We start from the raw sequence: 72,089 nt of genomic DNA on the forward strand, positions 1-72,089 counted from the left end.
AGAGTGCAAGGTTCAAAAGAATAGCAACAACCAAATCCTTTATATAGTAATGTCTTCCATAATTTATCAATACAAACAAATTACAATTGTTGCCGACGAGGTTTCATATCATGAAAACGCCGCATAATAGGCTCATTATCAATAAAAGCAAATACATCTCTCTCAATGTAAACAAGCATGCTATCACTCAACCATTGATCTCCCATTTTGTTACGCAATGGTGTTTTCACAATCTTCATAGCAGAAAAAGCTCTCTCCACCGAAGCGGTTGCAGCTGGTAACACCGAAGCTTATACGCTAATATATATCTTGCATACCTCCCGGTCTTCACAACTCCTTTGCAAGATCACCAATTCCTCTCAATGATGAAAACTCACTATGCATCTTCATATCGTGAATGTAATTGTCAAGTTGAATTAGAAGATTCATGAGGTCCATACAATCAAAATCTTGAGGATAAAGTTGGGCTAGACGAACAATTTTTGCTTTGTCAAAAGATGCAAAATTATTCACCGGACAAAGAAGCAATTCGGTGTTTACCTCATTGAAGTGATCATTTAATTCCTTTAATTGCGTATCTTGGAGCTTTACGCCTTGATTTTCTGGGTACAAACACTACTACAAAAGGGCCTTATAGTGTCAGTAGGTGGTGTCGATTTAATATAATATAGTGTCGGACTAGACAATTGCGACACTTATTGAACATGACGTTGGATTTACTCTCGCTTATAAGCATCATAAACATTTAATGTCGCTTTTAAACCGATGTAAACATTTAATTTCGCTTAAAACCGACATACATTTTAATAATTTTTAAATACTAGTGTCGCTTTAAATAAAACAGTGTCGCTTTAAATAATACAGTGTCGATTTAAATAATACATGGTCGCTTTAAATAAAACAGTGTCGCTTTTAACAATATTAAATATAACATGAACTTATAATATTTAGTAATATAAGAATATATTATGTTAAATTAATAATTAGAATTTATTTATACTTTCATTAAGTATAACATAATATTTTGTGGTATTCACTAGTGTAAATATTTTAAATTAAAGATCGAGTTCGTTCATTGTATTCATATAGGGTCAAGGAGTGTAGCTGTAAAAAATCATCAAAATCGGAGTTCAAATCACCATTAAATCGTGATTTTTCGTTGATAATCGTCGAAAAGTTTTGTCCCATTACTTGATCTCTGAATATTTGTTTTTTGCCATTTTTTGCGTATGCGATCTCAAAGCATGCATAAACAAGTTTGATGGTCGGATTGTTGAAATTAGTTTCGTAGAATGCGTATCCCACCAAAACGATATATTCACTAACACTTAAGAATTTATTTATACTTTTTATTAAGTATAACATAAGATTTTGTCGTATCCACTAGTGTAAATATTTTAAATTGAATATCGAATTCATTCATTGTATTCATATAGGGTCAAGGAGTGTAACTGTAAAAAAATCATCTAAATCGGAGTTAAAATAACCGTAAAATTGTGATTTTTCGTTTATAACCGTCGAAAAGTTTTGTCTCGTTACTTGATCTCTGAATGTTTGTTTTTTGCCATTTTTGGTGTATGCGATCTAGAAGCATGTATAAACAAGTTTGATGGTTGGATCATTGAAATTAGTTTCATAGAATGCGTATCCCATCAAAACGATAGATTCACTAACACTTAAAATTTATTTATACTTTTATTAAATATAACATAAGATTTTGTGGTATCTACTAGTGTAAATATTTTAAATTGAAGATCGAATTCATTCATTGTATTCATATAGGGTCAAGGAGTGTAGCTATAAAAAAAATCTAAATCAGAGTTAAAATAACCGTTAAATTGTGATTTTTCTTTTATAACCATCGAAAAGTTTTGTCTCATTATTTGATCTCTGAATGTTTGTTTTTTTGCCATTTTTGGCGTATACGATCTTGAGGCATGTATAAACAAATTTGATGGTTGGATCATTGAAATTAGTTTCGTAGAATGCGTATCCCATCAAAACGATAGATTCACTAACACTTAGAATTTATTTATACCTTCATTAAGTATAACGTAAGATTTTGTGGTATCCACTAGTGTAAATATTTTAAATTGAAGATCGAGTTCATTCATTGTATTCATATAGGGTCAAAGAGTATAGCTGTAAAAAATCATCAAAATCGGAGTTCAAATCACCGTTAAATCGTGATTTTTCGTTGATAACCGTCGAAAAGTTTTGTTCCGTTACTTGATCTCTGAATATTTGTTTTTTGCCATTTTTGGCGTATGCGATCTTGTAGCATGTATAAACAAGTTTGATGGTTGTATCGTTGAAATTAGATTCGTAGAATGCATATTCTAGCAAAACAATAGATTCACTAACACTTATAATTTATTTATACTTTTATTAAGTATAACATAAGATTTTGTGGTATCCACTCGTGTAAATATATTAAATTGAAGATCGAATTCATTCATTGTATTCATATAGGGTCAAGGAGTGTAGCTGTAAAAAATCATCTAAATTGGAGTTAAAATAACCATTAAATTGTGATTTTTCGTTTATAACCGTCGAAAAGTTTTGTTCCGTTACTTGATCTCCGAATGTTTTTTTTTGCCATTTTTGGCGTATCAAAAAATGAGAGGAGAGACACAAATGAGACACGAATTTGGGATAGCACACCTGTAGACAGAGTGTTCTAGTAACGTGCCAAAAAATGAGAGAAAAGACATAAAAGAGACACCAGTGCGGGAACAGCAGACTCGTGGACAAAGTGTTCTACAGTGTCAGACCATTTGCAAGGTCTTAAAAAGTGGTAGGTGCTAGTCTGATGGCAGGTAGAGGCCTAGGCTGGTTTTTTTAACTTGAATTAAATTTAGGGAGCTTTAATGAAAAAGGCTTGAGCCAACAAATATTTAACCAAAAACCATCCCAAAATGTTATTTAACCAAAATGGCTCAAAATTTAATAAAAACCATCCAAAACTATTGTCCACGGGCCAACAAATATTCTACCGAGTCCATGCACCACCATAAGGACCAAAACTATTGGCACTATATTGGGAATGTCTCTTGCCTTAAGCCATTTTCTTCATTTCTGATCTTCTTCCCCACCTCCCCATTTTCTTTTCCCTTCTTACTTGACTTCTCTTTAAATGAAGATTTCTTTTTGTTTCCTGATGGTTGCCCACTGTCACCTGTAGCAGAATCATGTCCCCGCGGCAAGGGATAATCTTCATCATCTAACTGCCAATTGCCCGGTAATTCCCCAATTTCAAAAGCAACCAAATCAAAGTTGAAAAATGAAGCATTCATTGGAAGAAAGTAGCCGAAACAAGTTCAAAGAACTTTCATGGAAAAAACCGGTGAAAAAGTGTCTAGATAAAAAATAAAAAAAAGAAAGTGTTTGATTTGTCTGTACATAAACAAACACTGTATTTGGAAAGAAAAGAACCAAAATCCTGAAACAGTGACCTAAATTCCAGAAACAATGACTTAGATTCCAGAAACAATGACTTGATTCCAGAAATAGTGACTTAATGATAGGAGCATATTTAGGCGACTTACTTAGCTTGTTTTCGTGCATCTATGTTGTTAATTCATAGTTGTTTTAGTAGTTTAAGCCATTTTCGTGTGTTTTTAGGTTCATATGGCTAAGGAAGCAAAAAGATGCATTTTGGAGCATTTTGGAGCAAAATTGGGCTTGGAATGGATAGCATATGATTGGAGCCAAAGTGTTGGACGAATTTGAAGGCCTTGTATTCATTTTGGACATAAAACAAAGGGCCTAGCCCATTCTCTCTTAAACCAACCCCAAGGCCATGTATTTCCTTCCAATTCCAAAGCCCACAATCACTTCAAAAGCCATGCAAAGAACCATCCATTCCATCAAAAACAATCCATCAATTCACATGCAAAACCACCATTAACACACATGCACCCAAACAAAGCCAACCTAGCTAACCCTACATGCAGTCTTTATGCAACTCTTCATCATTCCACCATTCATTCTTTATTCCACAAACAAGTCACATGCATTCACACACCAACAAAACAACTCCTTTGCCATGCATTCCCACTTCCTTTCCAAACATCTTACATGCATTTCCACCTTCCTACTTCATCATTTCACCACATTCTCCCTCTTTAATCTCACATGCATTCATCATAATTCACAACACAAAACAGCCAACACATGCACCAAAACCTTCAATGCCGTGGGTTCCCTTTGAAATTCCAGCATCTTCACATGTCTTTCTAGCTTTCCCTTTCATTTCCACCACTCATTCTTCATCATTTCAGCCACCTACATGTATTAATTATTAAACTCTTCATCATTGCATCCAGAAAATGAGCAAGAAAGCTTCCCAAACACATGCATACACACACTATTTTCAGCACACACATGCATTTCCAACATAAAAATCTGCCTTGTGCCGTGCACTTTCAATACATTTCCAGCTTTCCCTTTTATTTCCACATGCAATTCTTCATCATTGCAGCCACAAACACCTTAAACAAATAGCCATATACATCTCCACTCCTCCTATAAATACCCTTGCATTCATTCATTCACATATCATCTCATTTCATACACAACACACCACAAACACTTCCATCTTCTCCCTAGCCGTGAGTTTCTCTCCATTTTCTGCACCATTTTCTCCACCACTCCTCATCCATTTCCATAATCCCCCAATCCATTCAACACACCAACAACATCCCTTAGTCCTTGTGCCACAATAAAGAGGAAGATAAGAGGGCCTAAACGTTCATACAATTCACGTTTGAGTTGTTGGAATGTTTACGCGTTTCTTTGATTTCAATGTTTAAATTCAATTCTCTTTGTTTTGTAATATGAGGAATGGAAGAGAAGAGTGCCTAAACGTTCATACATTTCAAGATTGAGTTGTTGGAATGTTTAGGTGTTTCTTTGATTTCAAAGTTATGAGGAACTAAACCCCTTGGCTAGGGGTGATTTCAATACCATGATTATTTATGTAATATGAATTGATGAATTCCGGTTATGAACTCTTGATTCGTGAATGCAATTGGCTTAACTATTTGATGATTAACTTATTTGTGTTTGTTGATTGAGGGTCGACACTTAATTAGCATGCATGAATATGTGGCTAAAGTTTAAGAAGGTTTCACATAATCGTTACTAACTTATACTTGAAAGTAGTGAAGGTCGCTTGTCACGATCGCGTTAAGTTTAATTCTTAGCATGAGTAACATGATGTCATAGTTGCAAATGCTTTGTCAATGCTTATGGTTTTCATTATTCTTAATGATCTTCGATTGTATCTCTATTATGATGACATGTAGGGAACTTTTGAGAATATTTTGGGTTGTCGAATGATGCCATCCAATCCAATAATATAAGGAAAATCTGAGGGTTAACTAGTGATGTCACGGTTAATTTGGGGCATTGTCGTTCATAAATCAATGAAGGAATAACTGGAAATTGATTCATATGCATAAATATCATGTGTGGAGAAAGAACCTCTAGCTAATTCACCAACCATCTTATTTCATCAATTTCATATTTACATTCTGTCTAGTTATTAACTTGTTTCGTTATTTCAATTTTCGTCAAACCTCAATCCCCCTTTTGCTTTAATGTTCAATATAGTTAGAAATCAATTTAGTTTGTGTTTTTAAAGCATTTTGATTCTTTTGGTTTGTCTTAGTGTTTTAACGTTTAGTTTCACATTCTTTGAGTCTAGTTTAGTGTTTTAATTTAGTTTTTATGTTTTTAAGTCAATTTAGAAGGTTTTAGCAAGCCCTCCTAATCCCCGGTCTAGAACGATCCCTCACTTATCCATTCTACTACAATTGTCAAACGAGGGTTTAATTTGAGTGTCAAGTAATTCTCGCATCAAATTTTGGCGCCGTTGCCGGGGATTAGCAACTTTGCTAGTCCCTTGTCTTTATTTTTATTTTTTTTTGTTTTTCGTGCATTCTTATTTCAGATTCTTAGTTTGTTTGTTTTGCTCTGAATCCAAATACATTGAATTTCACTATTTCCTTTCTAGCTTACATTTAAGAACTAGTAACTTAGATTCCAGAAACAGTAACTTCGATTCCAGAAACAGTGACTTAGATTCCAGAAACAGTGTTACTTAAAATCCAGAAATAGTGACTAGTCGTTATTATTGAATAGCATGCAGATTTCAAATTTATTTTTTGGAGAAACAAACGATGAACTCCACTGACGATGAAAAATTGAAAAACAGTGCCTCGAATCAACCTAAATTAAATAACATGAGGATCTATATTTTTGTTTCAAAGAAAAAGAATAAGGTCTAGAAAACAACGATGAACTCCATTAACGACGAAAATCTGGAATCAACCTAAAAAAGTTAGGAGTAAAATTAACAAATCATAATTTATTATAGTTGGGCCATTTTTAGTTGGACTATTTTAATATGGGTCTTGTACTAATCATTAAACAAAACTTATAACATGGTTTTTTATTAAAACTAAAACTTTTCAAGCCATTTTCATTAATTTTCCTTTAAATTTATTATATAACAATAAAAACATATAAATAAGTGAATACAATTGATTGAATACATAAAAATGAATATGTATTTATTTTTATTTTGTAATAAAAAAGTCTAAAGTTATTTTATAAGAAAATTAACTTCAAACCTTTAATCTACAATAAAAAATAATAAAAAATAATAAAAACTTAAACTGTCTAGTCTAAAGTTATTGTGTAAGACTTTTATTCTGCTTACATCTATTTATGAATCCTTTTTTTATTAAGGATACAAGAAAGGAAGTTGTAATTGATTATCCTAATTACATGGGGGGTGAAATAAAAAAATAATAATTAACGGGAATGTTTATCCTATCAGGTTATGAATTATGGAGTCCTTTATGGCCATGAAAGAAACCTAATACCATCACCTATAAGTATAAGGTTCAGGCCCCAATTCTCATATATAATATTCTAGCACAAAACCTACGCTATATTAGGAATGCCTAATAAGTGCAGAGAGAGAGGAAGATATTTGATTGTTCATTGCTCGTTTGTGGTTCAACTTTGTTTATGCCAATAGTTTCTCAAGGTTAGAATTTTTTGCATGCATATTATAGATCGACTTACATGTGGTACTAGAGTAGGTTATATGCGTCTACAAGTTTAAAATCAAGATAAATTAAACAAAACCGTGAAGTATGTTAGTTAATTAAATTCATGGTATCCGTAAGTACCCTGCACCATGTCTATTGATTTTTGTTGCAAGTTTTGAAATTGAAAATTCATATTCCTTATTGCGCAATCAAAGAATCTAACGGCCAGTACATATTGAATTTATTTTGACTTGTTGTACTGCTTGTTTCTCATTTTATATCCTATGCCATGATTGTTTTGTGTGCTGCTTCTTTGACATTGAATTAAATATTAAAGTTTAAGATAGTTTGTAAAGGACAGCGTCACATATTTGTTTAAAAATAAAAATAAAAAATTGGCATGATGTTACTTGATTGTTTGCCATTACATTCCAATAAGCCAAACAAGAAGATAAAAGTTTATAGATAAACAAGCGGCATAAATGTTTCCAACAGCATAGATGTTTCCAGCGGCATGAGTTTTCAAGTTTTCAGTTTTAATCATGTATGTTGAGAAGGGTTGGTGGTGAGTTGCTTTGTTTTTTTTTTAAACAAGAATAATCAATTAAAGGGAAAACCCACAAGTACAATCATTCCCTACAGAATCAAACTAAAGAGCATGAAGAGCAAATGAAGAAGTACAATGATCCCAAATATGACAATTAGTAATAATAAGGCCATGGCTAGCGAAGGCATCCGCCACAAAGTTAGTCTCTCTATAAATATGTTTCCAGTCAATGCAATCAAAATTGGTCGCCGTCCACGTGATATCTTCAATAATAGGAACCAGATTCTATGGCGTCGCACCCCGGTCCAACACTAACTAAATGACCAACTTAGAGTCATCTTCAACTATAATCTTTGTATAGCCCTTCCTCTGGGCAAAAAGAAAGGCCCCTCTGAGAGCCCTAGCCTCCACTTCTAAAATAGTGGCACCATCCATATTTAAAGCTTCACCTCCAATAATTTGCCCCATTATGATTCCTTAAGACAAATCTCGCCGCCGCCTTGTCCCCAACCACTGAACCGTCAAAATTTAATTTAATAAAACTTTTATCTGGTGGATGCCATTTAACAATTGTGGAAGTATCATCAATATTTCTTCTCCAACCTTTACCATTGGCTTTAAGATATCGCTCACCCATAAATATAGCCAATAACTTAGATCTTGTCGGGATGGCCACAACATTTCTGAACACCATATTATTACTGTCATTCCAAATTTGCCAACACAAGAGCAAATACAAGCTCAAATCACTAGAAACCCCCTTATCAACATGCTTTAAAGAATTTAGCCAGTCAACTGTCGAGTCAAAGTTAGCATTAGTGAAATTTCCCGGCTTAATTGAATAAAGGTCCCACATCAATTTAGTGACACCACAATTAAAAAATAAATGCATTTGGTCCTCGTCTACGGAATTACAAAAAGGGCACATCTTATCACTATTAATTACAAAATGACTTAATGTTTTCCTAGTTTGAAGTCTTTCACGAATGAACAACCACACAAACATCTTAACTTTAGGAGGAATATTAAGTCTCCACATCTTATTAATTAACTTATGCTTTGTATATTGAGTCAACATTCCTTTCTGGATCCAAGTAGTTAATTTAACAGAGAACTTACCATTTGTATTTGGACCCCAAACTAGCACATCTTTGGAATCCTGCAAGGGAATTGTAATATTACAAACTAGCACATCGTTGGATGAAAATCTAATGGCTATAATTATTATAACTTTAAATGAACCTTCCTGTTTGTAGCCGTTAAATTTTTATCCAACGACCCTTGTATGTGGATTAGTAGGATCCTGAGCAGATGCTCAGGAGAGAATCCATTTCCGATGTTAATTACTCATTTTTATTAATGGTTATTAGATTTGATGAGTTGCTTTCTTATTCTGCTACCTATCACTTTTTAAAATGATGAGTTGTTTTATTATCCTACAACCTATGACATTTTATCTCATAGTTGCATAGTCATAGTCGATGGATACTACTTTGTACTATAAAAGACATGTAATAGCATTATGAATGACAAACTCAAATAGGGTTTTTTTTTTTCAAAAACTACTAAGTACAAATATCATATAAGATAAACTTTGATCGTGTAGTTTGCCTTCATAAGATTGCTTTCTATATATTCATGTTTATACAAGGGAGAGTTTGAACTAGAATCAAACTCTTCCAAGGCCATCCATGATCTTTGAATGAGTCAAATATTTGACACACCTCGACCTGGAATGTCCACCTGAACTTCGAATTGAGTTGTGCTGGCTGACACCAGGAAGGTGACGAGGCCATATGGTGTAGTGATGTGGAAAATATGAGTAAATTTAAACCTGAAAGTGCCTAAATGGAAGAGTACACATTTGAGTGAGAATGAACCATTTCACAAGTGATGTCAAGATCATAAGTAATGTACAGTAAAATTACAATAAGAACCATACCTCGGGAGTAGTCCCTAACATCAGCGTTTGCCAGAAATCTTTGTCAACACGAAAGCTCTGCTACTAAAATCTGGAGGGGCAAAAAACAGGGTGAATAGGCCTAAAAATAAAGCTTTGTAAAAACCTTTTCAAAAATATAATAACCCCTCGCCGTAAAACAAGTATAGTTTCTAAAATATACATACTACGTATAGTATGAAAATACTTACCGTAACCTACAATAACTCAAGAATTCAATACGTCATAATATTTCGTAAATAAACACCAAATGTCTGGTAATTACACAATCGTGCATAACAAACATATCATATTGAGTGCTCATTGACATACGTTGGCACACGAGTTCATGCAAAGGCATTATGACATGAACGGGACTGGGTGTAATAATGATTTACGCTCTAGTACTACAATCACATGAAGACTGACACTATACGTATCACATACGAGTCCTAATTGCCTACAGCAATCTAGGACATGACTAGCACCTACAATGGATCCAAAGTGAGCGTATGTTGCGATGTGAACATACACGTGAAGCTTGGCCCTGCCCCAGGCAAGTACAAACACCAGTGTAGCACACGATGAGCAAATAACGCAAATATGATCATAAAGCCATAAATCGATAATTCTAATTGACATAATACTATTCAATAAAATATTAATCATGGCCGTAAATAAAATCCCATTGTAGTACGCATACCTATGAATCCCATAGGATTTAGCATAATTTCCTAATTCTCATCAATGCGACATTTCTTATAAAAGTTAATTTAATTATGGCATCACGTCAAAATTTCATTATTAAGTATATATGGACACTAAACATATATATATATATATATATACACACGATCTAATAGAAAATATCCACTTGATTACTTGCGCTGAAAAACTCAAAGGAACTAGGTTTATTGGCCAAATTTCTGGAGGATTTTCAAATGGCTATATCTCTGCCATTTCTCAACCAAAATCGACCCATATCAAAACGAAGCTGGAGAAGAGCAAAACAAGATTATACCCGTTTGGAGTTTAAAAAGTGGCCGGAGATGGCCTGAAAATGTCTGTTAAGCATGGAGGTCGCCGAAAATTGGGGAAAATTCCAATGGTTATAACTTCTTCCATACTCAACGAAATTGGGTGATTCAAAATAGAAAAATCATACCTCTCGACGAGATAAGAGAATGGTACCTTTCTCAATGACTAACTCACCGTGGATTGGCTAGAAAATGGCCAGAAAGGTCGCAACCTGATTGAAATTCGATCCCGACGATCCAGAAAGAATTTCAAGGTGAGGTTGTGTGTTTTGAGCTTATGGTGCTCTTGGTTTGGATGGTGGTGGTCGAAAAATTGGTGCACTATATATGCACAATGGCAAAGAGAGAAAGAGAGAGATGAGAGTGAGATCGAGAGAGAGTTCGAGAGTTTCCTAGTGAATAGAGAAGAAGATGCCATGTGGAAGAGAGGGAGATGAGAGTTAAGTGGGGTGTGGACCCCATGGCTAGAAAAATTAATAAAATATTAAAAATATTCCACCAAATATTATTAAAAATAATAACATAATAATAAAATATTATTAAAATAATAATATAATAATTATAAGGAGTAAATAAAATAATAAATAGCAATTTTTACAAAAGGATTCTTCAGATTTGTAGTTCTGTAAAACCTTCCATGTAACTCCAATTTCGATTCTGCATGTGCCTATGCGTTCGTACCGTCAAGTACTTCGAGAATACCATAAAATAATGGCTCATAAGTGTCACGAAATAATGGTCAAAAAAAGTCAATAATCTCTCCTCTAGGGTATGCTCGTCAATTCACACTTTTAAATTTATAAAGTCATAAAATTAGGGACTGATTGCTACATATTGGTGAAACTTCCAGTTGTAACCATTTGGATGAGATGATATTTTAATTTGGATATGGCAGGGTTTGCTTATCATGCCCCCGCACACTGAGAGGTAGACGATGAATGGAAAGCTTGGAAAGAACAAGATTAAACCTTTTTGTCAATAATCCTTTTGTCAAAAAGTCTGTGATTTGATCTTTTGTGGAAAAAAAAAAAAAAAAAACCAACTGTAAACTCTTTTCAAGTAACATTTTGGCACATGTAGTGATAATCCACCTCGAAATGGTGAGTTCGAGAATGAAATACTAGGTTAGACTTAATACCAAGGAGATTGCTAAAATAATGTCACACCAAATATGTGGTGGTGAATATAGGAGTTGAAGATCAAGAAACAATTTTCAAAACAATGATATTAGTGGTAAGACGATGTATATATTAGCAAACTTGATTGACAACAATAGTAATATCAGGCCTTGTGAATGCTAGATATTGTAGGGCTCCAACCACACTACGAAATTCAGTCACATCAGAGAGAGGTTCACCATCATAAAGATTAAGACAACAACCATAAATTGTAAATCTAAAACATACTTGCTTGAAAGAGATAGAGACCACTAGCAGAACGTTGTACTTCTATGCCCAAAAGAATAATTTAGTAATATGAATCAGTTTTTGTATACATATAATTGATTTAAATGGAGCTAAATGAAACGATAATCTAATTCTCATTTAAAGAGGGACTACGTTGTCCTCTAACTATTTTGGGCCAAACTGCAATAACCTTAACTTTGGACCATTGTGCAAAAGACATACTTTTGGGGTCACTTTGTAAGTACACAAATGTTCACAACTTCATGTTATGAGCTAAAACCTAAAAATTTCAATAATTATGAAAACTTTATTAAAGGATCAGTCTAATCACACAAACCAACACAAACAAAGACTAAACAAAACACAAAGTAATTTTGCACCAAAACTCTTTAACTTTTTGTTTTTGCTGTGAATAGGAAGAACAATAAGAACCTTCATAAAAAACCATAAGAGCTCCATGAATATTTTTAAAGCAAAGAAATTCAAAACTCTCTTCAACAAAAGGGGATTAACATACTAGGGTACTTAGGGGTTCCTAATGTCCCTTTAAAATTTTTTTAACAAGGCAAACATGAACCCAAAAATCCACCGCATGGATTTGGTTGAATTTCCCAACAAACATGGCCCCAAATTTATCTCCAAAATTCATGCCCTACATCAACAACTTTTGAGATGGAAAAATTTCAAGCAAAATGTACAATTAAAGAAGCAAGAATAAAGCTTGTAACTATTACAACATTGATATCATAAGCCACGAACAACAAAACCCAAAGGGGTTCACCAACTATTAGACCTAGCATCTAGATACCACTTGGCGGAAACTTTTTGATAAACTAAGTTCATTGAACACCATATTACATGCATTTAACTATGAAATGGTAGAAGCATGTTGTATGCACTCTAAAACAAAACTTAAACCTGAAATTCAAATCCTAGTATATTGGTGAACCTAGACTTGTCTCAAAATAACAAAGGGAGTTGATGTTTTTTATACCTTGAAGCACCTCTTTGCTTAGCAAAGGTTAATCACCCATGAGAAGGTATTCAATCCTTTGCATCCTTGCTCCTTGCCTCTATGGGTTTGAAAGTAGGAACTTTACTTCTTTGCTCCTTGTCTTCTTAGTTTCGATGGAGGAATGAGTTCTCCAAAAGCCACGAAAGGAGGAGGCCTCTAAGTTTCGACACCAAGGATGAATGGAGGAAGGAGATGAGTGACAAAGGAAGAAGAAAATTCTAGCATTCTTCTTCCCTAGTGGCCGGCCTCCCTAGAGAGAAAAGATAGTGAGAGATGTTCTCTCTTTTGCCTCTTGAAAATCCCTATTCTCGTTAGGCAAGCCTAAAAATTTCTCCCTGATTTTTTCTCAAAAAGTCAAATTTCCTTCAATTTTAAAGGTTTGCACAATGAAATCTTATGTATTTCATCGGGTAAAAGTCTTTTTCTCCATCTTTTTCTTCAAAATTTTCATTTGGCAGATTTATTTTATGAAGGCCTTGCCCAACGAAATAATTTGTCGGACAAACCTTCACGTATTACGTGTAAAATTAGAGACCCTTGCCCGACGTAATGGTTCATCAGGCAAAGGCCTGCTGCTTTATATCAGGTCGGGACCTCTCTTTCTCTCTCTCTCTCTCTCTCCAAAATTCCCCCACTGCAAACTTGCCTCTTTCCTTAGCTCTCACACTACCTATCTCTTTCGACCCTCTGTAACTCTCAAACTCTCACAAAGGTATAAAATGGTCACTTACTTCGAATTAAAATTTATATTACAAATTTTTTACATTTTAAATTTGTGAATTACTTGTGATTTATATGTGTGAATTTTTACGGGTGGGGGGTTAAAAAAATTGGAGAGGTGAGAGAAGGACGGGTGAGGAGAGTAGGGGGAGGGGGAACGGTAGGGGAGGACGGAGGGTGAGAGGGAAAGAAGGAGGGGGGGGGGGGTGTGGTGGTGGGGGGACGGGGACTAGAAGCAGATACGCACGGTAGTTTTAGGAAGTATTATATTTTTTAGAAATATATGAAGTTTGTTGGAAATATTAATTTCAATATTTTGATATATTATAAATTCGTTAGAAATATTAGAAACTAAATTAGAATGTTTTTATATGTTACAAATTTTTAGGAAGTATTATAAATTTGTACAAAATATTAGAAATTTTTAGAAATGCTTGGAATTTTTAGAAATTGTTTCCAATTTTTTTCCATATATGCCAAGATCATGTGATATCCGCATAAGGGATGAAGGAAAAATGAAGGTTGAATACAACCCACAACATATGTGTGCCCAACCCCGACTTCATGCAATATTGCGCGATAGGAGCCCTCATCCGCATGAGGTGCCCCAGATAGCCTCTAAATGGAAGAATATCTCCCCCGAAGTGAAGCAGGCGCTGATGGTAGAGCTCTCCATAAATGTGTTTTTATTATTTAATTTTTTTAATAATTTTGATTACTCGAGATAATTACTTATTTACTGAATGTATTTTTATAACTAACACTTATTCTTTGCCTATTTCAGAGCAACTTCGAGATTGACTTGAAAGTGCCGAGTATGTCCAACTACATAACTAGGCTCTGGAATAATCAATTAAGTGATTGGGAGTACAAGTTGCACATGCAATACAAGACTTTAGAAACTTATATGATGAAGCTTTGACCCATCTGCCGTATAGTTTTGAGCATATGATGGACGAATAGCACTGGCTCTACATTTATTTTCAAAATTTCTAATTTTAGGAGATGGACGTCTTCCAGGGTCAAGCAGTTGCCCGATGAATTAAGTTGTTGGGTAAGAATTTACCTTTATAATTTGTTTTTTTTTTTTTTTTTTTATAAATCTTACCCAACGAAATTTTTGTCGGGTTAAATATATTTTATTATTATTTTTCATAAATTTAAACTTTGTTCGATGAAAGATTTCGGTCTAGCATGTATGGTTTGTCGAGCAAAGTTGGTCAATGCAATTTGGTTCAATGAAATGGTCGTGGAATGTTTGTTGGGCAAAGTCCTATTGTCCAATGGTTTCTAATTTTTGTCGGGCAAAATTTCGCGCAACGACATTTGCGGGACGATCTTTGCCTGATGAATGTTTGTCCGTCGAAATCTAAGACGACGAATTGTGAGCTTGAGCGACAAAAAGTTTTTTTTAATTTTTTTTTAATTTTTTTAATTTTTTGTAGTGATGTCACCTTTGTTTCATCAGAAATAATGTAAAGCAAAAGTATACAGTATGCATTCAGCAAGTTGTGGCTCAAATATTTTTATTACAAAGAAACTCAACCACATCCTCTAAAGAAAAATTCGGGAGATGAAATATAATCCGTTGCCTGATATCAGCTCAAAATATTTGTATTTTCCTTTCCTTCGATAGGCCTTTTGATCTGCCTCAATAACAATTTACAACACGAAATAAACCGATTAGCTTTTGCAAAACAGTAATTTAAATTTTCAACTATTAGAGTTTAAGTGGTTGCAATTTGCAAAGTTTGTTTGTTATTCGTGCACATTTTCTTCTAACAGGGAAGAGAGAAATTTCTTGAGTTCCTTGTTGTATACAAATAGTCCTTCCACTTGAACAAGGTGGCCCGTCTTCTCTATTGACTGTAGAGTTGCGTTGTCTCCAAGTTGGCTGTCATATAATCAGAAGACCCCAATATAAATGGATTATCTTCATATAGTACTGTATCTGAAAGATTTTAATGAATATAACAAATTAAGTCGATCCATTTAAATTAAGGTTTACATTAAAGTCAAAGTTCTTGAATGAGTAAAATAATGTATATGTCTAAGACAAGTTAGGCATACAGTTTGAGATTATTGGCAGTTTCCATGTTGAAAATCTTGTCATTCTCTCCCCACAAAAGATGCACACGCTGCAAGAAAACGATCGAGACATTAGTATCAAAGGAAAGCATTGGAGAAACATTAGATAGATCACTTTCTTTGATTCGTTAGGACATGTTTGACAGCCATTTCAGGTTTCAATTTTCACCAAAATAACTTGCAGTAGCAGACAAATGTTCAATTTTTAGCTTTAAAAGAAAAGTAGAAAGAAAACAAATAAAATAGTTATCAAACGGCCCTTAACATTACCAAATTGTCTAACATATTTGGATAATGGCGGACATAAAGATGCAGACTGTCCAAAATGTATAGAAAACCTGTGGGAAATGAGCGGCTGTAAAGTCCTTGTCTTCCACAATCAATGCATCCAAAAGTTCCACTCTCTCTTTTCTGTGTTCAAACATAACCTACAGCCATGCACAACGCTCATATATATGCATTGACTCAAAAATTTAAGACCTCAAACGATACATGAGTACGAATCCAGATCAATATGCATGGGTGGGTTAGGATAAGCAACTATCTAATTAATCCAAATAACATACCTCTAAATAGTGTTTGTAAATCCAATCAGGGAGATGTGGAAATTTATAGGCAGCAATTTCAAAAAGGTTTCTCACACCTTTGACTGAGTCGGGAAGCAAGTAATCTGACCAGCATTTGAACCCAAGTCTATCAAGAGATGCATTAGTAATTGACCTGGTTAAAGCCATAACTGAACAAGTCACCACCATAGACTCAACCAAATTAGGGTACAACTCAGCCATCTTAAACCCAACCATGCCTCCATAGCTCAGCCCCACCACGGTGCACCTCTCCACCCCAAGTATGCTCAAACCCTTTGCCACACACTCCGATTGAAACTCCAGTGATCTATCTGGTTTATCCGTAGTGGAGCCTCCAAAGAAGAGAAGGTCCGGAACATAAACTGCGTAGTCTTTAACAAGAGATAGCACTTGAAATTGCCATGTAGTGATGCCATCCATTGCAAACCCATGGATGAATACCACGGCGGGCTTGAATTTCTGCTTTTCTGTAATTTTATTGGGCACCCAGAAGTTCATGATAGTTCCTGGCTCGATGTCCACTGTTTGGGGTCTCATCCCTACTAGCTTCATAACCCCATGCAGAATAAACTTGTACACTGGAAAAATGTTCCCCATCTCTCTCTCTCTCTCTCTCTCTCTCTCTCTCCCTCTCACGAACACAGAGGCATAAAACAATTACCCGGCATTTAATATAAAGATAAGTTGGCTTGTGGCAGTAGCTAGTATGTTTTTTGCATGCATGATTTTCGCACGTTTGGCACGAGATATAGTAATATATTAATATACCAAATCATTTGATAACAAAATTAAAAAAGGAAATACCCATATGAATTCAAAGAATATGATATAATTGAAATATACCGTAATCTGAAACCGCAGCATCTAGAGAAAGTGGAGAAGAAAAGTAGTCATACAGGAAAGAGGAAGGAGGAGAAACACATACTTTTCCTCCTCCCCTTCCTTTCACACCTTGTTTTCTTTTTCTAGTAATAATAAACATTTTTCTTTGTGTAATTTCATTAAAAATCAACATTACAAAGCGCACACATGAGGACATGGATATGCAGGTCAATGACCGCCTGCCATTGTTGTTTCTTAATTTTCATCATTTGTGACCATTCCTGCCACCCTGCAGTCATTGTACAAAAGTTAGGTGTGACCATTCCTGCTATTCCTGCAATTCATTGTAGGAAAGAACACAAAAATAAAGTGAGATTGATTATCTATCAGTAGTCTACCTCTCTGTAAAGATGGTTGTGGGTGTGTATAGCTGAGTAAGGGTTAGGTTTAGTATTTTAGTAACATGTTTTTCCTTATTTGAAATAAGACAAGTCATGAATCGAGAACAAAGAATGAATGAATAAGACTACCTAGCAGTCTACCCCTCGTTTTTCATAGAGAGCATAACCTATAAGGACCTGACAACTTGTTAAAACCCCTAATAAGATCACAAGTTTATAGTTATAACGAATACCCAAAGACATTGGGCAAGTTAACGTTAAGGTGCAATTCGGGCCCAATCAAACATACACAAATCTTGTTATCAAACTCGCATCTTTCCACCTGCACGTAAGGTGGGAAGGTTTAATCATAAAACTCGTCATTATAATTGGAAGTAGAATTGCTCAAAATAAGTTATACTCAACTTCTTTTCCATTTTCTGATGTAAGATTCTTGTATTCATTCAACATGTTTAAAATTCATTAGTTTATATTTAGTAGAGATTTCTAGTCCCCTGGCTGTCTAGACTGGATTGTAGCGTTTCTTTTGTTAACTTGAGCTCATCCAATCCTCATTTGCATTTAATGTTACCACTACTACATTTAACAGTTATTGCAACAAACAAGTATTGGTCACTCAAAGCATTTTCCCATTGCATAAGAGTCAAAGTGGCGAACATTTCATCACGCAAAAGTCATGAAAAAAGACCTTAAGCAACAAACGGTCGCGCAACAGTTTTGGACCTTGTCGCATCAAATTTTTAGGAACAAAGTTCTTCGTCGCAAGAAATGCTAAGCTACAAGTGTCCGTCGACACAATGTATACCTGGGGATGACTAAGCGTTGTCTCAATTTATTCTAAAATGGGCAAAATAATTCAAGAACCCTAACTCTATAAACCCTAAATTAAAATCATGAAATTCAAAAGGGAAAATAATCTCTTGGAGATCCATGACATCGACTGCGACGGAGAGAGAGAGAGGGTGAGAGACAGAGAGGGAGGGTGAGAGATGATGAGAAAGGGTGATAGACAGAGAGAGAGGGTGATAGACGGAAAGAGAGGGTGAGAGATAGAGACAGAGGGCGAGAGACTATGAGAGAGGTTGAGAGAGAGAGAGAGAGAGAGTATGGGAGGGACTAAGGGTGAAAGAAGGTGAGAGATAGGCGTCGGAGGGCGAGAGAGCAGTTGGAGGAAGAAGAGAGAAGAGTGAGGGGAAAAGGCTGCTTGGAAAGAATTAATACAAAGATTCTTGCGTGACGAAGGCTTCATCGCACAATAAATTCAAAATTTCACAAATACTAACTTGCACGACAAATACCAAGATTCATCCCACGAAGCTCCCTTGCCGATGTTGTTGTAGACATTCGTCACAGTAAGTATCTGAATATAAAAAGTACCCGTGTAAAATTAAAGCACTTGCGCAAAGAAAACTGGGTTATTTCTCATGCAAATGTGTCAAATAAATGGTTAATTCTTTTACTTGATTAAAATTTATTCTAAAAAATAAATAAAAACAATTATTTATAAAACAATTCACAAATAAATTGCATTTACACCGCAATTTACAAAAAATATCTTTTAATGTATTTTACAAAGCAATTCACAAATAAATTGCATTAATCTTCATCCAAACTATAATAACTTTCGCTATCATCATTTTCATTGTCCCATTCCTCCTCCTCGATAAGTATGTCACTGTTGTCATTCGCGTCCATTGCAACATCATATCCCGGAAGATTACATAGGCCAATTGTAATTGACTCAATCGATAATTCGATTGAAGCCACTCCTTGTACCTAAAATGGTTCTTGGATAAGATTTGTATCCCAGAGTGTTTCCACACCAATTTCCATCAAAGATTCTAGACGTTAGCAAGGCCGGTCCTGACTTTTTTGGTTCTAGGGCGAAGGCTAAAGAGCATGCCTTTTTTCAATACACAAACATATTGGTCCTAGGGCGAAGGCTAAAAAGCGTGCCTTTTTTCAATACACAAACATATATTAAAAAAAAATTAAAGTGGGCCGGAACCAAATCAAAGCTGGGGGACTAGACCCTCATGCCCATATTATATTACTTGAAAAATACAACGGGAGGGACATAGTACCTAAACCCCGACGATTAAAAGCAAAATCATATACATCCAATCCAAACAAAACAAAACTTTTTGAAATTTCAACCCTTAGAAATCATCTCCTGGCATTTTTTGAAGCAAAATCATCAATTATCATTATACTCCAAGTCTTCAACCTCATCTTTTTCAATGCATAGGATTGCTAATCCATTTAGCCTAGTTTAAACCATAGTGGTCCACAAGTAAGTTTTAATAATTTTAATTTTGAAAAACTTCTTTCTGCAGATACCATAGTCATAAGTACAGTCAACAATACACGATAACCAATCAATACATTTGGACGCATGTCGATTTCTCTTGCAAACTTTGCTATTTCCACAGATGTCCAAGGCCTATTAGATTGAAGTGACTCTTTAGGTAACATTGTTTGCAATATTTGTAATTCAAAATATAAGACGACTCCTTCTACATCAATGGATTTTCCATGTTTCAAATGTGGTTCAAGATTCAAGCCACACTCTTTTAGCTTCTGAACATCCAATGAGATTAACTTTTTTTGCATCGAATAAGAAGCAGTGTTTCAGTTGAAAAAGAGCAATATCCACAATAACAAGAAAATAATTTGTTCTAAATGATTCTTCAGTAGATTGTTGTTCCCTCCACTATCATCAATTTCATCATGATGTCTTTTTCTAGTTCTATGATGTTTAGCTTGAAAAACAGGGTCAATTCCCGAATCAAGTGCAATTTCTTTAGCATTAATCACGGCAAAAGCAAAACCAGTTTCTTTGTAGCTTTCATAAAATGTAATAGTGCTTCCAATGTCTTCGTAGCAACATCAAGACACATGTATTCATATTGTAATTTTGTGCTCACCATGTTAATCTTTAACAAAATGTCATATCAAATAATCAAACTTAATACAAAGTCAAAACTTGAAAGTTCTTCTGATGCTAAGCATCCTGCATCCCTATTCAATTGGGGATTCTCAAAAATTTCTGTCAGCTTAAACAAAGCATCTCTAATTTTGGACATTTGGGATTTAATTGTTTTAACACTTTCAATGTGACTTTCCCATCGAGTAGTTGACAATGATTTCAAAGTTAAATCATCAATATGTTCAAGCAAAATATTTCAACGCTTTGTAGAGTTGGAAAACACATTATATATACATTGGAATGCTCCCAAAAAAACAAAAAAACAAAAATTTGCTTTAAGACACAAACTTGCCATATCACAAACTATTAGATTAAGACAATGAGAATCACATGGCATGTAAAAAGCTATAGGATTTATGCCTAACAATGTTTTTTGTACACCTTGGTGTTTCCTTCTCATATTAGATCTATTATCATAACCTTATCCCCTCACATTATCAATATCAAGATCAAGAGATTTTAGTACATCTTGCAACTCATTCAAAGGTCCTTGTCTTGATATATCTTCCACACTTAAAAGCTCCAAAAAATTCTCTTTTATTTTTATTGATCTACTTGACAAGTCACACATCTTAAAATTAAAGTAATTTGTTCTACATGACTTGCATCAAGAGTATAATCAAGGATGACAGAAAAAAATTTGGCCCCTTTTATTTTTTTTAATGATTACGGTTTTGACTCTTGAAGCTAAAGTAGCTATCAACTCATTTTGAATTTTATGGTTAAAATAGCGATGATGAATCTCTTTATTGTCAATGAGTCAGAAACGCTCTTGCATTATTGGATCAAACTCGGCAATCTTTTCAAGTAAACCTAAAAAGTTGCCATTAAAGGCTTCATAAAGTCTTCCATTTGTTCCATGAAATGCTAAATTATGTATGGCAAGATATTTCACAACAGCAATAATTCTAAGCATCACGTGTTTCTAATGATGTGCCTCTTTCTTGATTCACTTTTGAAATTCTTTGTCAATTGTTTTATTTTTTTGTCAATCTAGTTTTCAGCCCAACCCAAGTTTTCAAATTAGTGATATGTTCTTTACTTTTTTCATGTTGCTCAAGCTTCTCACCAAGATGTCTCCAATCACTAATTTCATCTTTTGCTAACTCACTTTTTAGGCCATTGTTTTAAACAATTTACAACATAAGCAAAATACTTTATCTAACTCTATTGAGTACGCGAGCCATTTCCTATCAGAAGTTTCACTTGTTGGTAATTTTTTATCATAATAGTGTGTGGAAAATTTTCTACAAAACTTGTCATTAGGATAAGTGAGATTGGTTTCCCTAATTAGCCATTTTCTACAAGTATGTCTCTCATTTTTGCATTAAGACCATCCCCAACTGATGCGAGAATTATACGCACACAAATTAAACCCTCTTTTTGTCAATTGTAGTAAGTATGTAAGTAGGGATCGTTCTGGACCGGGGATTAGGAGGGATTGTAAATCACTTGGAAACTGACTCAAAAACGTAAAATAAAGTTTAAAACACTAAACTAGACTCAAAGAATGCAAAACTAAACGCTTAAAATACTCAAACAAACCAAAAGACTCAAACATCACCCAAAACACTCAAAACTGCCTTAAAAACACTTTCTGGGCAGTTTTGAGCACCTTGGTGAATTTGGACGAATTTGTGCAACAAATTGAATCAAAACACTTATAAACACAAACTAAGACACTTTCTAACTAATTTGGACAATAAAGTAAAGGGGGATTAGTTTTGGATGAATTTGAAATTAAAACAGAAACTTGGAAACAAACAGATTGTAAAACGAATTTGATGGAATAGAATGGATGGGATGGCTAGCTAAGGGGTTCATCTCCACACATGTTACACTTGCATATAAAACGATTTCCAATTACTTTTCAATAAACCATGATGCTCAACACCCCAAGTTAACCGTGATGCACTAATTAACTCTCAAATTTTCCTTATGTTATTGAATTGGATGATGCATGCGACAATTCAAATCATTCTCCAATGGTTCTCAACATGAATGCATAGAAGAGATACAATGAGAGATCATTATGCTCTATGAAAATTATAAGTGTTGACGAGGCAATTGTAACTATGAATGCATGATACTCTTGCCAAGAATTCATTTAACGCGATTGTTTATAAGCAACCTCCACTACTTGTGAATATAAGTTCATAACTATTAGGTGAAACTCACTTATATTCTAGCGTCATATTCATGCATGAAAATTAAGCTTGCACTCTCAATAAACATACATAAATAAGTTATCAATCAAATAGTTAAACAAATTGAATTCACAACTTATGAAACGTAATTAGAAGTAATCAAATCATATTGCAAGCATAAACATATATTTCGAATCCCCCCTAGCCAAGGGGGGTTTAGTTCCTCATACGTACAAAACAAAGAGAATTGAAATTAAACATTGAAATCAAAGGAAAAGAAACACCTAAACATTCCAACAACTCAAACTTGAATTGTATGAACGTTTAGGCCCTCTTCTCTTCCTTTTTGTTGCTGCACAAGGTCTAAGGAATGGTTGTGTGATGGTGTGAAGTGTGTATGAATTTCTGGAATGGTGGAAATGGGCACGGCCAAAGGGGGATGTTTTTGGTGAATTTCTGAATATGGAAGAGTGAATTGTGTATGAATGGGAATGATTTGTATGAATGCATTGCATGGTTTTATAGGGAGAGAAAGGGGTGAATGTGCATGTGGCTGCAAGGTGTGAATGATTATGGGTGCATGTGGTTGAAATAATTAAGGGAATGCATGTGCAAAACAGCTAGGAAAAGTTGTGGAAATCTGGAAATGGGATGGGAGTGTGCACGGCATAGATCGGGATGAATGATTGAATGTGCATGGCTGGAATGAATGTGTTTGCATGTTTGAATGATTAAAGGGGCATGTGGGTTGAAAATGCATGTGGAATGGCTGGAATGAAGGGGAAGTCATGGCACAAAGGTGGAATGACAGCTAGGTTATGATGATGAATGCATGTGGATTAGGTTGGAATTGCATGTGGAATGGCTTAAAGGATGGAAGTGCATGTGGCTGCAATGTAGCCTTCTAGAAATCAGGTTTTTAGGCCCCTAACTGAATTCAAGCCTTTCAAATTCGTCCATCCTCATGCCTCCATGCTTGCACTATCCAATCTTGGCCCAAAAATGCTCTAGAATGCTCCAAATTGCTTCTTTTTGCATACTTTGACACTAAAACCTGAAATTGCACGAAAATAACTTTAAACACTATAATAACTAAAGAAACACAACGTAAATGCACGAAAACAAGCAAACTAAGGCGCATAAATATGCTCCTATCAAATTCCCCCACACTTAGCTTTTGCTAATCCTCGAGCAAAACAAAACAAAAGAAACCAAAAACAAAACAAAACTAACAAAACACAACCTACACCTTCCAACATTTGCCTCAGGGATTTCCAATGCACATGACATGTTAAAAATCATCATTCCCACAGATTTTAGTCATCTTCACACTTAAATACATTCTTAATCATAGTCACCACATACTAGTTCACAATTAAGCATTTAAAACCATGTTTTGAATGTAGTAACATGCCTTAGAGAATTTGCTCAATTCCTTACTAGATATGCACTCAATTTTCACTCAGATTTTCTAACTACACACCCTAATCTAGTTACCTGTGAAAAGATTGATGTAAACATGAAAACGAACACTCACATATATGTATCACAAAGAAAGCAATTTCTGGAGTTAATAAGCATGTTTAGGTATGATCTCATGAATGGAATGCTACTACTTAGATGCGAGAACCAGTGACACCATATGCTCATACCAAGTTCAAACTCCACAAATTGAAACACATAACACTCAAGATTGAAGTCACGGGTTGTAACGGGGCTTGGGGTGTGTGGATAACAAAGAAGGGATATGGAAAACAAAGGTTCTTAAAGAAATAGTGAGCAAAGCACTTGAATCAACTTAGAATTCCCTTTTGAATGAAAACTCAACTTTTGAACAAACAGGGAGAACAAGCTCTTTTCCTTTCTTTCTTTCTTTTCTTTTCTGTTTTTCTTTTTCATATGTTTTTCACAATTTTTTTTTTCTTTTGAATCTCAAAACATACATATAAACTTAAGAACAAACTTTCCCTCCCCCACACTCATTTTCTTGCATAATGTAACTCAAAAGGAATTCATTTAAGTCATGCTCACTATCTTTTAAGAACAAGGGTGTGAATTGTCCTAAACTAGGCTAGGTGAGGAAAATGTGGGTTAACAAAGAATAAAGGCTAAACAAAGCTCAACGGGGTTAAAACTTACAACATATACGAAATATGGGATGTAAGGCTATTTGGCTATGGTGGCAACTACACAACTTCATCTTGATATATGTTATGCAATTCAATGTCATGCTTTGAATGAAACGGATATAAGTTCTAGCATTTAGTTCTATCATGATACAATTGCATTCTAAGTAGCAACCACTTTAGAAAACAAAGAATCACAGATTATAACTCTCCAAAGAAGGTAATGGCTTGAGTCTCACAGGGTTGTAGCGTTTGTTTGAGTTCCTTCCTTCAAGCATGTTACAAAAACGAATTTTTCTTTTATGATTGCATGTGAAGTCATACATTATAACCATAACCAAGCATATACCAAGAGTAAATCAAACTTTTCTCTATGTTTATAACTCTATTTAACAGTCATGCAATTACAAACCAAATCCTTATCATTGTGTTGGAAGGTACCCTAAGACACAAACACACAAAAACGACTCAAAACACTATTTTTAGGCTTTTCAAAACATGTTTTTCAAATTTTTATGTGATTTTCGGAGTTATAAAACAAAACATACTAAAACACTCTAAAACATCTTAAAAACACCTTAAAACAGCAAGGAACAACATTTGAAGTTATGGGTGATAAAATCCCACGAATTTGTATCAAATATACTTAGTTACCCCCCCCCCCCAACACTTAAATCAAACATTGTCCTCAATGTTTTAAGCATAGATTCACACAAAACATAAGTAAACACACAAACAGCACTTAAACATACTAAACATGGCAGAATATATCTAACAAAGAGAAGAGTTTAGGGATGCAAATCTGGTTATGGAGTGTAAATTCCATCTTCTCCTTGGTGATTGCATTGAGGCTTGATCGTGAGTTTTTCCACAGGCTAATCTTGAACTGAGCTGGAGGATTCTGACACATGGCAGGCAAGCACGAGGTGGAGGTGATGACCGGTTTCTTTGTTCAATCTTTCCAATTCGTATTGAAGAGGGTTAGAGGATAACTCAGCATATGCAGTTGTTGCGTTTGCTGACTATCCACAAGATTGATGTTTCCTCGTCACTCGTCTTAGCTGTTCTCCAAGCCGATGTGGTCCCTTCTCTGGAAGTGTTTCAACCTTTGAAGATGACTACTCGAGAGCAACGCTAGGTAAGCAACCAGGGAATAGATTCCAGGTAGTTGGTTCCAGATCGGAAGACTAACTCCAAGTGCCGGCTGATTGCTCACTTTACTTTGCCATACGAGTAATAACAAGGACAAAGGAAAGGACAGGGAAAGATCATGATATGAGATACCTTTGCTTTCGCCCTTGATGATATGAGATACTTTTGCTTTTGCAGAAGCAGCGAATGAATCAGCACATATATTTGTTGCGCTTGTCTCCACATGCTTCGATCCACCGTTTCCTCTTGCCTCATCTGTACTCCAGGCATCTGGTATTTTCTTTGGGGGATACATCAATGGTTGAAAATGTGTTCTCAAGAGAAGAAGAAAACTGAGCATGTTTGAGAGGGTTGGTTGCAGTTACATTCTCGGCCGAGAAGGAAGTCATGCGTTTTTGGGTGTATGCCTTGCCATGAATGTTGATGTATATAGGAGTTGTAATGGCATGTGGCAGTGCGGATGCGGCAATGTCCTCCATGCGTCTTCTGAAAAGCCGGGAGATTTTGACAAAGTTGCACACGTTTTCTGAAAAGCCGGGAGCTTTTGACAAAGTTGCACACGTTTTCTGAAAAGCCGGGATTTCGGCTTTTGTCACCCACGTTTGTCGGCAAAAGTGTGTAGCTTCTTTCTCGGCCTCCACGAGTCTTCAACTTTGTCAGAAATCTTTTGACAAAGCTACACGCTTTATCTGAAAAGCCGGGATTGCGTCTGAAGAGCTGACGAACTTTACGCAGGAAAATCCGGCTTTGAAGAGTGGTGTCTCTTCATTTCTGAATCGGTGATTGTGTCGCCTCTCCTTTAATAGAGGTGATCGATCACCTCTAACATGCACACTTTGAAGATTGCCCAAAAATCATTTCCGGCCCGTCGAGATTTTACTCCATCCAACCCTTCTCTTTTAACTTCTTGAAAAATGGCTAACTCTTCTAACCCATCTAACCTTTGCTTAGATTTGAGCCTCAGCAGTGATCTGGTTGCGCCTCATCAGGGTAAGGTATGGTGCCCGTCTTTCTTATCTTCTCATGGCCCTCTTACAGGTGAAGACTCTGTGATGACGGATGCAACAACAGTTACGATAAGTAGCTCGGAACCTCCTCACTCCCAAAGATAGTCAGCTGCTTTCAGGACGGTCCGATGAGTTAGTCGTTCAAGAGTCCCTGGCTCTCAGTGTTCAGTGCGCGGGCTCTGTGTCCAACATGGGCCAACGCCTACTTGCTCGCTCTCGTCAGGTTGAATCATTGATGGCAGAGGTGGAAAATCTCAAGCAAGAGATCAAACAGCTTAAGTACGAGAATAGAAGTTTGCACGTGCTTGCAAATAATTATTCGACAGGCATGAAAAGGAAGTTTGATGAGATGCAAGAATCTCAAGGTCGAATGCAAAGTGACCGTCAAAGGCTTGCGTCTTTCTTCCAAAGGCACCTTTTTCCTGGGTCATCCAGCGTTCCGCCAAGTATTGAGGCCTCGAATGCTCTATCTCTGATGCCTCCTGCTCTGATGCCTCCTGCTCCGATGCCTTCCGCTCCGATGCCTCCTGCTCCAATGCCTCCTGCTCTGATGCCTCGTAGTGGGGCTTCACGTAAACATCCTTTGTGAAGGCTCCATCCATTCATACACATTTTTTTTTATTTTTTTTTATTTTTTTATTTTATTGCACGGCATGAAATTGATCTTTGAATGAGAGGTGATACTTGAGATGATCCGTTAATGGTTTAAATTCTAGAGTGGATGCCTGAATCATTAACAACATATTAGTATAAAAGAAAATTGAAATTCGGGGAGGCGGCTTACCTGTGTGCTCTGAAATGAACTCAAGAATAAACACATCTTCTTTGAATATTTCAGGAACCTTGCCCTTGGACAGACTATGTGTGAGGATTGTTCCTTGTCCTTTGTCATAAACTTCAACTTCTTTGGGGTTGTTTATCTCAAGAACGTCCTCTTTGATGAATTCTTGATATTCCATGCTTTGCACCTTTGGAAGGCCTTCCAAGATGTCTTTTTCACTTTCTTCTTCCTTGGAAGTCATGAATCTGCAAGAAATAGGGACATTAGGTGGAATGGGGTTACCACTAATTAAATTTGGAACAACCTTACTTGAATTAGATGGCGTAGGAGCAATAGGTGCCTCCGGCAAAGGTGTTTCCACCCTAGCCGTGGCTTGGGTCTCTTCCTCGTGATTTGATTTTGATGGTTGAGGGTCTGTTCCAACCTCCTTGCCACTTCTTAACATGATAGCTTTGGTGGTTTCAAATCCTTCCTTCGGATTTACAATGGTTGAACTAGGGATTTTGCCTTGGTCGCAAAATTGTCCTACAAACTCTGCTATCTGCCCAATTTGCTTTTCCAAGTGGTCCAACCTTTTGTCTTGATTTTGCATTGATTTTTCTTGAGTTTGGATTTCATTGCTTTGGGCAGGTTGTGGTGGCTGCATAGGCGTTGAATAGAATTCCTCATATGGCTGCCAATATTCTCCTTGTTGAGCCTCATTGGCTTGATTTTGTGAGCCCTGCACCAAAAAAATTAATTCATTAAGCTTTTGATTATAATCTATTGACGAACTTGAGTTTGGTTAGGCATATTGAATATGAGGTTGTGGTGGGTGCATAGGTTTTGAATAGAACTCCTCATATGGCTGCCAATATCCTTCTTCTTGAACATGTTGAGGTTCCCACCATATAGAGTTTGAATGATCACTCCAATCTGAATTGTAAGTATTGGAAAACACGTTATTCCTTGATTGAAGATCAAATATATCAACGCTTTGCATTTGGGACCTTTCCATGAGCTGTGACAATAGAGAAGCATTATCAAGTGCCATGTTGTGCTTCTCTAGTACTTGAATTCAACAAACAAAACACAAATAAAAAAAACTAAAACTAAAATACATAACAGAAACGAACAATCCAAGGGATTAGCAAATTTGCTAATCCCCGGCAACGGTGCCAAAATTTGATGCGAGAATTATACGCACACAAATTAAACCCTCTTTTTGTCAATTGTAGTAAGTATGTAAGTAGGGATCGTTCTGGACCGGGGATTAGGAGGGATTGCAAATCACTTGGAAACTGACTCAAAAACGTAAAATAAAGTTTAAAACACTAAACTAGACTCAAAGAATGCGAAACTAAACGCTTAAAATACTCAAACAAACCAAAAGACTCAAACATCACCCAAAACACTCAAAACTGCCTTAAAAACACTTTCTGGGCAGTTTTGAGCACCTTGGTGAATTTGGACGAATTTGTGCAACAAATTGAATCAAAACACTTATAAACACAAACTAAGACACTTTCTAACTAATTTGGACAATAAAGTAAACGGGGATTGGTTTTGGATGAATTTGAAATTAAAACAGAAACTTGGAAACAAACAGATTGTAAAACGAATTTGATGGAATAGAATGGATGGGATGGCTAGCTAAGGGGTTCATCTCCACACATGTTACACTTGCATATAAAACGATTTCCAATTGCTTTTCAATAAACCATGATGCTCAACACCCCAAGTTAACCGTGATGCACTAATTAACTCTCAAATTTTCCTTATGTTATTGAATTGGATGATGCATGCGACAATTCAAATCATTCTCCAATGGTTCTCAACATGAATGCATAGAAGAGATACAATGAGAGATCATTATGCTCTATGAAAATTATAAGTGTTGACGAGGCAATTGTAACTATGAATGCATGATACTCTTGCCAAGAATTCATTTAACGTGATTGTTTATAAGCAACCTCCACTACTTGTGAATATAAGTTCATAACTATTAGGTGAAACTCACTTATATTCTAGCGTCATATTCATGCATGAAAATTAAGCTTGCACTCTCAATAAACATACATAAATAAGTTATCAATCAAACAGTTAAACAAATTGAATTCACAACTTATGAAACGTAATTAGAAGTAATCAAATCATATTGCAAGCATAAACATATATTTCGAATCCCCCCTAGCCAAGGGGGGGTTTAGTTCCTCATACGTACAAAACAAAGAGAATTGAAATTAAACATTGAAATCAAAGGAAAAGAAACACCTAAACATTCCAACAACTCAAACTTGAATTGTATGAACGTTTAGGCCCTTTTCTCTTCCTTTTTGTTGCTGCACAAGGTCTAAGGAATGGTTGTGTGATGGTGTGAAGTGTGTATGAATTTCTGGAATGGTGGAAATGGGCACGGCCAAAGGGGGATGTTTTTGGTGAATTTCTGAATATGGAAGAGTGAATTGTGTATGAATGGGAATGGTTTGTATGAATGCATTGCATGGTTTTATAGGGAGAGAAAGGGGTGAATGTGCATGTAGCTGCAAGGTGTGAATGATTATGGGTGCATATGGTTGAAATAATTAAGGGAATGCATGTGCAAAATAGCTAGGAAAAGTTGTGGAAATCTGGAAATGGGATGGGAGTGTGCACGGCAGAGATGGGGATGAATGATTGAATGTGCATGGCTGGAATGAATGTGTTTGCATGTTTGAATGATTAAAGGGGCATGTGGGTTGGAAATGCATGTGGAATGACTGGAATGAAGGGGAAGTCATGGCACAAAGGTGGAATGACAGCTAGGTTATGATGATGAATGCATGTGGATTAGGTTGGAATTGCATGTGGAATGGCTTAAAGGATGGAAGTGCATGTGGCTGCAACGTAGCCTTCTAGAAATCAGGTTTTTAGGCCCCCTTGCAACTCCCTAACTGAATTCAAGCCTTTCAAATTCGTCCATCCTCATGCCTCCATGCTTGCACTATCCAATCTTGGCCCAAAAATGCTCTAGAATGCTCCAAATTGCTTCTTTTTGCATACTTTGACACTAAAACCTGAAATTGCACGAAAATAACTTTAAACACTATAATAACTAAAGAAACACAACGTAAATGCACGAAAACAAGCAAACTAAGGCGCATAAATATGCTCCTATCACCAACTCATGGATCATAAATGTTTAAATGGAATACAGGTTCTTGAGGTTTAATATTTTCCTCAACATCAATTTGGTCACCACCAACATTTCCCTCTACATCACCACCATTTTCATGGTCATGAGACTCATCACTGACAACTTCCTCTACATCGTCACCATCTTCATGATCATGAGACTTCTCACCAATATCTTGTAACTCTTCAACAACATCCTGGCTTTAGGGTTATCTAGATACAAAATATGTTTTTCCACTTTTTTAATAGTTTTTCATATTGTTTGAATTCTCCACTATCCATTGGTGTAGGCACGTCATCTTTCCCTTCTTGATTGGTGTTTGTCAACGCATATAGAAAAGCGTCATTTAAAATTTTCATAACTTGTTTGTTAGGATCCACATTAGGTTCAACATTCCATTCATTACTAAATAAAATAAGATATTTTCAATTATGTCCCTTAACGTGTTGTTACACCTCCTACATGGACACCAATTCTAGTTGCACCTTGGTTGTGTGTACGTGCAAAGTGAATAAAATCATCAATTTCATCCAAGTATTTGTCAGCGCATCTGTTTGGATTATATATCCACTTTTTGTCCATAATTCCTGCAACCGCAATACAAATACAATGAATACAACAACTTCAATAAGATATTGTCACCTTATTCCTCCGTTAAGGGCCCTATCCCATTAAGAAATGCAAAGTTATATCCTGTAATTCACGACTACATCGGATTAGATTTCGACGTAGAGAAATTCTGGCAGCATATCTCTATAGTTCTTCAAGTGTGCAATGCCGATATGAAATACCTATTTGGCACCCAAAGAACTTATAGAGATGACACTGAAATCCCCACGACCGAAACCTAATTCTTGAACTGTAAACTACATGCTATAACTGTGTATTCCCAAATTGTCCAAATAATAGGACAATTCAAGAATCAATTAGACTGCAGTCATGCTTTCACATCCATGTGCAAAATCTAACTAATCCCCAAACGGGAAACTAAGTTTTACTAAAAAAACACGTACAAAGTTAATTACAATTAACTTTGTACATCACAAAACATTTTTGTACGTGATGTACAAATTTGTACACATACACTTCAAAATTACATCACAACATAATATAAATATAATTTAAATAATCTATATTATTAAAAAAAGGAGGAAAATACCTCCAGAATCTTTCTCCACTGATCCTTAATCACACACAATAGCCTTATAGACAACGAATTTGATGGCGTTAATTAGTATGAATTGACAATGTTACTTTTAAAGACAAAAATAAAATAAAAAATCACATACCAAACACACTGGGATAGATTGATGAAAGTAGAGAAGATGGAGGGAGTATTAGAGGATGAAATTGAAAGAAAAAAGGGAGCGACATGCTGGATTGAGGGAAAATGAAGGCGGAGGAGGTGCAGAGGTTGATGCTGTAGTTTTTCTACCGATGCAACTAAACAGTTTGATTATAAGGATAACTTTTGGATGACTCACTTTGCATGATGAATACCAAATCGTCACACAAGTTTCATACCTAAAACGTTTGAGCGACGAGCATTTGTCGCACAAGTTTTTAGTTATTTTTTTTAATATATTTCGTTTTCTTTACAATTAATCCAAATAAAAAAATCCAAAACGAAATTATATTAACGAAATAACTAATAAAGCTAAAAAATTAACCCAAAAACGTACTATAACTTATTTAAATACTAATAATCATCCAAATAACACAAAAGAATAAGGTGTCTGACACACAAGATGGAGCTTTGGTAGTTCAAGGAAGGAACAAGGAAAGGGGCAAACTTGGAAAGAGCACTTGTAGCTATTGTTATAAGGAGGGTTATTGGAAAGTAGATTGCCCTAAACTCAAAGGAAAAAAGAAGCCATTTGATAAGTCTTTTGCTAGTGTTGAGGTAAACATTATAGAAGATCGTTGTTCTGAACTCCTCTAAAGGTTATGTGAGGAGGTGGAGCTTGGTACTCCAGCTCTTTGCATGGAGTGCAATTCGCACTTTTGCTTCAATGTTCAAGTTTTTGTTTGGATTTTGTTTCGTATTTGTTAGTTTCCGTAATGGAATTTGTTGGAGAAGTTGTTGGAGGAAATTTCAAGTTTTGAATACTTTTGGATTTATTGAGTCATGATGGAGATAAGTTTTCCAAGGAATTTGGTGATCACTTTTGCGTTTGTATTTTGGTATCCAAATTTGAAGCTCGTATTTGATTTGGAAGTTTGCTAATTTCTAACCGAGGTGGGGAGTGTTGGGTTTTATGGCTCAAAATTAGGATGATGCAGAAATTAGGTTTGTGTTACCTATTGTTGCTTGGTCCCTTATTTGGGTTTGGATTTGACTTCTTGGTTGGATTCCTTGCTTGGTGGAGAGATTTTGTTAATACCTATTTGATTAGGATTTGGGTTTGCTTCCTCTTGTGTTCTTTTAAGACTGTTTTTTTAGCTTTCGTATACAACGCTAATATTTGTACTTTGTTAGAATTCGCTTCCGTTTGCGCATGAAAGTACAACAAAAACAATGTGGACAAATGTGGTACAATCGTCTCAGTGAGTATATGATCAAGAAAGGATATACTTATAATGTCATTTTCGCTTGTGTGTTCATCAAGAAATAAAATTTTGCATTTGCTATAATAGCAATGTATATCAATGACATGAACTTAGTTTGAACTCCTAAAGAGCTCAACAAGACTGTTGAATATGTAAAAAGCAAAATTAAAAATGAAAAACCTTGGGAAAATAAAATATTGTCTCAACATGCAGATCGAGCATTATGCTATAATGGAATTTTGGTTCATCAATTAGCTTACATTGAACCTTCATGGGACAACAAACATGGGCCTTCTTTACTATGAGAAATTCACAAATGACTAGAATCTTGTTAGATATGCAGATGCTGGTTTTCTTTCCAATCTACATAAAGCCCGCTCACAAATTGGATATGTGTTCACATATCGAAATACAACAACTTCTTGGCACTCAACAAAGCAAACATTAGTTACTACATCTTCCAATCACTTGGAAATACTTGCTCTACATGAAGCCAGTCTCGAATGTTCTTGGTTAAGATCAATGATTCGGAATTCATGTGGCCTACCTTCAAAAGATAGACATTCCAACTATCATTATGAAGATAATGCAGCGTGTGTTGCCCAAATGAAGGAAGGATTCATAGGGCGATAAGATTAAACACATATCTCCAAAGTTTTTCAGTACACATGAGCTTTACAAGGCTAAAGTTATTGAAGTCAGACAAATCTGTTCCAATGAAAATCTAGCAAACTTATTCACCAAATCCTACCAAAGTATACGTTTCAAAATCTAGAGAATGGTATTGAATTACACCGGCTTATCAATTAGTCAAATTGAAGAATGTGAAATTAGGGGGAGATACAAATCAAGGGGAGCATCTAGGACACATGAATGTTCTCCTCTTTTTCCTTTGACTAGGATTTTTCCTATCAAGGTTTTAACGAGGCAACTTAAGCATACTTAACACTATATCAATAATCCAAGCAAAGTTGTACCCTTTTTCCTTTGCTACTGTTTTTTCCATTGGGTTTTTCCTACCAAGGTTTTAATGAGGCGACTGATGTTGATATGTAGGCATCCAAGGATGAATGTTGTGAAATTTAATGTGAATGCCACACATGTGATTGTATGAGGAAGCAAACCAAAATAGACTTTGGTGGCAACCTTTAAAAGTCTTAGGGAGGTAAAATTTTTCTTCATGTATGTAAGGTTGTGTCGGATCAAAACCCTTATATATGGATGTATATCTGTAGCCTCATTACAACACAAAAGTCAAGAGTGAAATTAATAATACCAATATCCCTCTTTTCTCTATACTTGCATCCTTTGTGTGATATAGTTATGAAAATAAACAATGTGATACATTGTACCCGTTCGACATCTATATGTAGTAAATGTTATCTCTTTCTCACTTTTGCCTATTTATAACAAAGAGATGAAAAAATAAAAAATAAACTGATAACCCTGGCTCAGCCAAATCAAACGAACTTAAAAAACTAACAAATCTAAGATAACATGGAGCAAATTTTGAGTCTTATAGAGATGACTTTCAAGTATCAAAAGGCTAACTGGGATTAAAATCGAGTTCTAGGGGGCAAAATGAACGACTTTTGAGTTTCAACAAGTAAAATGACGACTTTTGAATTACAGGGAGTAAAGTGAAATCAAAATCGAGTTTCAGAGGACGTAGCTAAAAATAAGTCATAAATAAAATATTAAAAAAAAAAAAAAAAAAAAAGAAAAAGGAAGTACACCATATTAGTTGAAAGAATGATATATTGAAATATACATTAACCTGAAACCCTATCATCTAGAGAATGTCAAGAACAAAAGTAGTCATAGAGGAAAGAGGAAGGAAGAGATACACTTACTTTTCCACCTCCTCTCCCTTTCACTCCATGTTCTCTTTTTCTAGTCTATTCTATTGTGTTGAATAATAAACTCTTTTTTTCTGTGCAATCGCCATTAAAAGTCAACACCAGAAAGGGGGCACGCATGGGACATGGATAGAGTAAGATTTAGGTCGATGACCGCCAGCCATTGTTGTTTCTTCGTTCTCATCCCATTCCTGCAGTCATTGTAGAAAAGTTAGGTGATCAAATAAATTTAAAATTGGATAATTACACAAAAAGAAAGTGAGATTGATTATCTATCAGTAGTCAGCTAAAGATGTTGTAGGTGTGTATAGATGAGTAAGGGCTATGTTTAGTAACATGATTTTACTTACGTATAATAAGATAATTCATGAATCGATAAGAAGGAGAGACAATGAATGACCTACAAGGGCGTGACAACATGTTAAAACCCATAATAAGATCACACGTCTACATTTATAACAAACACCCAAAGACATTGCACAAGCTAACGTAAAGGCGCAATTCGGGCCCAATCAGACAATAGGTTGTGATAGCAAGATTTTAAGAGACAGTTCAGTGACTCATTAACTTCACATATTGTTATTTGCATTTTATTACATGCACATGATAGCAAGTGTGAAGGTTTATAAAAATGTTAGTCTTATCATACATTTGTATCGGTCTTTTTAATAGAGATGAGACATGTATTGATGAGCTCTATCTCTATAAAGAGATAATACAAATGATGATACAAATATATAGTAATTGTAGCATTACTCGAAGGTGTAATCATAAAACTCATCACTATAATTGTAAGTAAAATTGCTCATTATAAGTTATATATAACTTCTTTCCCGTTTTCTGATGTAAGATTTTTGTATTCTATCAATATGTTTAAAATGTCACTCAGTATTACTGTTTGATGATATTCCTTTTCACTTGAAAGTAAGAGGTCTTAGGTTCGAATTAGGTTGTCCATTATGTAACTTAGCTAAGCTCTTTCTTTCCTTTATATAAAAATATTGATCTACTAAAAAAAAAAAAATTGATTAGTTTATATTTGGTTGAGATTTGTAGTCCCGTTGCTGTTTAGACTGGATTGCAGTTTTTCTTTTGCTAACTTTAGCTCATTCTAAATTGGGCCTAAACTTGGTTTTGAGTCTCATTACGAAGCTCCTCCAATGTCCATTTATGTAATACTCATTTTGTTTTAGGAGTTCCACTTCCATGCTATGAAGCATTCAATGTTATGAATATTAGATGGTCTGAATTTATGAGACCACAATTAAACAATAATCCAAACCAATATAGGTCATCTAATGCTCATAACATTTAATGTTATGTAACATGGAAGAATTTTCCTTGTATTAGACCTTTTGTCCATTGCACTAAAATTTTGAAAAGAAAAAATGGAAAAAAGTTGTAGTAGAGTAGGTTTGGAGGTTGGCCTTCAGCTCCTATCACAATTTCTTAATTCTTCTGCAAATTATAAGAAAAAAAGTGTAAGAAATTGAGTTAAACACCAGCAAGAAGTTAACATTTTTAAATGTTTAGGTTGGCAAAAACTCAAATGCAAAACGAAGCAGCCCATGTAAAAAATTAATTTTACCCTAATAAACATTTCATCCCAACCCAAAAACAAGATAAGTGGTGTGGCATACCATCTTATATTAGGAAAAGAAAGAAAAAATATACATTGCGTTTCGTGCCATATATAACTTAGTTAAATTAGTTAATGTTTTGTTAGCAAATAAAAAACAATCATGTTTTTTGTGTCACAACATTGAATCGGTGAAAGAATCTGAGGCATGGTTGTCATATGGTGCCATCACACTGTGGCCCTATATATATGTGCGATGAATTTCAGTTGAGAGATTCTCTCATGTAATTAAGATGTAGTCATAATGATGGTACCGTCAAATAAATGTTTATTATGTGTTGAAAAAGTGAATTATCCATTCAATAAACGATTGACACACGGTAAATTAGTGACTTTAGAGAATTTCTCCTTAACTTCCTTTATTTGAGGGACATTCTTATAAGGCTCACTCTACATTATATTTTAACAAACCGAACTATCTAATTTTTAAGCTTTTAATAAAAAAATCATTACAAAAGTCACCTATACGAGAAACAATATGATTAATCGTGATTTTATTAGTTCTCTGAAACACTACGTTGGTTTATTTTTTCGCTACCAGAGATTTTATCTAATCATTTATGGGTACTGCATTGTATCCATCGGCTATGGCCAAGCATACAACAAAGCATGATGAGCATGGTAATACAGTTATAGCATGGTGCCGACGACCTACGAACATTCATGCATGCATTGATTCTCTCTAGCTAACCACCAAGATTTTTCTCTACTGCCAACAACTTTGTTTTCGTTTTTAAATTTTTTTTCTTAAATATTCGTGTCGGTCTAATTTTTATTTTTTAAATGGGATTACTAGTGACAAGCTATGGTTATCCATCCCATCCGAGCTTATAGGGAATTTCATCCTGCCAGTAGCCACAGTCAAGCAAACTCACCAGCTCGAAGCATCGATCCCGAAACCTCCCACATTTATTTATTTATTGAGGAACCGCATTCTACATCTTTACCAATGGGCCACTTCCCGTGGTTGTGTCAGTTTAATTGACCTAATATATGCACTCACCTTAACGAGAACTTGAAAAAAAAGCGCCCAGTTCAACAGGTGTTGATTTCTCACCATTGATAAATAAAGGTAAGTTAGAATGATCATCTATTTAAATTAGGGATTAGCACTTCAAAAATTTCATTCTATACTCCTCACATAGTATTTTTTATTGTAATTATAGAAAGTTTGAACTGCAAAATAAGATTTTTGGAGTGGCAATAACAATTTCCTTGATTTTATTTTGAAAATTATATGACACTATATGATGTAGTTGTTGATGATTGAATTATTATTCAAATGTTCATTAGCAAACTTATTTTGTATTAGTGCCACATCACATAATTTGCTGATCTATCAGCATTACTCGAATAAATAACGATACAAGTAAAGCAGGCAATGCATTCATAATTGCGAGTCAGCCTCACATGTGTGGGCAGCCATAACAACTTTTATCAAAATGTTAATAAACAACTTTTCACTATTTTTTATTCGGTCACTTCGTAATGTATCTCAACTATCTAACCGTCTAACTTTTATATTTTACTTCAAATGTCATGTCTAGCAAAAATCATTTAAATCTGAATACCATATGATCATTAGATTAAATTTAGTGTTACTTTGCATAATTGCATTCGTTCATTTGTTCACCATAAATAAATGTCTAAATGATTTTGGATTTGTCTAATCTTTTTCAAGATTAATCTATGAATGGGGTACTAAAAACAGATGATTCGAATTGTTAAAATATATTATAGAGTGACCACACAAAAACTTGTGTCAAAATGTGTATCAAAAATGTGTATTTTCGGATCCTAACCATTGTATCCCCAAGCACAACTTAATTTACACAGATGAAAAGAAAATAGACCTATGAATGTAAGACATTAGTATATTGAACATTTAGCCAAGATTCCAAAAATATCTCAATCCATAAAAATAAAAAATAAGAAATTCAATTCATGCATATCCTGCTCAGGCCAAGTTTAGTGACAAATTCCCTTAACCCAAAATGGTTCACTAGCTGTGCAAAGACACCTCAAATTTGAAAAGACATCTCACACTCCTTTTCCTCACTTGCAAGCAATGTTTTAAATGGCAATTGCATAAGTAAGGCGTTTCATGGATAATTTCTCATAGACAAAAGTTTTGAGGTGTGAGACGTAGCCTCACAGACCTAAATTATATATATAGGGTAAAGTGCCGATTTAGTCCCTGAACTATCACCTCATTGAAAATTAGGGCGCTAAATTATTTTTTCGGTAAAATAAGTCCCTAATTTCATTAAAAATTACTAATTTCATCCATACTATTATATCCAAATCTATTATATCTAATTTTTCGTCAACTTAAGTCACTTGACACACTTTAGAGTGTAATGCTATCATTTTCTCACCTATAAGCCCCTAACATTTCATATAAGTTGCAAATTTAATGTCTTATTTACCCTCCAAAGTTAACTCCATATACTATTTCTTTATGTAAAATGACCTATCCACCCTTCTATACGTATCATATACAAGTAACGTGATTTAAATTGACGGAAAATTGAATATAGTAGCTTTGAATCTAATATTAGGAATGCAATTGGCAAATTTTTATAATTCAATAACTGATTTTTCTAGTAATAATTCATGACCTAAATTGACAGTTCACTCATATATATATAACATTTTGGTGGGATAGGTAGAGTCTTAACATAGAAAAACAAAGATAATATAACCTTTTCAAGAAAAGAATAATAATAATGTTATTCAAAAAATATAATAAAACAAAAGGATGCTTATCATTTTTTCGTGCTCGCCAATCACTTTTTTAAGGAAAGAATAATATATGTTATAGGATGCTTTTATAGAATATGTTGAGGTAACAACTGTCAAAAGTGGGCAGGCAAAAGTGGGTCAGTTTTAAGAGGAAAAAACTCGCAACGACGTTGTCTTCTTCATCTTCTTTGAAGTGCAGCAGGCTCTGCAACTAAAAAAGTTTGAGATTTCAACTAAAAAAAATTCAAATTTCAAGAATTTTTAAACAAAAAGGATGGCCAGCCAACACCTCAAGCGTGCCTCAGCCACCTAGCCTCAAGCTTATTTCTTTCAAAGTTTAATGTGATTTCTCTGGGTTTTGCTACATTTAGTTGCCCACACGCGTGCAAGACGAATATGCTCTTTCTTCTTGCTGAAAAATGAGAAAAAAAATCTCTCTCGTTCATATTTGCTCTTGCAAACCCAGTTTCAAACATAATGTCAAATGATCAAATTGTTTTATTACTCTGAACAATGAAAGGCTTGAGATAAAGAGAGAGAGAGAGAGAGAGAAAGAGAGATTTGCGTCCATCCAAGGCAATGACAGGCCCTACTACAATCACCACAATATATTGTCTGAAAACAGTAAATAGATACAACACAGTTTAACAGATGCAAAGCTTAGTTGGCACTCGCCAAAATATACAGATGAATACCGATCCTAATCCATAACCCGAAATCAGAAGCAAATGATATGCAACAGATTTGGTGATGAACCCTAATAACAGCAAGAGGAAGTTAGGTAATGAGCAGAAAAACGTCACTTTCAAGTTTTGAGCAATCCAAACATGAAACGGAAATGTATCTTCACCTGCATCACTGGAAGATAACCCTTTCTCAAGGGCAAGGAATCACTACAAGAAAAATGGTTTGGGCACAAAATTTGGGACACAAATGAGGTCTTTGTGTGTATTTGAACACCAATAGGGTTCATTCCCTAATGGGCACTATGTATTGTGCGCAATGTTAAGAAAAATGGACACAAACACATTATTGGGCACAAAACCATGACTTTTGTGCCTTTAATGTTAGCAATGAAATTTTTTTATTAATTTGCAATGACAACATAAATGTTATTGTGCCCTATAATTTAATATATTTAAAGTAAAAGTAGGACTTTTTATGCCTTTTGTTTAAAATAATGTTTTAAACAGAATAAAAAAATGCATTCCTCAATTTTCACGCCTCACTCTCTCCTCATTTGCTTCCTTCCATCTCTCTGTGTTTCCCCATTCAAACCCAGCCTCTCCTCAATTCCTCGGACTCTCCTCTCTCTCTCTCTCTCTTCTCTCTCTCCTTCCCAATCGAACCGAGTCTCTTCAAACCCAGGCGTTCTCTCTCTCTCTCTCTCTTTCTCTATCTTTGCCCCAAATTTTTCTATTTTGAAGATTCTATTTCTCTCGCCTCTCCCGTTCCCAATCGAACTGAGTCAAGTTCACATCTCACGCTGAAACATAATTTACAAATCCTTCCCTTTCAAATTTCACACACACTGCGAATAAGTCGATCTCAACTAAAATCTCAAGTCGAGTTCACACATTCTCACAGACTCTACAAATCATTCACACAGAATCTGCAGATCAGTCGGCCTCAACTCTCATCTCATCCCCAGTTCCTCTTCAGTTCAGTGTCTGCATATAATATTAGATGATAAATTATAGCCGCCTAGCCGGATCTAGTTCACCACAGTATCTCACCAAATTAATCATCCAAGATCATTGGCATTTTTTAATAGGAATAAAATTAATCAGCATCAACAAAGATCTCTAGACATGTCTTATATCACAAGAGAGTGCTGAAGGAAATCTGTGTAACTCTATAGTTTCCATGACCCCTATCGTAGGCCTGAAGGAAGTTTTTTAGAGCATTTATAAGCCATATGGAAATAAAAATCAATAGTATACACAATCATAGATATTTCATAAGCTTATGCAGAATAAGATCATGAGACTTAAAATATCTCAATGCTATTATTTCGCACAAGGGAATTTATACACTAAAATTGTTCTAACAACAGATGTACATATACATTTTAAATTTTCAATCGCCCTCCAATATTGCTCTGCAGGAAACCATATTGATCACACTAGATTTGGGAATAAATTAATAATAAAGCATCAAAGCGCATGGTCAAGCCGTCCAACACGAAGTTCAAGAAATGAAGCTTAACATTAGCAAAGGGAATGAGTACTGGTTTGATGGTGCTTAACTTATTTTAGAAGCAGGTATGAATAAAAAAAATAAAAAAAATTTGTGTTTGGCAAGTCTGCTTTAATTTTATTTTTTTTCAAAACACAAGTCATTCAAAGCTGAAAAGTAGGAAAAGCGGAAGCATCAAAATGCTGCTTCTTAAAACCTCCTTCTTTTTTTTTTTTTTTTTTTTTTCAATGGAGGCGGATGAACAGTCCTCTTTAATAAACTTTTCTAAATGGCAATCGTACCCTCTATTTCTTTCTCTGTCTTTCATTTCTCCAAAACGTCGCCGACCTCAACGAAGGACGTCGTCGCCGATTCCGTGAAGAGCTGGCTGCTTAAAAGCTAAGAGATTGAATACAAAACATAAAATCCTATAACCTCATCAATCTTCCAATCGTGTTGTTGGCTAATCGCACCTCATCTCCTGCAACTTCCCATCCCTTTCACTCGAAAACCCAATTCTCAGAAACTCACTCCTCCAATCCCAGAATTTCACATTCCAAGAAATGCTCAAAAGTTTCAATCTTTCGGCAACCCAATTTTGCAAAACTTATTATTATTGGTACTAGCATTTGCTGCCAAATTTTATGGATATGAATACATTTTTTTAGAAAATGAGAAAGAGAAATCGTCGGAAGAGTGAGGGATTTTTGTTTTTGTTATTTTTTTTAATTTAAAATATTACAGGTATTTTAACATCATCTGTAGGTAAGCTTCAATAGAAATTAGTAAAATTTAAACTTGTAAAATTATATTATTGCACATCATTCTTATGTGTGATAGAAGATTAAGTTATCTTTTTACCCTCTTTTGGTTGATAAAGAGAGTTTTAAAGTGTTTTTGTATAAATCGTGAGTTATTTTTATGTTATTTACTAACCTTGTCAATATGGGACTAAAAAAATAATGATGTTTTTGAGTTTTTAATTGATATTTATAAGTAACAATGGGTACTGAATTAAACTTTTTGATGACATATCATATGATTTGCAAATTTGGTTAACGCATGACTCTTTGTTCAAGATTAGACTTGAATTGCAACAAATGTTTAAAAATAACAATCCACGTAGCTACTAGCTATTATTAAAAATAAATTAACAACCAAACAAAAATTCGTAAAAATTGAAAATAATAAACACGTACTTAGCATTTCAAACTTAGGACCTCTCGTTAATTTTAAACAACAAAAATCATTGATTCTAATTAAACTTCTTGATTATTTAGTCAAATTTTATATATTTTATACTCTTATGATGAAAAGAAATTTGTAAAAATTGAAAAATAAGTAAGCACACATGGTGTTTTCAACCTAGGACCTCCTCATTAATTTCAAAAAACAAAACCACTAGTTCTAGTTCAATTTTTTTGTCATTAAACCACATTTTATAAATTTATACTCTTATAAAAGCACATATAAATATACCATCCTAATAATTTTGGTGTCCCATGCAGCAGCAGAATTTGCCCAATAGTGGGGGGATGCACAACTGGAACTGGAAGGAGGTGCCTTAATGGTGGTGGCGAGTATTCAGAAGGATGCTAGAGCCAATCTAACTCAATTTGGCCATATCATTGATGATACCGGGCGTTTATTGTGGAATGACTCTCAAGTAAGGTTAGTTTCTGCAAACGGGAGGATAATAAAGTGGCTCACCGTCTTGCAAGGTTTAGCCTCACCTTCGTTATTGACGTTACTTGGTTCGAAGACCCTCCATATATCATTTTAGATGTTTTTTTTAGAAGATAAAATTTAATTTGTGATTATGTTGGTGCGCAATGCTTTTTTTCCCTTAAACCGGATTGAACCCGGCAAGTTTTTTAATCGAGGCCCATATTATGCACCCTTCTTTCAGTTTCATATGTTTTCAATTGCTATCAATGAATATCATATTTCAATTTTAAAAAAAAAAACAAAATCACAGTTGTTTTACATAAAAATTTTACAAACACTTTTTTTTTTTTGTTAAAAGCACTTGTACAACTATGGTTTATAAAACATTTCATTGCTTTAATTTACAGTTGTTTATGCTCACAACACATAAGAAACAATTTTTTTTTATAACACGTCAATACCAAATTACCCCTAGAAACATCATGACTTCTATGTCAAATACCACGGAACAAGCTCAGTAAATAAAAAATTCGAAAAAAGAACTACGGTGGTAAAGGGGACGGGAAAATAACAAGATAAATTGACCAGTAAATCTATCAATATTTCTTTCCTTTAAACCGAGTCCCTCGCCAGTAATTGTCGTTGAGCTCTGCTAGGCAACGGCCTCCACCGGATACCTGTCAATGCAATCTTTCCATGGACCATGAGGAGAAGGTTTTACACTCTGAAGAGCCTCCCACACCGTACTGTTACATTTGAAACCACTACCAAAAGCAATCTACCAGACACGGTTCCCCTTTTGCGTCCTCCCCTTTGGCATCCTCCCCTTTGCCTCGATATAAGCCAACTCATACCAGATCGAACGAGACGAGGTGTTACCAAACCGGTGGAGTGTCATCCGAGATGCCTCAACATGAATTGGTAGAAGCTGCAAGTTCTTCTCAAGCTCATCAATCACGGCCCTTCCTCCAGCATGTATGCAGAAATGATCAAAAGCGAGATTGAAATCTGGGATATAAGGCTTGACTTCCGCGTTGAACAACTTCTTCGCAACAAAGGTAGCAAAGAAGAGAAGCTGCTCACTTACAGGAAGGACCAGGGGACCCAATGTTGTGATGTTGGTCTTGAGAGCCCCACCGGCAATTGCCATGAGATCCTTTGACAATGAAACCCCAGTTTTCCCAGCTCCGCAATGAGTCCTCACGCTATAACTCCAGCACTACACCCCATACCCCCTAAATTATAACATATAATATTCCCCCTCAATTTGTACTTATTAACAATCATAGCAGACACTGAAGGAGTTGGATTAAGCAAACTACAATTCACAACAAGGATACCAATGTCCTTAGGACTAACATTTGCATTAGCAAACAGATCATACAATGCACCAAAAATCACCTGCTCTGCCTCCTCGCTAGCCGCCGCCATTGAAGGCCTTGGCGGAATGTAATGCATTGCCGCAGGGACATAAGTCTCCTCTCTGAGGCCAGATCGCTCAAGAATCTTGCGCTGGAACTCAAGCGAGGATTCATCGAAGTCCCCTGTCAGCTTTGAATGCTCAATAAACTGCTGGTATTTCACTTGCAAAGGCGATGGGGGTTTGTAACACGAATAGTCCACAACGTAAACGGATCTCGGGCGGGTCATAATGTAAACAGTGGATCCAAAAACAACCATAGCAGAGAAAATGATGACACCGATGAGATTGCACTGGAGTTGGAGCCAGAGCTGGTGAATGTCGTCCAGGCTCATCTGGGAGGCTTCGATGACAATGACCGCCATTAGAGGAACTAAACAGAGAGTCGGGAGATGGGTTACCAAATAATGGTAACCCAATTTCACATACTTCAAGTTCACAGTCTGCAAGAATTCCAGCAGCCGACGGCACTGAACTCCACCATTCGTGATCGGAGAAATGCACATGATGGGTTTGTGAAACCGGCACTTGGGTTTGAAATTATGGGGTTCTACGGAGTGGGTTTTTAGCGGAGAGGATTCAGAGGTGTATATCTGGCGAAAAGGAGAACATAAGGAGTTGAAAGTTGATACAACTAAAACATCGAGAGAGAGAGAGAGAGAGAGAGAGAGAGAGGTTTTAGAGGGTTTGGTGTACTATTTGTGTTTGTTCTGCTACCACTCTACTATTCTACTATTTGTCTCTGTTTGGTCTAAGATTTGTAAGGAAGAGAAGAGGGAGTGATGGACGTTTCAAATGGAAACACGGGAGAGGGCTGATTGGGACTTGGGGGCGATTGCTAGTGTCCCTTTCCAAATAGGCAAATGGGGATTGCTTACCTATTTATTGCATCCAAATTTTTTTAGTTTTTTATCGCAAGCAATATTCTATACTAAGGAACATGGAGAGAGTTTGACTCCGAGACACATCCAAAATTTAGTTTGTGAAAACTTGTCTCTAATTTTTTTTTTTTTTTTTATATTTTTTTGGGTAGTTTGATCAGGTCTAAAATTTTGAATTGTTGTTGGATTTAGTCCGGTTTTCTTATTGCTTAACTTTAATTAAATTTCTTCGTTTATGCATCTTTACTCAAATTTTAATTTGAATATTTAAATATGAAAATCTAGCTACTTTCATGAAAAATAGTTAAAGAAAATTTATATGTCATCATATGTGATAGAGGTGTCTACAAAATAAATAAAAATTAATCTACCTATCATCCACGAACATGGTTCAAAGAATTTTCATCTTTCTTATATTTATAGATCTATGATAGGGGAAGAAGAAAAATTGAAATACGAACTAGGAGAAGGAAAAAGGAGAAACAATTATTTATTCTTATATTTAATACTAAATTGAGTAAAGATAAACCAATAAATAAGGGATGATACTTATCACAATTTAATAAAAAATAGATGTTCATAATAAGTGAATGTACCTAACCCAACAAAGTGGATTATTCCCAATAATAACTCACAAAATTGGACTTATATCAACTTTACTCATTTTTTTATAAGGAGAAAAAAAAAAAAATCTGTGTTGTGGCTTATTTTCACTGAGGGGTGCAGCCAAGAATACAGAGGACCAGAATTGTGGAATTTCAAGGATGTTGATTTCCCTTGCATGTGCCTTTATTTATAGTAAATCAAAGAGAGAGAGAGAGAAAAAAAAAACTTGTCCTGCAAGTAATACAATGTAATAGGAAATAATCACCGTCATAAAGAGTAAACCAAATCTACCAAGGATTTACACAGTCACGCTTATACTAGAATTTATGTCATAATACTCCCCCTTGAGTGTGTAAATAGTCAAGCAGTGTTCGCATCAGATCTTCATAGATGATGTAAAAGCAGTTGATGTGGTCAACATCTCAGTGAATGAATTTGAATCTCAAGTAAACCCGGAAGGAATGCATAAAAGGTAAATACTCACAACCTCGGTGTTACAATGACAAAATGCCCCTAATTCGTGTCTTGAATAATTATGGAGCCCCAATTCATTTTTCATTATTTTTTTCTATTTTATTTAATTATTTTTCATATTCATGAGTATGTGGGCGAAAGCGAAATCAAGTTCGGAGTTACGAAAGTTAAGTAACGAATTTCGGTAAACAAAGGGTAAAATTCGCTTTAGAAAATTTTAAGTGGGACTTAACCCCCATTCTCGGTTACTCTCTTCTCTTTCCTCATTTCTACAACGTGACTCTCTCTCTCTAACTCTCGATCTCTCTCACTCTCTCTCTGTCACCGATAGAAAACTACCACCACCTTTACCATTTTCCGTCAAAATCATAACTGAAAACCACCTAAATAATCACCTAGGCAGTCTCAGGAATTTAATGGATGGATTTCATGAGGAATTGAATAGATGGATTGCATGCGCAATCCAGTGACAGGAAATAGGATAACTAGGCTTGAGTTCTCAATGGAATTCTCCGGCGATTTTCCCCGTGAAAACTGACGGAAACGCCTATTATTTAGCTCGAACTTTACTCCAATCATCCTTATCAATTCCAGTTTGTGCATGTTGAATTTGAGTTATAAGTCAATGTTTTAACCTCTCTAACGCTCTGTGCAATTTACCAATTCCCAGCGAATTTTTCCGATTGAATTCTGTCAAGTTCGAGACTGGTGGTGCTCGAAACCGACTCCAATCAATCCCAGGTAATCAATTATCTTTCAATTTGCATGTGAGATTTGAGTTGAGAAACTCAGGTTTTTACCTTGCATGCGTACCGTTTGTGCAAATTCAATGTCTAAATAGTACTTTTTGATGTTGAATTAACGAGATGTTAAAAAATGCTTATAAAAGCTAAGTTGTACATTCGTAGTTACAAGTGGGATTAAATTGGACAAGGGCAAGGGATTTAAGGAGGAAGTACGCTCAGATCACATGTGAGTGGATCCCTTTTAAGCTTTTGTTTTCGATTACGTTGTTTTGATGAATAAATGATTTATAATTGATTTGATGAAACTTAAGTAGAATTGATATGATGACACTATTGGGACTTTAATCATTTATTTTCACCAAATGGTCATCATGCACTATGTACTAGATAGCTACGGGCGTATGACTATTTGTAATTATTGATATTTCTAGTAGAGGCTAGATCTTATGAGTTATTATTGGTAGAAAATTTAGTTAGTAGAGGCTAGCAATACACAAGTGGGTGCTCATGTACTCATGTAACCTGCATGCTATACTTATACTAGAAGGTACTAGTATGATTGAATGATTAATTTCAAGTATGATTTCTAGACTATTAAATGATTGTGTTCACGATTGATGAACTTGTGGTTTTGATTTATTATTATGGTAGTAGGTATTATTATGTAGTTTTTCAACTGTATATGATTTTCAAAATGAGGGTTATTACGTTTGAACTAATTTTGACTAGATAAATGATTATAATCCACTCACACTTTGTTTCTCAACCCCTTAAGACAAAATGAGAGCAAGGAGGCTTTTGGGGCTGATGAGTTAGCTTGGTAGTGAGGTTATCCACCTATGGAGTAGAGTGCTTTCCTTTCTGTTAGTTGTAATAAATGCCATGATCGTACTTTTGATTTTGCTTAGCACAACACTTTAAATTTGTGTTAACAAGTGTATGCAATACTAGAAGCTATGGATCCTATGTGATAATAATGGGATTCTATCCCTTGACTTGTGTCTCCAAGTGGGGAGGTTGTTTAGGACTTGCAGAATAGTTTGAATTAGTTAATAAAGAGCCTTTTTGGTTCAAATCTATCCACATCATTATTTCTTGATTATAACTTTCGTCGCTGGGTTGAGGGTGTTTTGTCATCTACGAATGAGATTACACTGTCAACTTAGTGTCGGCCAGCACATCACAACCTTATGGTTTGTTGGTTATTGGATCAGGGTGTGTCACTTGCTAAGGTCAAAACCCGGGATATGATAAAACCAATAGTTTAAGGAGAAAAATGAGAACTTGCATTCAAGTTAATACTAAACGTCATCTAGATGAAATTAGTACGCACAAGGGTATGATTAGCCTAGGATGGGTGCCACTTTAAAACCTAATATGTTAGCAAAAAACCAAATGGGAAAATACTCCTAATGTATGGACAAAGAGTACATTAAGGTTTAGGGAGTATACCCTGGGATACTTTCCCTGAGTTTGACAAACTTCCAAACAAAAATCACAACCATTTGAATCACACAATTTATGCATACTGATTCCTTGAACAAGTTGAATAAGTTGTCTTATGAACATATTTGTATGACTTCAATCTTCTAATGCTCTAGCTACTGATGTGACAAGAAGAATTTCGGCGCAATGTGCTTGGTGTTGTTTCCTTTGATATATTCTTTCTTAATCTGGTTGATACATGTTGCATTATCTTCATAAATCATTGTAACGATGTCTACAATGCAAGAAAGTCGGCATGTTCTTCGAATATGTTCCACGCATGTGCATTGCCTGCATGTGGGCACATTGTTGTATCTTGAAAATAAATAACAGCAAAGGAAATGTTTGATCTATTGCTTTGAGCTAAGTACAATAAAGTACTAATTTCACTAAGGTATGAACTTTAGGCTTTAAAACCTCTTCCTCATCGTCTTTAGAACATAAAGGATCTCGTTTTGCATTTAGCATATGAACGACCCTAGAAGCCTTCATATATCCTCATTAAACGACGCAACACCTTATGGGTATAGTTTGATTGATGAACTGGAATACCATCCAAATAATGCTTGATCTCTAGGCTGAGACAGTATTGAGTTTCCCTCAAGTTCTTTCATCTCAAATTCTAAATTCAGGTGCTCAACAGTCTTATTAAGCTCTTCAGGTGTCCCAATAAGATTCATATCGTAGACATAAACTGCAAAGATCACAAATTTGGAATGTGACTTCTTAGTAAACATGCATGGACATAATTCATTGTTCACATATCCTAGACTAATAAAATACCTCACTCAGACAATTATACCACATTCACCCCATTGTTTCAATTAGCAGAGTGATCTATTCAACCTAACTGAGAGGTAGTCTAGAATTATTTGATCCAGTCAATGTCAGTTCATCAAGAACTTTCAAGTAGATTTTCGTATCAAGATCCCCATAAAGATACGTGGTTACCACGTCCATAAGTTGCATTGAGGTTTCCTAAAACTGCCAAAGTGATAAGTTAGCAGAGCATTATAACATCCAATTACGGGAGAATAACTCTCCTTGTAATCAATCCTAGGGCATTGAGAGAAGCCTTGCTCTATGAGGCGTGATTTATATCGCACTATTTCATTTTTCTCCTTACGCTTTTTTATGAAAACCCACATGTAGCCAACGGGCTTAACATGTGGAGGTTTCTTTTAGAGGATTCAAAGGGATGTTTATGGACCTACCCAACCACCATGCAGGCCATTTGGAGTTCATGTTCCAGACTTTTGTCAATTAGGATTGAAATTGAACATCATGTACCCCATGTCCACACTCGAAATGGCCTAGCAGAAATGTTCATTAAGAACCTTCAATTGATCGCTTAGACCTTGGTCATGCGCACCAAGCTTTCGAAATCTGCTTGGGGCTATGCAATTTTTGCACGCAACTATGTTGGTTCACCTGAGACCCATTGCCACCAAACCTTATTCACTGTCACAGTCGATTACTGAGTATGAGCCTGATATCCCACATTTACGTGTATTTGGGTGTGCAATTTGTGTACCAATAGAGCCGGCACTACGTACCAAATTGGGTATTCGAAGAAGAATGAGAATCTATAATGGTTATGATTCACCATCCATTATTCGTTATTTAGAGCCCTTGATAGGCTATTTCTATACCACACATTTTGTAGATTGTCACTTCGATAAGATAGTCTTCCCGTCGATAGGGGACGTTAAAGTTCAGGAAGAACGTTGTGAAGTTCGTGCATTAACCCCACTTTGTCTCATCTAGATTCTCGCATTGTCTAGCCTGAAATTGAAGTGTTATGTATTTTAGATCTACAGAGTGTAGCTCAAAATATGCCTGATACTTTTAATGATTTAGCCAAAGTGATGAGACCACATATACTCGCTAGAAACTTGCCTTAAAGGATAAATGTACCTAATGTACGTTGAAAGAACGTCCCTGATAAACAAGCCACTCTTGTAGGATTGTTGGTCGCACCTACTGCCCAACCTGTACATTGGCGGCTAGTATTATCTGTTCCTACCGTAAAACGTGACAGACCCATTGGTTCAAAAGGTCCATAGCTACGAGTGAGGAAAGCAACACCAACTAGTGAACCCAGTGTGAACCTGACCGTCACCTACCCAACTGTTCCAACACATGATGTTATTTTAGATTACTAAAGTGTCCTGGAAGAGACGAATATGTCAATTGAGAACTGTGAGATTTCATTCCACTATGCTAGCTTGGATGAGGTTTGAAATAGGGTTAAGATGACAGTAGACGATGAATTTGCATACATAATAGCTATTAATATTATGCTGAGCAAATACATTGAACCACGTGGCCATCTTCGAACTTTGTCTAAAGATGGATGAACAATAAACTTACCCAAAGAACAAGCTTTGCAATAAGCGATGCTAGGAATGATTTGCTTACTTTTGGTAAAAGAATGCCCATGTGTAGCTTTAAGGATACAACGCATCATCATGGTTTTTGGATGTCCCAAGCGATCATGCCAATGCATTGTTTTCCAATGCAAGCCCACTCATAGGGCTGGCTACATAGTGGGCCTTGGGACGTGAATGGTTATAACTTATAACCCATTCGAATGGCGCTTTATCTTCTCATGAATACATTTATGCTATATTCATATGAAGTGATGCATAGGAATTCAGTTCCATTTTCTTTAATAATTTCAACATGATAATTATTATCCCAAATTTCTTTAAAGCTCAACAACGTTCTTCCAAGACGAGCAGACTAAAGTGCCTCTTTAATCAGTACCGTTGTACTATCTCTTAGACAACTAACTTTTCACAAGAGATGCCAAGAAATAAATTAATTGAATCGATCACATGTATAAGAAAATTTAAATTTCAAATTCCATTCATTCAATTAATATTCAAGAAATAATATCCATAAACTAATCATCCAAAAAGTTAAAACAAAAGGCCAACAATTAATCCAAATACATAGAAAATTCAAAAACTTAAAACCAAAATATTAAAAGGGGAACTAGCCTACACTTCGGCCATGTCTAAAAGGTTCTAATCTTCCATCTATGCAGATACCTCTTGAAAATCAAAAGTTTCCAAAGTGGTATCTCCAGGGTTATCCACTTGAATAAAGTTAGTCTTTATGGCTTTGCGACATGAATAATATTCAACAACAACATAAGATGGAGTTCAACAAACATGGAACCAATGGTTCTTTGAACCTCATCTATAACACATAGCCGCTTCTATGGTGGCAGAAACTTTGCCTTTGTTCTAGAAGTTAGAGGCTTTAAGAGCGAGGGGTTTGCGCTTCAGGGCCGAATTTCCTCCCTTGGATGGGCCAAATCCAAAAACCATATAACTGTTTGAATTTAATCTTTCTTTGTAGAACCATATTCGTCCATTTATTCACTAGAAATAAATGTCTAAATGGTCTTGGATTTGTCTTTTTTATTTACAGGGGTAATCTATGAATAGTACAAATACATACGATTCGGATTGTTGAAATACATTACAGAGTGGCCCCACAAAAATTGATGTGAAAATGTGTGTAAAAAACGTATATCCTCAGATCCTGACCAATGTATCCCTAAGCATAACTAAATTTCCGCAGTTGAAATGAAAATTGACCCATGTATGTAAGATGCTAGCATATTGAACATTTAGCCAACATTCCAAAAATATCTCAATCTATCAAACAAAAAAAGAAACTCAATCATGCATATCATGGCTTAGGCCAAGTTTAGTGACAAATTCCTTAACCCAAAAAGGTTCATTAGTTGTGCAAAGACACTTCAAAGTTGAAACCACATCTCACACTCCTTTTCCTCACTTGCTAGCAATGTTTTAAAAGGCAAGGGCATATGCAGGGCGTTGTAGGGATAATTTCCCTTAGACAAAAACCTTAAGGTGTGAGACGAAGCCTCATGGGACCTAAATTTTTTAATTTATATTCTATATATATATATATATATATCACTGTTCTAAAAAATTGGCCTAGGCAGCCGCCTAAACGCTATGCGGTGGTCATTTGCTGGGATTCAGCCCAAATTAGGAAGTAAATCAGGCGGGCACCTAATGGTGTAAGGCGGCGACTTGGGTGCCTAGGGGGGCACTGAAAGCCTAGGTGCTTATCTTTTTTTCGTGCTCACCAATCACCTTTTTTAAGGAAACAATAATATACGTTACAAGTGTTGTAGTCCTATTAGATTAGGAATGTGATTGTGTAAATCCTTGTATTGGGATATCTTTAGAAGATTCTCTAGGGTTCGATATCATTCTATTAAAGTTGTAATCCTATTAGGGAAAGAAATTTACCTTCCCTACTACTATAAATAAAGGCATAATGAGGTGAGATAACACACACCTCACAAATACACATCTTTCTCTTCTCTCTCTATACCGCCGCTCCCCTATCTCCCTATCCCTAATATACTTTAGTAAATTAGACCTACAACACGTTATTAGCATGCTCTTTCCAGAAGCTAAGGAACTGAAGGTTCATGGAGGAGGCTCTTCTACGACATCAAAAGCTTAATTGCTTATTTGCCAATCAAGTTCTTTTAAAATAAATTAAGATATTTGAAACTAGAGTGAAGCATGATATATATATATATATTCATCTTTTCCTCCTGATATATATATATATATATATATTGTATATGTTTTTCATATATTTTCTCAATATATATATATATATGTTCATGCAATACGCAATTATGTTATACAGAATTTGTGAGTCAAAGAATCAAAATATTTTCAAAGCAATTAGGGTTTTTAACCTTAGAATTCAAAAAAAAAAAAAAAAAACATAAAAAGAAAACAAAATCTGGGATTTTTGCGGCTGAGCCGTGGCTTCCTGCCACGCTGCCGTTGGCACCGACGAAAGCCGACTAGCCTGCAGCCATGCAGTGCCTGGACGACGTTGCTTCGATGTCTAGACCCCCTACAGTAGCCTTTGGGCTTGTTGCACACATTGGACAGCCATGTGTTTGGCCTGGTTAAGGTTTTGATACAAGTCTGTAGCCTAGCCCACTCTAACAAAGCCTGAAGCTCTGCTGGGCTTGCTCTTACGCCCTTGGCCCAACATTAACAACTCCCTTGGTTGTTGGACTCTCCATGTCACGATCAACATACAAAGCCAACCTTCGGCTGGGCTTTATTACACCAACCTAAGCTAGCACTTGTTGGGCTTGCTAGGGCCTCAACCAGCAACTAAAAATCTAGCCCGAAGCTAGCCTTGGCTGGGCTTCGTCCTCATACAGCCAGGCCAGCCCTATGTTGGGCCAGTCATTCAGGCCTTTTTTCGGCCCAAACCAGCAGCTTCTACTACTTGGCTTATCCCAAACCCACAACTTATGGCTTGCAACCATGTTTAAACTACTTTGCAGTCCTTGATGCCATATTTTGGCATCCTCGCTTCATAACTATACCACTATAATTTTTGGGACGTCATTGGTTAATTCTTATCAAGCTATAATTTTATTGTCGCATGGCCCGAAGCCAAAATTCAAGCTGATGTGACCCGAACGTCATTATTTTGCTCCTACGATCAACCCTGAATGGTTACACTGTATTGAATTAATTAAAGTGACCAGCAATCCATTAATCTAACAAGGCATCCAAAATTATTGGCCTGAAGCTCACTTTTGGCAACTAACGATTCAATAAATTATTTCTTTTCTTTTAACCATTGATTAATTTTCGTAGTCTCGAAGCACTCACACTTGAATTCATGAAGCAACCAAAATCCACTACACTTAGTTGTATATTGTATTTTGTGTTCTTGTAGGTACCTCCTTTTTATGAATAGGAAGTTCATAACTAAACTCAAACCTGTAGTTTCGAATTTAGTGCCTTGAAACCCGAAGTTTTCATAAAACAATACGCCCATGAAAACCTGATGTTTTTTGTTACGTCATGCCTTAGAACTTAAAATGTTTTAACTTTGATGCTTATGGATATTTTATTTCCTATAGCACCAATCATAATCTTGTCCCTTCATTCAGTGGATTGTCGAACCGTCACAAGTTCAATTCCACTGATATGGACATTTCTAACAGAAACCACTTTGTGTGGGTACAAGATGTGAATCTCCACTTGACTATCAAGAAGTTGAGAAACCATTGAAGCGAACAATGGCATGAAAGAGCTAAATAAGCCTCCACCAAGATCTTCATCCAAAGACTTATACCCGAAACATTAGAAACGGAAGTACCTCCCGAATGAGGATTCCATGGATCTTTGGCTTACTCCTACGGACCGTCTAATCATGAAATATATTGCCTTAAGTACACCATGATTATGTCCACGAATGAGTATGATTGTAAAGTTTATAAATCTGACGAATTTTGACTGGAGAATACTTTTCTCATCTTTCCATGTTTCTAACTCACTCTTGAAGCAATAGTGTAAAGAATAAAAGTTTACGAAATTCTCGGATCTGATTACTACCACAAATGTGAGAGAACGGTATAGATTCGGCTTCGGTTAGAGTCTACCAAATGGTGATACCTAGTTTCAGCTAGGCCACCAAATGTATGCTCTGCTTCAGAAGAGGCATACTAAACAAACCTCTCCAGCTTCGATTGGAACCTTTCAAATCTGTTTGTCTCTCTCTCACCCACATTAGGGTTTGTTTTCATAACATATGGTATAATCAGGGCCTGCCAAGGTGTGGTAGCACTCCCAAAGTGTGATCCTTGTACCTAAGACCTAAAACATAAAGAATAAGGACAATATTCCAGAACCTCAACCCTGAAAATTCCGTCTTGATGGAAGAGATCATTAGTTACGCACCTGTTCATGCCCCTACCAATGATGCTGAGGAGTACCATTCTCGTAGTCAATATGTGAAACTAATTTTGTTTCACCAAACACCATTGGAAGAGTGAAATTTTGACATGGATGGCCTTGGCCGAATCCCCTTAGTAACTTTTGTTTAATTTGTGAACATTTTTCTATGTTCTTGGATTCAAGTTTGGTATTTGTTTAGTTATGAATAATCGAATCAATATTGCCCTCAAATGTGAGTTAACTCAATCATGTTTCTTAAAACATGTGACCAAATTCCACTAAACACGTGATTAGGTACGAATGTAGGAAAGTTAATTGTCTGGATGAATGTGATACTGCGCACACTAACTTTATGACTAAATCACATCTCTAGCAACGACTTCAGGTCTATCTAACCTGAATAAGAACACTGGCACATTCCTCATTGTATGAATGGTACTAATTACTATTTTAGAGACCTTATATTCTCCCCGTTCCAGAAGTACGTCGTTGAGTTTTAAGGATATTCAAGATGACAATGATCATGAATGAAACCACTGAAGAAAATAGAGTGAAACATCTTTGCACCACCTTAAAAAATGAGCCTAAAGCTTCATTTTAAGGCCAATGAGCCATCCTGAAGCTGGCATTTCTAGTAGTTTACTTGCTTCGGCACGACCATTTGGGACACTTAGATTAAACAATGATGCCACAATGCATCTCTTTACCCCAAAAAATAAGGATCTTATGCCTATAAGCACACTTTGCCAAGCTTGCTCGTTAGGGAAATTGATTTTCTAAATCATCGCTAGCAAAGATATGAAATGACCCTCTTTTCAAAGTGGATTCAAGGAATATATGTGGACTAATTCAACCAACATGCAGGCCATATATATACTTACGGTTTTGGTTGATGAATCGACAAATTGGTCACATGCTTGTCCACACACATTACTGCTAAACCTTCTGGCCGATTTTAAGGGATCACCACCATAATTATCCCATAAAGTCTGGAAGACTGGATAATGCTAAAAAGTTTATATCAAGGGCTTTCAATAAGTATTGCATTTCTTTTGGGTTTATAATTGAACGTCGAATTCCAATGTTCACCCTAAAATAGCTTCGCAGAATGATCATAAAAGTGCAATTTAATTGATCTTCCAAACCTTGGTGAATGCACCAAGCTTTCGATTTCTGCCTAAAGCTATGCAATCTTGTACACAACTATGTTGGTCCCTTAAGTCCTATTACCACCCGACTTATTCGACATTACAGTTAGTTACTGGGTACGAACCTGACGTTTCCTACCTACACATTTTGGGTATGTATGCCATATGCCAAGTTGTGATGTTGCAAAGTACCAATATAGGTCTTCAAAGAAAGATGTGAATCTTTGTCGATTATGATTCTCCTTCGCACTAGCTCTTAAGACCCTTCCAAGCGATCTCTTTACCACTTATTTCCGGACTGTCACTTCAATGAGACAGTCTTCCTACCGTTAAAAGGAGTTAAGAACGTCAACGTTTCTATAAAACGGCGCGAATTTGCGTGGACGTTACCCACTATGTCTTATCTTGATCCCCGTATCGTATAAGTGTGATAAACAAGTGCGATGTATTCTAGCTTTCAGAATGGTGCTCGAGACATATTTCTCTGATCTAGCTAAAGTGACAAGATCATATACCAGCTACAAACATGCCTGCATGGATATACATACTTAACGGACACCAAGCCAACATCCCAGAATGCCACCTTTACTGCACGGTTTGGCCACCCTTGTTGGACGGTCCAGTACACCGACGGATAGCTAATCAATTTGTCTTGACTGAAGCACAACAAATCACTTAGTTCATACGATTTAGTTCCCTAGAAGAGGAAGGTCACATCACAAAATGAATCTATACTCGATCGTTATCTCAATCATTTCCATCTCATGAGATCAATCCAGATTACTCTTGAGACTTAAAGTTTTTGATCCAGTGTACTAGTTTAGATGAGATATGGAATTGGAATGAGATTATCATCGATGATGTTTTCACTTATATGGTAGATATCGACATGAATGAAAAGCAATGATATCGAACCGCGTTTCGTTGATTAGTGACAACGTAGAATTGATTGGACAACCAAAATTACAATTCAGGTTAAATTCCTTACCAAAGTTTTTTTGGATCTATTATTCCTACACTGCCAAAGGTAACCCTGCTATGTTAAAAGTGGGAAAAGAAGTGTAATGAGATGAATGAAATAGTGCAAAGTAATGCAAGCCTAGGGCGCAAGGTTTGTCTCAAACACCCTGTGATTGACAGCAGCATTATGAAATGTGGTTAGTGTTTCTCCATGGGGATATTAATATGGAGATTTACATGTAAGTTCCCGAAGAATTACATGGACTGGTTCAAATAGTTCCAAACCACGAAACACATTCTCAACTTGTTTAAGGCATTCACATACGGATTGAAGCAATCCGGTGGATGTGGTAAACCTGTCTAAGTGATTATTTGATCAGTCAGGAATAAATTATGCCCATATGTATTAAACTATGAAGTCATATTTTGAATTGCTAGAGTTACAGTTCATGTCAATAACATGAATCTTACTAAAACTCTAGAAGACCTTGACAAAACTATCTTGGTTAGTATAATGGCACAATTAAAGGTGTTGAACCATAGGGACTGATTAGACCTCTATAAATTACTAGCCTTGAAAGAACCCTCACTAAACAATAAAAGTAACAAATTGAATGTAGTTTTTGTGGTGTAAACAAAAATAACTTCAGATGCAAGAAAAGTACAACAACGATGACATGCTGATTGAGAAACGATGAGGATAGGATCAGGGATTTCGAGTTCACCAATACACAAACAATTCCATGTTTATAAAGTTAAGCCATATTCAATTACCAACCTGTTTCCAGAGTTCGTTCACATATATATTATCAGTCATATGATGTGTGGTTTGATCAAAATCTTCTAATCTACAACCTAATTGGGATGTTCAACTTTGGTTCCAAATTAAGAGTCTTTAGCGTGCAAGAAAACATTAAAGAACCATAGAAAGTACCTGGCAGCATGTTTGCATAGCATTATCTTCATTCATTCACATGTCTATCAAGATTAAGCATGATGTTTACTATAATCTTAACCAAATGATCTGTAAAAAATCCTAATGGTGATCAATCATTAAAATTAACAAGCAAATTAAAAAAAAAAAAAAAGATTTAGTGAATGAAACAAGAGACAAATTGATGAATTGAATACTTTAACATAAAAACATGGGTCAATTGTGCAAGGCTAAATCGAAATCCCTGGTTATGAATTTAGTTACACATCATGTTCACGGAGATGAAATTTGAAACACACAACATGAGTGAAAAATATCAAAGAGAGAGGAAACCAATGAAGCAATTCTGATGTTGAACTTCTCCAAGAACAGCCTGATGGGATGAGTCTTCGATGATGGTGGAAGTGTATAAAATGGATTAAATTTTGAGTGTGGATGAAAAGAGTGAAAAATAGTGGCTGGAGGGGTGAAATTCGCTCAGAATGAAAGGTGTATGTAAAAGTGGCTGAAATGCTAGGTTTTATGACGTTAAAGAGGCTATTACAGATTGCCAATACATCCTAGTAATTGGGCATTTAATTCCAATGTTTTTTGCTATTATTCGTCTTGTAAAGAGCCATATTCATCACCATCTATAGTTTACACTTTTAATTCTCTATCTAATTCAACATCCTTTTTCAATTCTCCACTTTTAGTACCATTTTGCCTCATTTGTCCTCAAGTGAGCTCCAAAATATGATTAGCTGCACACTAACACAAAAGAAGGTAAAATGTAACATGTTTAACTCAAAAATATCACAAAGAGACTAGGAATAGATGATATAAATGTATGAAATATGTGAGTTATCAAATACCCCCAAACCAAGTTTTTGCTAGTCCTTTGAGCAAAACTAAAACTAAAAACAAACAAAACAAAGAAAAATCTAACTAGACCACTTTTGCTGGCTAAACGATTACACTGAGCATGTGCAACAAGCCTTTAAACCTCTAGTAGGAGGAGTTGTGTCTCCTGAGGGTTTACAGCGATGACACCCACAAACATCTATAGACTCGACAATCAAATTGGTTAAAACTCACTTGAAACAAACTAATAAGAACCAATGAATGCTTAGTCATACCATTAAATGAAACAGTGCCACTTCAAAGAATCATATCAAGTGAATAGTGTAAAATTATTGCTCCCTGACTCATGACTTCAAAAGCACCATACTCAAAGACCATAGAATTTGCCTCAACTCTAATTCTCATAGGTTGTCACTCAAATTTTCACTTAGATCCTAAGTTTTAGTCTTTCATCAAACATATGTAAGTGAAGTTATGTAGAAGGGAATCAAAATTCTCACATATAAAATATGAAATAAAAGCACAATTTCTTAACATATCTCGTGAAAGGAATCAAACACTAAGAATATTGATAGCACACATACTTTCCAGCATCCATGAATACATCCTCAAAGATCACAAGGTTGTAATGTAAGGCTTAGGTGAGTCTTATGAAAGAATGGATAGGAAATACTAGAGCCTAGGACACACCAAAGTGTCTTCCTTGTGAAACCAGCAAGCTCTCCTCTTGAATTGGTCATTGTTGTTTGTTCGTGGCGTCTAGGACCCATGTGTGGTAGTGGAAGGATTTGAAAATTGCATCATTTTTTTTTCCTTTCTTTTTTTCTTTTTTTTATTTTGAAACTTCTTTTATTTTGTAATTCCAGCACATGTTACCTCGGTACACACTACATTTTAATGTAAAGCTCAATCATTGTCATTGTCTTCATCACTTTGGTATTCCCCAAACTATAGGGTATGACTGTAATGGGCTAAGATGGGTAAAGAAATATAGTGGCAAGAAAAGAAAAACACTGAAAGTGTTTGGTTGCAACAAGGGTAAGGGCACACACATAAGGGTAGGAAATTAAGCCTTTTGGTGGTTTAAACATGCATAGCCCAACATCGTCTCAATGAGTTCAGTCATGAGTGATACTAAACACATGGTATCTACAAAAGAGAATAATTCTTAGCATTCAATCAAACAGAAGTAATGAAATCATTTGAAGTGAAATTGAAAGGAAAAGATACGAGTAAAAACACTTTAAACCCTCTTAAAGATGCAAATAGGCTCAAAATAGCTCACTAAGGTAGTCTCTACTATTCTTCTTCCAGAACTTGAGCATGACACTTCAACCACCATAATTCAAGAGTAATAACTTTGTGAACTATAAAAATTATGATATGGAACTTTTCATGATAACACTATAGTCAAATTGTATACACATCCATCATATACATTCACATTAGTAAGCAAAAGCAAACTTTAACCAAAACTAAAATCAAAAGAAAATTTTCAATTTCCAACACCCCTAAACCTTAATTAAGCATTGTCCTCGATGCTGAAAAATGCATGGAATCCATATAATGCAAATAGGTAGAGTGTGCATGGAATGAAAATAAAACAAAAACAAAAAGACACAAATAAAAGGAAAGAACACAAACCCAGCTAGGTTGCCTTTTAGCAAGCGCTTTATTTAATATCTAGGCAAGACATGCCATCATGCTTATGTTGTTGTAAACTCGAGAGCATCCATAACTAGATAGACTTGCTCTTGTGTGACATTCTCTAAGTAAGGCTTCAAACGTTGCTTATTGACCTTTAAATGAGTGTCATTCTCGATGCTTTCTATCTCCACAGCTCCATAGGGAAATACTATAAGCACTTTGAAGGGTCCAACCCATCTAGACTTCAATTTACCTGGAAAGTCGCAAACGTGAGTCATACAAAAGTACTTTCATACCTGATTGAAACTCTTTCCTGAGAATTGCTTTGTCATGGTAGAGCTTGGTTTGTTCTTTGTAGATCCTAGCATTCTCAAATGATTCGTTTTTTAGCTCTTCCAACTCATTAAGTTGGAGCTTCCTCATTGTACTAGCTTCTTTGACATCAAAATTGAACTTCTTTATAGCCCAATATGCACGGTGCTCAAGCTCCATCGGCAAATGACATGTTTTTCCAAACACAAGACGAAAATGGCTCATTCTAATTAGAGTATTGTACACTGTTTGATAAGCCCAACTGTATCATTCAACCTTCGTGACCAATCCTTCCGTGTAAGGCTAACACTCTGCATCATGATGTTCTTTATATCCCTATTGTTGATTTCCACTTGGCCAGAGGTTTGAGGATAGGATGAAGGTGCTACTTTATGTGTGATGTTGTACTTCTTTATCAATGCCTTGAAAGATTTGTTGTAGCAGTGGTTGCCACCATCGCTAATGATAGCTCTTGGAGTTCCAAACTTAGTGAAAATCATATCCTTCAGAAAATTTAGGACAACCTTGTGATCATTAGTTTATGTAGCTGCTGCTTCAACCCATTTGGATACATAATCTACTGCATGTATATGTATCCAAAAGAAGACGGAAATGGGCCCATGAAGTCAATTCCTCACAAGTTAAATAGCTTCACCACCAAAATGTTATTCAATTGCATTTCATTCCTGCAGCTGATATTTCTCATTTTCTAGCACCTATCACACTTAGAGCAAAAATTAAAAGCATCTTTAGACAATGTAGGCCAAAAGAAACCAGATTGTAAAACCTTTAAAGCTATTTTTCGACACTAAAATGACCTCCACATGCCAACTCATGACTGAATTTTAGTATGCTTTGCTACTCACTCTCTAGAACACATCTTCGAATGATTTGGTCAAGGTAATACTTGAACAAATATGGCTCATCCTAAACATAGTGTTTCACTGTTGAAAGGAACTTCCTTTTTTCTTAAAAGTGAAATCATTTCTAATTACACCACAAGCAAGATAATTAGCAAAATCAGCATAGCATGACTCTTTTTCTTGAATGACAAGAAGCTATTCATCCGGGAATAATTTGTTGAACGGTAAAATTTGTCTATCTCCATTGTTTTCATCAACAATGCGTGACAAGTAATTAGCAACAACATTTCACTCCTCTTCTTATCTCAAATTTCTTCGATCAAACTCTTGTAACAAGAGTAACCATCGAATCAAGCGTGGCTTAGCATCGTTCTTTGCCAACAAGTACCTAAGAGCTGCATGATTAGAGTAAACAATCACTTTAGAGCCAACAAGATATGAATGACATTTCTCTAAAGAAAAAACAACAGCAAGCAACTCTTTCTCAATTGTAGAGTAATTGAGTTGAGCATCATTTAATGTCCAGCTTGCATAGTAAATCACATGTGGGAGCTTATTCACTATTTAACCTAAAACAACACAAATAGACAAGTGATCTTGGAAAAATCTTTGATGAAATGATAATAAAAACCAGCATATCCTAGAAAGCTTTTGACTCCTTCACTGAAGTAAGGGCAACCATATTTGAGATGATGTCAATTTTTGCTTTGTCAACTTCAATTCCCTTGCTGGATATTACATGACCCAAGACAACACCTTGTTTCACCATAAATTGACACTTTTCCCAATTGAGAATTAAATTTGTTTCCTGACATCTTTGAAGCACTAGAGAAAAATGGTTAAGACAATCATTGAAAGAAGAACCAAAAACTGAAAAATTGTCTATGAATACCTCAATAAATCTCTTAAGCATATTTGAAAATATCGCTAACATACATCTTTGGAAAGTTGATGGGGCATTGCAAAGCCAAAAGGCATCCTCCTATATGCAAAAGTGCCAAATGAGCAGGTGAATGTAGTTTTCTCTTGATCTTCTGGAGCTATTGCAATTTGATGATAACTTGAATATTCGTCAAGAAAACAATAATGTGAGTAACCATCTAATCTCTCAAGCATTTGATCAATAAATGGCATCGGAAAATAATCTTTTCTAGTGTTCAAATTCAACTTCTGTAATCGGTGCAAACACGCCAACTAGCTGCAAGTCTTGTTTGAACAAGCTCTTTATTCTCATTTTTTACCACTATGATTCCAATCTTCTTAGGCACTACTTGAACAACGCTTACCCACATCTAACAACTTCAACACTTCAGCTCTAACTACTTCTTTCACGTGTGGATTGAGCCTTCTTTGTCGTTCACGGGTTGAATTCGCTCCTTCCTCTAATAAAATTTGATGCATGCACATGGTAGGACTTATTCCCTTAATATCTGCAATAGACCAACCAATGGCTAATTTGAACTCTTTTAACACCCTAATTAGCTTATATTCTTCCAATGGGTTGAGGTCAAATACTATGATAATTGTTTAAGCTCAAGTTTTGGAGGCTTAACATATTTTAGATGTGGTGGGAGTTATTTAAGCTCAAGTTTTGGAGGCTTAACAATGGAAGGGACTAAATGTGCGGCAGATGGTTTTAATGGCTCTATAAGAGGTGAAATAGTGAAGGGATATGGTTTTAATGCTTCGAAGGCAGCCACTACTTCCATGAGTGCAAATTCTTCATTCAAAATCATCTTAAGATTGACTCAAGATAGATTGTAACGGATCATTGGATTGTGTCTACAAAAACTTAGGGAAAACAAGTGAATTAAACACATCAATCAAATAACAATCAAGTGAACTAGAAGGGTCAGAAAGAGATTCAAACACTTTGAATTGTACAAGTTTCTCCTAGCACGGTCATAATGAAAAGACCATTTTGCATGTCTATGATAGTCTTTGCAGTGGCCATAAAGGGTCTCCCAAGTAAAATTGGTAACTCACGATTATGTATAGAGCCTAGTTCCATCTCAACACTAAAAAATCAGCAGGCAAAGTTAGTTTGTCAACCTGAACTAAGATATCTTCAACTATACCTCTTGGATATTTCGCTGATCGATATGCCAGTTGCAATGAAATGGTGGTTGCCTTCAAATCCCCAAACCTAGTTAAAGGTACACTGAATAGGGCATTAGATTGATGCTAGCACCCAAATCAAGCATAGCTTTTTCAACTAGCTTGTCTCTAATGATGACATTGATAGACAAAATGCCCAGATCTTTAAGTTTTGGAGGGAGCTTTCCTTGGAGCACAGTACTTACATTCTCGAACACCATTACTTTCTCATTAAGTCCATACTTCCTCTTATAGTTATTAAGCTCTTTGCAAAATTTTCCATAAGCTGGCATATTCCTAATGACATCAAGCATAAGTAAATTAATAGTCACTTTACTTAAAATATCAAAAATTTCTTTAAATGACTTATCCTGCTTGCTTTTTGCAAGTCTTCCAGGAAATGGGATGAGAGGAATGTAAGGCTTTTTAGCCTTGTGAAGAAGGGACATTGCTTGGATCATCATTTAGTTTCTCATTCTCTTCTTGAATCGCACTTGCATCACATGATCAGATTCATTAGTAACTTCATTGCCAACTCCATTATTAATAACCTTACCACTTTTAAGTGTAGTGATTGCTTTGGCTTGCTCTTGCTTGTTTTGGCTTGCTTTTGCTTCCTTTGAAGTATCATTGGTTGGCTCAGAAACTTCCTGGGCTCTTTTTAACTCAAAGCATCGGCAATCTGACCTAATTGTGTCTTCATTTTAGTTAGAGCAACTGAATGTTGTTGAGGTGTACTATTGGTATGCTGGAATTGAATGGTGTTTTAGGCTAGCATTTTGACCATATCTTCAAGTGTAGTGACATGCTTTGGTTCGAAATTTTGAAACTGATTGTTATTCTTTCATGAGAGATTATGATGATTTCTCCAACTAGGGTAATATGTATTAAATAATAAGTCGTTCCTTGGTTTCTAATTGTAAGAATGTATGAGGTTCACTTGCTCTTGAACTAATTCGAGATAAGCCTCCCTGCTCGAGAATTGATAAGTAGGATGACTTGGTATGTTGCAAATGGCACACACCTCAACTATTTAGGGCATTGTATTGAGCATGGAATCAAGCTTCTTTTCCAAACCAGCCACCTGCAATGCAAGATTATTATTAAAGCTCATTTCATACACTTCATCTCGTTTACCTCTTGTATCTTTGTGTTAAGCATTAGATCCCAACATCTCATAGATGTTATATGACTCTTATGCATTCTTTTTCTTCAAAGCTCCACCTGCTGCATTGCCAACAATAGATTGACACGTTTGGGTTAATCCATCACAAAAAAATTGCATTTGTAAGTAAAGAGGTAACCCATGATGTGGACATTGCAGTAAAAGCCCTTTAAAATGCCCCTAACATTCATTGAAAGGTTCCCCATCATGTTGTGCAAAGTTGAAGATTTGCCTCAAAGTAGTTGTCTTTTGAGTAGAGCAAATTGATCCAAAAATTTCTTAGCTACGGCATCCCAAGTAGTTAGCGAACCAGGTGCTAAAGTCATTAGCCAACCCTTAGCTTTATTTTTCAATGTGTAGGGAAAAACTTTAATCCTCAAATTTGCTCCACTCACAACATTATAGTATTCCATAATATGAGCTAATGGATCTTCATTATGTAAACCATAAAGAGAAGGAATCATATGAAAATGTGAAGATTTGAGATCATTTGGAAGTCTTGTCAAACTTTGGGGGAATATCCAGAAGTATATTCACTTAATCTTAATGTACTCGTTTTCCCTTCGATTATGAGCATTTTTCTCACTGGTTTTTACTACCTAACTAAGTTTTGACAAAGCACTCATCCTAGGCTGGTCATACCCTTATGAGCTCTTCTACTTGTGTCTAGAAGACGTTTAGTTTTGACTTAATGCAACTTCTCACTTTTCTCCTTAGTCTATGGGTTTTTATCCCACCTTGGGTTTTACCATAACGAGGTTTTGTGAGTTTTAGCTCTTATGCATTATTCCGTTGATTTGAGACTCGCATTCGCTCATTGTGCTCACGACTTCATCAACTGAACTTCCTTTGTCGCTAAAGACTTGATGCGCCATTTTCTTGAGCATTTACATACTCAAGGGTGAGTGTTTCAGTTCTATTAGATTAGGAATGTGATTGTGTAAATCCCAAGTATATTTGGGATATCTTTACAAGATTCTCTAGGGTTAGATATTATCCTATTAGAGTTGTAATCCTATTAAGGTAAGGAATTTACCTTCCGTACTACTATAAATAAAGGCACAATGGGGTGAGATAACACACCTCACAAATACACATCTCTCTTTTCTCTCTCTGTGCCGCTGGCTCGTTAACATGATATATAAACGACACAAAAATAATGGATTTCAGGTCGACACGATAACTAATTGGTCATTATTGGGTCACACGATAAGAACTGTTAATAACGGGTCCTTACGAGGTTTGCACGAGGGTGACATATCGGTAACCCATTTCGACACATTAATAAATTTATTTTGATGATTTTAATTTTAACTTTTTAAACTACCAAAAAAAACTTACCATAAAATACAATAGTCATAGTGTATTTGTATATTATTGTATATTAAATATGTATTATTGTATTATTATTCTATATAAATTTAAAAAATTATAAAAACACATTAAAAATAAAATATCAAGTAATTTAAAAATACCAAACACATTAAAAATCTATAATAATAACAGGTCGAATTTGGGTAGGGTCATATACCCATTTACTTTAATGGGTGTTGCATGACACAACCTGTTAAGATATCAGTTATCTCACGAAAACGACACGAATGCTAGGTCTACCGTTGGTCTCCTATCTCCTTGTCCCTAATATACTTCAATAAATTAGGCCTACAACAACAAGATGCTTTTATAGAAATGTCTTATTTTCAATCTTTTGAGAACCATAAAATAATATTTAAAAAAAAAAAAATAAAGTCTATGTTGGGGTAACAACTCTCAAAAGTGGGTTAGTTTAAAGAAAAAAAAAACTCGCAACGACACCGTCCTCTTTTTCTTCATTTAAGTGCAGCCGGTTCTACAACTAAAAAACATTCATATTTCAACAAAAAAAATTTCAAATTTCGGGAATTTTTAAACAAAATGGACGACCAATCAACACCTCAAAGCGCCTCAGTCGCCTAGGAGTGGCTTAACCGCATCTAAGTGAGTTTAAGCCTAATCCTGGTGGACAGAAGCATTTTCATGATCACCCTACCTTCGAAACCACCTAGGCACTTCTTAAGATGCATTTTTTAAACCACTGCTTGCAAGGAAAATTTGCAAGCAAGACAAACATGCTCTTTCTTCCCGGTGACAAACGAGAGAAGAAAATTTGCTGCTCTCTCATTCATATTTGCTCTTGCAAACCCAGTTTCAAACATAATGCCAAGGGTGAAGTGCCGATTTAGTTAATTATCACTTGAAAATAAGGCCCTGAATAATTTTTTGGATAAAATAAGTCCCTAAATTCATTAAAAATTGCTAATTTTATCCCTACTAATATATTCAAAGTTATTTTATCCAATTATTCGTCAACTTAAATTACTTGACACACTTTAGAGTGTAATACCATCATTTTTTCTTGCTTATAAACATTTCATGTAGGTTGCGAATCTAACGTCTAATTTACCCTCTAAAGTTAACTCCATAAACTATTTCTTTATGTAAAATTACCAATCTACTCTCCAATGTGTGTCACGTACAAGTAACGTGACTTAAATTGACAGAAAATTGAATATGGTAGCAACGAATCTAATATTAGGGATGTAATTGGTATATTTTTATAATTCAATGACTGATTTTTCTAAATAAAATAGTTTAGGAACCTAATTTTCACTCAAGTAATAATTTAGAGACTAAATTGGCAGTTTACCCTAATGTCAAATGATCAAATTGATTTAGAGAGCTACTAGACCCACCACATTGTCTTATTTTCCCACCCACGTTAGAATCACACCCACCTTAAAAAGTTAAAAAATTAAAATGCTATTTTCCCACCAACTAGTATTCCCAAAATAACCTTTAATATATACATACATATGAAATATTAAAATTGTCTCTTAAAAAATATTACAAATAATATGTAAATGAAAACCACTAAGGTCTAGAAATTCAAATGGAAACGATAGAGGTATCCAAATTCAAAAGAATTCGACAACAAATTTAAAAATACTATGGACAAATTCAAATGATTTACACACAAATTATTCTTCTACCATTTCAATGGAAACATCCGTAGAAGCATCATCTTCTACTTGTTTAATGAAAAAGTCATCTTCTAAGTCCATTGCTATTTTTTTACTTTCTCTGAATGAAAGGAGATGAAAATATGAGTTAGAGTTTAAGGTAGACAAATTGTCTCCCATGCCCAACCTTTTTTTTTTTTTTTTAAATTAAGCAAAACAAGATCATTAATGTCCCTATCAGTCTTTTTGTAAATGGGCAAATTTGTAATTAAAAAATTCGTTAAAAGATGGGTGGGAAAATAAGACATTGGGGTGGAAATAACGTCACTCTTGATTTATTACTCTGAAAAATAAAAGGCTTAAAGCCAAACCAGGGGATCCTGAAGCATTGAACGAGAGAGAGATAGGGAGAGATTTGCAAGTTGCAACCATTCAAGGCAATGACAGGCCCTACTACAATTGAAGCACCACAATATATTGTCTGAAAATAGTAAACAGATGCAACACATTTTAACAGATGCAACGCTTAAGTGGTACTTACCAAAATATACCGATGAATATAGATCCTAATGTCAAATGCCGAAATCAGAAGCAAATGATCGAGCAACAGATTTGGTGATGAACCCTAATAACAGCAAGAGGAAGTTAGGTAATGAGGTAGAAAAACATCACTTTCAAGTTTCGCGCAATCCAAAAATAAAATGGATCAATGTATCTTCACCAGCATCACTGGAAGATAACCCTCACTGGAAGATAACCCCTTCGCAAGGGCAAGGAATATTAGACGATAAGTTATAGCCGCCTAGCTTGGAGCTGCTCCATGGTGGTACCTCACCAAATTAATCATCCAAGATCCTTGGCATTTTTTAAATTTTAACGATAAAGATAAAATAAAAGGTAAAATGAATAATACCAGGATTGATTTTTTAGTGTAAAAATGCAATTTTTCATTAAAGTGAACAGTATGAGAAGCTTTTCGTTAAAGTTCTTTTTTTTAATAGGATGAAATTTAATCAGTATCAACAAAGATCACTAGACATGTCATTTATCACAATGGAGTGCTGAAGGAATTCTTTGTAACTCGAAAGTTTCAGCAAACCCAATCGCAGGCCGTAAGGAAGTTTCTCGAGTGCATTTCTAAGCCATATGGAAATAAAAATCAATAGCATACACAATCATATATATCTTCTGATTTTCATAAGCTTATACAGAATAAGATCATGAGACTTAAAATATCTCAATGCTATTATTTCGCGCAAGGGAACTTATAAACTAAAATTCTTTCAAATAACAGATGTACATGTACATTTTAACTTTCCAATTGCCTCCAACGCTCTGCTGGAAACCATACTAATCACACTACGTTTGGGAAGAAATCGAAAATAAAGCATGAAAGCGCAAGATCGAGCAGCGCAACGCCAGCAAGAAATGAGGCTACACAACAAGAGCAAGGGGAATGAGTACTGGTTTGGTAGTGCTTAAATTTTTTTAGAAGCAGGTATGAAACAAAAAATCTCAATAAAAATTTGCGTTTCCGTAAGTCTAATATTTTTTTTTTTTGTTTTATTTTTATCAAAATCACAAGTCATTCAAAATCATTTTGTAATACGGTCTAGTCGTATTTCTATTCACTTATATATAAATGATATATCTTAGATTCAAGTTTCATGGATGGTTAATTTGATACTAAATTAGGTTATCTTATTGTATGGCTTAACCAAACTCCTTATAGGATATTGAATCTTTACATCACAGAAGGAAAAGGTTGTCTCCAATTTTTCAGTGTACCTTGAATGGTCAGAAACCAGAAGACCCAGTTCGGAGCATCTTGAAGGCTTCAATCGCTCTAGGGAATGGAGAGCCACTTCCTCGCCCTTCTTCAAGCTTTCGCACAAAATCGGCCTTTGGCGAGAGAATCTCCTCCCAGGGGGCCCGGTTCCAAATCCCTCTTAAAAATTCCACTGTCGTATAAATCCAGCGACTTCGACTCAACGACACCAGTTTTGATCGCGTCAAGGAAAAGATCCACATCGAGGCTGGACTTGTGGGCGAATATCCTCTCCTCCACCAGCCCCACCATCGTGGAAGGGATGATAGTCTGGATCGTCAGCAATGCGAACAGAGGGGTTTCCATACGGTTTTTTCGTCGCCGCCGACGAGGATTGCGAGAGTTCCATTACGAGGGACGGAGAAATTGAGGGAGAGGAGAGAATGTGAATGAGGGACTTTTATATCACATTTAATTATATATATATATTTAATCATTTAACAGAGTCATATCTATTTAACAAACACAATTAGCTTTTTTTTATTGGGCTAAAAACACTTTTTACAAACATAATTTACTAAACATTTTACTACTTTATTTCACATCTGTTTATTCTCACGAGAATATTTTTTTTTTTTTTTTTTTGAACAACAATATCAAACTTGCTCTAAGAAACATCATTACTTCTATACCCAAATACCACAGAACATGCCCGATAGATCAAAAATTCGAAAAGAGGAAAACTAGTGATAAGGGGGCAGAAAAATAACAAGATAAAATGGCCAGTAAATCTATCAATGTTTCCTCCCTTTAAACTGAGTCCCTGGCCAATAATTGTCGTTGAGCTCTGCTAGGCAACGGCCTCCACAGGATACCTGTCAATGCAATCTTCCCATGGACTATGAGGAGAAGCTTTTACACTTTGAAGAACCTCCCACACCGCACTGTTACATTTGAAACCACTGCCGAAAGCAATCTGCCAGACACGGTTTCCCTTTTGCATCCTCCCCTTTGCCTCGATATAAGCCAACTCATACCAGATCGAACTAGACGAGGTGTTACCAAACCTGTGGAGTGTCATCCGAGACGCCTCAACATGAACTGGTAGAAGCTGCAAGTTCTTCTCAAGCTCATCAATCACGGCCCTTCCCCCAGCATGTATGCAGAAATGATCAAAAGCAAGCTTGAAATCTGGGATATAAGGCTCGACTTTTGCATTGAACAACTTCTTCGCAACCAAAGTAGCAAAGAAGAGAAGCTGCTCACTTAAAGGCAGGACAAGGGGACCCAATGTTGTGATGTTAGCCTTGAGAGCCCCACCGGCAATTGCCATGAGATCCTTGG

The 72,089-nt window shown here is 35.6% G+C and overlaps 3 protein-coding genes, 1 long non-coding RNA gene and 1 pseudogene across 7 annotated transcripts in view; all 5 read right to left on the bottom strand.

Annotated features, from left to right (window-relative positions):
- Nucleotides 1–15,460: 15,460 nt before the first annotated feature.
- On the bottom strand, nt 15,461–17,297 carry LOC103966997 (putative carbamate hydrolase RutD). Of its 4 annotated transcripts, none has more exons than XR_007254581.1 (4): nt 16,383–17,297; nt 16,087–16,244; nt 15,799–15,866; nt 15,461–15,622 (listed from the first exon to the last, which is right to left on the bottom strand). XR_007254581.1 is itself a non-coding variant. In XM_048574334.1 (4 exons), exons 1-4 carry the CDS (start codon nt 16,998–17,000, stop codon nt 15,664–15,666), a joined length of 792 nt encoding a protein of 263 aa, XP_048430291.1. In that variant the 5' UTR covers nt 17,001–17,296; the 3' UTR covers nt 15,461–15,663. The 4 variants fall into 4 exon arrangements, 2 of the variants coding, with proteins under 2 accessions (XP_048430291.1, XP_048430290.1); XR_007254580.1 differs by having other exon boundaries at nt 15,461–15,679; XM_048574334.1 differs by having other exon boundaries at nt 15,461–15,679; nt 16,155–16,244; nt 16,383–17,296.
- A 26,753-nt stretch (nt 17,298–44,050) lies between these two features.
- On the bottom strand, nt 44,051–46,825 carry LOC103933991 (annotated as a pseudogene).
- Nucleotides 46,826–61,600: 14,775 nt separating this feature from the next.
- Nucleotides 61,601–62,033, bottom strand: LOC125472647. Its single transcript, XM_048574303.1, has 2 exons — nt 61,838–62,033; nt 61,601–61,794 (listed from the first exon to the last, which is right to left on the bottom strand). Exons 1-2 carry the CDS (start codon nt 62,031–62,033, stop codon nt 61,601–61,603), a joined length of 390 nt encoding a protein of 129 aa, XP_048430260.1.
- An 8,112-nt stretch (nt 62,034–70,145) lies between these two features.
- Nucleotides 70,146–71,258, bottom strand: LOC125472644. The gene is made up of 2 exons (XR_007254555.1): nt 70,766–71,258; nt 70,146–70,411 (listed from the first exon to the last, which is right to left on the bottom strand). It is a non-coding gene; the product is annotated as an uncharacterized LOC125472644 (long non-coding RNA).
- A 113-nt stretch (nt 71,259–71,371) lies between these two features.
- The window catches only part of LOC103933989 (3-ketoacyl-CoA synthase 4-like), a 2,059-nt gene continuing 1,341 nt past the window's right edge, over nt 71,372–72,089 (bottom strand). Inside the window, exon 1 of the mRNA XM_009343688.3 lies at nt 71,372–72,089. This exon is cut by the window's right edge and continues 1,341 nt beyond it. Coding sequence (XP_009341963.2) covers nt 71,596–72,089 — 494 coding nt within the window. The 3' untranslated portion in view covers nt 71,372–71,595.

The sequence above is a fragment of a genome, unplaced genomic scaffold (genome assembly GCF_019419815.1).
Source record: "Pyrus x bretschneideri cultivar Hongxiangsu unplaced genomic scaffold, Pyrus_bretschneideri_v1 Contig70, whole genome shotgun sequence".
Classification (NCBI taxonomy): domain Eukaryota; kingdom Viridiplantae; phylum Streptophyta; class Magnoliopsida; order Rosales; family Rosaceae; genus Pyrus; species Pyrus x bretschneideri.

Excerpts from the sequence above, each read along its gene's own strand:
- LOC125472647 (XM_048574303.1), bottom strand. The coding sequence starts at position 62,033 with ATGGAGCTTGAGCACCGTGCATATTGGGCTATAAAGAAGTTCAATTTT. Across the intron at positions 61,795-61,837 it reads CAGGAAAGAGTTTCAATCAG|GTAAATTGAAGTCTAGATGG; the intron begins GTATGAAAGTAC and ends GCGACTTTCCAG.
- LOC103966997 (XM_048574333.1), bottom strand. The coding sequence starts at position 17,000 with ATGGGGAACATTTTTCCAGTGTACAAGTTTATTCTGCATGGGGTTATG. Across the intron at positions 16,245-16,382 it reads TTTACAAACACTATTTAGAG|GTTATGTTTGAACACAGAAA; the intron begins GTATGTTATTTG and ends GCATGGCTGTAG. Across the intron at positions 15,867-16,154 it reads CAGCCGCTCATTTCCCACAG|CGTGTGCATCTTTTGTGGGG; the intron begins GTTTTCTATACA and ends GTTTTCTTGCAG.